At 44.3% G+C, this 72,089-nt stretch overlaps 1 protein-coding gene across 1 annotated transcript; it reads left to right on the top strand.

The window, feature by feature from the left end:
• Positions 1–45,345: 45,345 nt before the first annotated feature.
• On the top strand, positions 45,346–71,546 carry LOC149338835 (uncharacterized). Its single transcript, XM_089550816.1, has 3 exons — positions 45,346–45,354; positions 49,865–50,773; positions 71,514–71,546. The coding sequence occupies exons 1-3, from the start codon at positions 45,346–45,348 to the stop codon at positions 71,544–71,546; spliced, it is 951 nt and encodes a 316-aa protein (XP_089406942.1).
• Positions 71,547–72,089: the final 543 nt, after the last annotated feature.

Below are 72,089 nucleotides of genomic sequence, written 5' to 3'. Positions count from 1 at the left end.
AAATGATGAATATTCTTCGAGGCTTCAAAAACAAGAACGAACTATGGAAAAAAAAACATGCAAAATAAATAATAAATAAATTTAAAGAAAAGACTAAATTTTCAAAACACTTCAAATACATTCAAACGCAATGTTAGAGCTGTATTGTCCTCAGGAATGAATTACGCTTGTAATTTAGCATTGTCTTTCGTACTTTTCGGCTATTTTTTGCCAAAAAAGAAAACGAAAAGAGGAAATCTGCAACGCAGAAAATAATCTGTTACAGTTCGTCTTTTCCCGCCGCGGTGGCTCAGTGGTTACGGCGCTCGGCTGCTGACCCGAAAGACGCGGGTTCGGTCCCGGCCGCGGCGGCTGAATTTCTTTGGAGGAGAAATTCTAGAGGCCCGTGTGCTGTGCGATGTCAGTGCACGTTAAAGAACCCCAGGGGGTCGAAATTTCCGGAGCCCTCCACTACGGCGTCCCTCATAGCCTGAGTTGTTTCGGGACATTAAACCCCAATAAACCAATAAACAGTTCGTCTTTCGCCTCTGCTATTGTGTTCGTAGGTGTTGTGCTGATCAGTGCAAAGTCTATTTTCTTCTTGTGTGTGCGGTGATGCAGTTTTATCTTGCGATATGTGCAAGTGATCTTAGGATAGGGACATGCAATGTATGATCTGCGGCTGTGTGTGCTGTTGTGCTAGTAAGTTTATGTGACTCTGGAACAGTGCGGAATGACACGTCTTTCTAACATGTAAGATTCGAGGAAGCAAAAATCTTTTTCTGTTTTATGTATGTTACCGTACACCAAGTGTTTCAGCGAACTCTTTCGAAAATTTTCATTAATAGGCCTTTTGGGGGTAAAAATATGGCTTTTGCGGGAGTGTTGGTGGACACCAGAAAACCGGGGAATCGTATTTAGTAAGCTAGTTAACTAATTTTTAATAAATACCTTTTTAACTATTAGAGTTAGGCGCCTAGTTACAAATAGAGATTTGAAGCCGGTCATTAGTAATAGTTTTATTAGTTTATAGAATTTCGAAAACGCGATTGTCCTTGGCGCGGTGGATCGACAAAATTAGTTTTTTTCGTCTAGTTATGTGCACTAGAGGGGTTGCTTTGCCTGCATGCTTCCAAAAGCGTGTGTATTTCTCGCACGGCGCAGCCATATTTCGTCGAGCAACAGCAGCGAGGGTAATTGCGTTTTTGAAATTCTAAAAACTTATATGGCTATTACTAACGACTGGATGCAAATCTCTATTTGCAACTAGGCGCCTGACTGTAATAGTTAAAAAGTTATTTATTGAAAATTAGTTAGCCAGCTTGCTACGCAAAATGATTCACCATTTTTATGGTGTCCGCCAACACTGGTAACACTATGCCGGAAAATCCATATTTTTACAACAGAAAAGCTATTTTGAAATTTTTTTAAAGCGTTCGCTGAAACATCCGGTATATGTTTGTAACACTGCAAAATGCGCGGTCAGGTTCCTCACCAGGCATCAACAGCATTTAGCATCCGTCGCTGCAACAGGCTCTGTGTATTGTGTGGTGCTGAAACTGAAATTTATAAATAAATGAAGAAAAAGCACGTGGGACACTTGCCTCTTAGGTCATGTGACCTTGTGACGTAATGAAAACGTGCCAATAGGAGTGCGAGCAAACGTCCCAGTGGGTGATCTGTCACTAGAGGTTGCTCTTGGGCCACACAAGCGTCAGAAGTGGCTGTTGAAACAGCCACCTGCCGTGGCAGTGGCGCATCGCTCAAACGTCGCACCACTGCGAAAGGAGTGGCATGAGGACTCCCAGTGATCTAGGAATGTAAAATAGAGAATGACCAAGTGCGCATACACGCGTATGAGCATTAAGCCTTTAACTCTATCTGGTTACCCCTTTAAGGCGGGCCTTAAACGTCCCCTCCTGATTTTTTTGTACTTATGACTAGCATTTAAAGTGCTCTCATGAATTAATTACCTCTGCTTTCACGCGTCTAAAAGTTTTTCAAGAGACAACGCCACATTAAGAAATGTAACACCTTGCATTCGGATACATCTGAGCTCTCAGTGATGCACAGGACAGGAGTATTACCTTTCTCCTACTGCTGTCTTCCAACTCAAGGACGCATCACCCGAAGTTAAATTATCTTATTGTGTACCAGGCACTTGGCTAGGCAATTTCATATTTTTACTACTACCTTAATATCAATCTCCTCTCCTCTTTACTCCTCTAAGTACTGGGAAGCAGTATTTTGTAGAAAGCCTCAGAGGCTCGTCACGTATTTCATTGTCCTTTACATGCATGCGGCTTCGAGAATACTTTTATTTATTTATTTATTTATTTATTTATTTATTTATTTATTTATTTATTTATTTATGCGGCCTGGTACACACTGTGCCTGTCCAGAAATTTATTTTATTGTGTAGTTTTCAGATAGAGTAAGTTGATAATGTATATGTTTGCAAATCGAACATTTTCTTCATGTTATTACGATATTGGTTCCTGTCAATCAAGTGCATTGCAATAAGGCGCGAATAGTATTTTCATATATTTTCATCGAATAGCTGTGGTACACTCGGTTTATTCTTTCTGTAAAATATTTGCTAGTGCCATTATTTCTTTTCATTTCCCTGTGCTGTTATGCTATTTTTCAGTATTATCTGCACGTCTCAAGTAATCACGGGTTAATAATATTAGTACAATGAATAAAGCTACAAGTATGCTTGAGTGCATGCTGATTATTTGTGCATGCTCACAATACAGCTATTTATCCTCGCATTGCAAGGCCGCATTCGGTGCTCTGGCCGCGTGCGTTTAAGTAGCTACACTGGGCTCGGTCTATCCAGCTACTGGAGAGTTGCGATGAATGCAGGTTGACCGTATGTAAAAGGGTAAATTCTCTGTAATACCACTAACATGGACAACAGCTGCGTTCTGGAAGGCAATGAATCAATATCTGATAATATACCGCGGAATTGATTCCAGCATGAGAGACGCAGTAAAAGATAAAAAATGTTGTTTACGTCAATTCAGAAACCCTGATTGTTTTTGTCATTGTGGTTGTTAAACAATTCTCAGAACTGATGCAGTGACAACAGATAAAAGGGTCCGCATGGCGCTGAAAAGGGCGAGCAATGCAATCTTGTGGAGTAATCTATTCAAAGACCATTGTCGTCAGTGGTACTTCTACCTCATGGTTTTCTATATTAAAAATATACCGCTAATATTTTTTGCAATAAAAGACGTCTAAATATTGTTCTTGCTCTAATTAATGACCCTAATAATATTAGAAATGTTTAAACTGTGACATTGCTTGCTACAAGAAACTCAGACAAGCGCTTGTAGTTTTCTTGGAGGCCGTGATGTGCCACATGACTTTGGACATTAAGAAATTCGATTCATAAATACCCTGGGAGTCTTCCTACCACTCCTGCTGCGGTGGTGCAGCGGTTAGGCAATCCGCCACTGCCCTGCGATGGCAGTTGCTGCCACAGGTGGGGCTTGTACAATGCAGGTTGCTCTTCCCGAGCAACCTCTCACGAGCGATCATTCTTTTAACTGCCACATGCCACGGTGCGCTGTGTGCTCACAATCTGGTGGGCAGGTTGTGATGACACCACAAGGTTACATGACCTAGGAGGCCCACCCGCCTCCTTGGTTGCTTCACTGGGGATTTTTCGTAGATTTCTCGCCAAATGTCAACGACACCTACGACGCCGACGACACACCGGGCTTTCTGCGAAACGAGGTTTTTAATGCTATCGCGCGAAAATAGCGTGTTGTCATCATTCGGGAAGGAAGTAAGAAAGTTGATGACCCAGTGGCTGCAGAACTGGACGTGATAGCCCGCCAGGGTAAGCGGCACTGGATAGAAACCGTTAATAATCATTGGCAGTGCTTGCCCGGGACTTCAGTATGTTCACTTCAGGGACAGATTTAAATGGGAAGTGAACAGAGGATAGATTTTACCCCGCGATTTTCATTAAAACGCACCATTAACTACCACAGCGAATCCTTCCTCCTTTAACCGCTTGTTATTCATGACGCAGCGTAATCAAGGATAAATTCGAAATTTGACGTTTTAGAATTTAGGGAACAAAGTGCGGTTGCTGACCAGATGTCCTGCTGGCGTCACTGTATCAAGCGCTACTAACCCTAACGACGGCCTACTTCTTGGTTCTGAGATTAAGATTGAGATGCCGCTGTGACGGAACTAAGGTCCTCGAATTTTGCAAACAAAGGCAGGCAGGTCTTCCACTGACGGCGATGCCCCCCCGCACGAATGGATACTATATTTGAGGTAATATTTTAATAAATGAAAAAAAAATGAGAAATATTATTCGGTAAACATTTTTTAGTGTTAGGTTTCATTAGTACATTATTTATCAAATATTCAGCGTTGAAGCCAGCATGCTATCTCCCTCAGAAAAATGACCCCTCATTGTAAAAAGTCCTTTGTTGCAAAAATTGCCCGAAGAAAATTGAAATTTTTGAAAAAGAACCCTTGTGGATGTAACAGCTTTAGTTCAAAAGAAATTTAACACAAAGAAGCACAAAGGTAGTAGCAGTTTACGCAGATTTATGAGTCCCACACTGCAGACGCATAAAAAGCTCTAAACAGGCTTCTTATATTGCTTGAACCGATTTAAACCGCATTTTCCATTGCCGGCGATCAATATTGCCTCACTCACCATTTTATTCGCTGATAAGACACAAAAGAAACAACCTTGCCATCTTTCTTCGGTTACTCGATGATTATTCTCGGTTAATGTTGTGTGTGAATGCAAAAATAAGGGCTCCATCGTATATAAAGGAACTCGCGGAAGCTTTGGGAGGACGCATTCAAACCCCTCTATATCGAGGAGGCGACCCTTTTTGGCCGCTACTCTGTTTAATCGGGCGTTGGGGCGATGTCTTTCTAACGCTCTCGCCGATCATAGCCCGTTCGTCTTCGGGACCATATGCCACTAGCTGCATTTTAAAGTTTTTTGTTTCCTTTTCCACGGGATTTCCTCCCTCATTTCTTCTCCCGCTTTCACATACGCGACTGAGAAACTACGTTTTTATTTTCTTTCTTTCGCTTCGTCTTGTTTACTCGCGAAGATAGAATGTGGAGATAAATGAGAGTTTCCGGCTTTCGATTTCCGGGGCAGAGTTTCCAGGGTTTTGATATGTGCGAGCACAGCCTGACGCAGCCGCAAGAGCAGACTCACTCACACGCCCTCCCTTTCTTCCTTAAGTCCTTTAAAGAGCCATTGATCTTGTTTTGTTTTTTTTTTCTTTTCCAGCGATCTTTGGCATGCGCTTCCCTTCCAGGTCATCGTTGTTTTTCGGTTTATACATTTGAATAAAGGAAACTTCCTACCCATCATGCGAACTTCGATGGTCGTGTGCTTATCAGGGTTTCTTCTGTTTATGGTGTTCCTACAACTCTGGTTTATTTTCTTGCTTACTTTCCCTTTTTTTTTCTAGGGTCTTTCACTTTCTTGGATAGTTTAGTTTGGCTCGAAGTTCAAGCATTCGTTTTCAACGCAATTTATTGATGACCCTTGAAAACATACTGCGTAGAGGTATGTTCAAATACTAATAAGAAAGAAATTATGAAGCTTTATGGTAGTGAATTCTCATATTTGGCGAAAACAAGGTCCTCCGTTATAAGATCCTAACGAGTTAAAATATGAGACAGAAAGAAAAAGGGACGCAAATTTGTTATATAACCAGAAAATTACCCGCTTCATTGGTTTCTGCAGATTTGGCGGTTTTCAGGAGTTTCTTGTGGTGTTTTTGGAAGGATAATATGTCCTTAATTGCTTCCTTTTTTACATATTTTGTGTTGTTGCTGCTCTTAGCATAAAGCTGTGGCGACAGACGTCGGTATTGACCGCTGGCAAAATCGACCTTTGAAGTGAAGGGGCAAATGAATTCTTGCAACACATAGCGTGGAAAATAAATTATTCGAGAGAACGCATTAACCGGACAGACTCCGCTGATCAAAGCCAAATTTATTTCAGCATAAACGTTCACTACACAGGTGTATTGTTGAAAGCGGGGGAGGGGGAGGGGGACAAGCAAAAACCTAAAAATGCTTGACAAAGCAGAAGTTTTCTACCGGACATTTCGTGGAGGAAGCTAAGAAAGCGATAAGTGACATAATGAGCGTAGGCGCCTCCGTGAAACCGCAGCGCTTCGTCAGAAGTGACTGGAGAAGCTAGCCCTAAAAGAGACGCTGAGGACATATGAAAGCTGGCCAGTATTAATAGAGTATCGCGCTTTAATCAAAAAGAGACTACTGTCACTGAAAATGGAGCTTTCTTAAGCGAGAAGAGCGTGAGAAAACAATTTATGGGTGTCCCGATCACCGGTCAGTTCCGCGATTAACACGTGTGTGGAGACACCAAGATTTTTCGTGGATCCCAGATGATACGCTCCATTGCCGTTCACCGCAGAACGGTGGCAACCCACTTTCTTCGATAAGGTCGTCATGAGTTTGAGTATGCTGCCATGTAAATTTTAAATGTGTTAAGGCGGAGGCTAGCGCTGTGTCTAGCGCTGTTTTACTAATATATAAGTTTTAAAATTGGATTTACAAGAAGATAAATACGTCTTGTGCTGCTCTGCAAACCGTAGCTTAACCAGAAAGGCCAAGGAATATTTTTTTTTCGTGCGAACAATAAATGGATGGACTTGCCCTCAGTATCATTCTAAGGGCAACTAGATCGCCTCCGAGGGACCGACGGTCTCCCGGGTAGCGAGGTGTCGGACTGCGGGTTAACCGGACGATTTAGAGCGGCGGTAAAAGCCTTTCCAGTGAATGGCGACTTCTGGATGGCCCAAGAACGTGGAGGACACATATTTTACGGGTGCCTTTACTCCCGCCTCTCTAGGCAGCGGCTTGTCCGGCGCCGCTAACGTGCCGGTCCAGAGCGGTCGCGCCATATGCGCACAGAACCTAACGTTTGTTGTTGCAGAGTACAGGCTAGAACAGATAAGGCGCCGCACAGCTGATCAACCGCACAGCGCGTTGGACGAAATGACGGGGCGATATTTACTGCTGTCATTTGCATCGTGAACACGGGAAACCTATGCCATCCAAACGAATCCGGTGAGACCTTTGGAAAAAAAATCGGCGACGCTTTTTTTAACGTCTATACTTTGAAAATAAGTTATAGTAACCTAGGATATCGCGAATGGCACTCCTTCACCCAAAGTTAATCGCATAAGGAAATGCATGTTACAAACGACTGCGCTGTTATCGTCCTTGTCGTCGTTATCACAAGGTTGCCATTGAAACCAAAGGAAGGATCAGTTCTGCATGCCAAGCGCTTTCGCCGTCAAATTTTGCAGCGAGAACTCGACCTTAAGAGTACTATAAGTACTTACGACAGTCCCAACAGGTCCGCATGCTAACAGCAAACGATCACTGAAGATGGTTAGATGTATATTAAAGCCATAGCGTTAAAGGCCCCATTCACCAGAAAGTCTGGTGTCCGCGTTGTGAGAGAAAAATCACGGACGTGGCTCTGGCAAGTGGTTCCCAGAGAGTAATACAGGAGGCAGGTGGGCCCGCTAGGTCACGTGACCTTGCGACGTCACCACAACCTTCTCAACGGATAGTGTGCAAGCTGCCCACTGTGGCAGGTGGTAGTGAAATTAATGATTGGTCGCTCGGGAAAGCAACCTTGGCCACACAAGGCCCACCACTGGGAGCACCTGTCATTGCAGGGCAGTGGCGCATCGCTCAATCGCTGCTCTATTGAGCAAGGACTCATATGAGGACTCCCGTGGACATATGAATGTAAAGTTGAGAATGAATTATTCCGCATGTATGAGAATTAACTCATTAACTTTATCGCGTCATGCTGTTAAGGCGGGGCTTAAGTGTCGCCGCCATTTTTTTCGTGCGAAAACAGTGCTCTCAGCTTTCTCTATATTATAGATGGAAAGAGATCTAATAAGCAGGAAGAATTAAAGAACACCAATACCTATCCAAGCACACCGAATTATTTGCGAGAAAACGCTGACATGCCTATTGGTGAACCCTAATCTTAGCCTTTCTATCCTGCAGTGTCAAATAGCGGCACCAGCGCTCGTTGTGTAGATGCAAATATACTGGAGGCTATCAGGCATGCCCGTAGTGGCCGGGGAAAGAATATTTCTGACCACCTGTGTATCTATGATTTGTGCTGTGATTGCACAACAGATGCCCCTTATTACATTTCGCTTACATCTAAATGCGGACACCACGGCCGGGTTACACCCCACGACCTTAGCTTCAACGGACGAGCGCCAAGCCAACTTAATCATCGCGGCCGGTTGTGCAGATATCAAGGAAACAAGAGTGAAAGGGCATAACTTTTTATTGAATTAATGTCAGTTCCTCAACCTTTAAGAAAAAAGCGTTTGCAGTATTATGAGCTCAGCTTTTCAGCAGAAATCCAGACTCCTGGAAAATAGCTCATATTCAAACTGCCACCACAAACTAAACGAATCACAGGCTGTAAAGAGTAGCCTCTTTAACCGTCCCAAATCACATGACTTGCTTATTTTCAACTTTCTGCCTATTCATCAAGATATCGTTGCAGATTTCTGACAAAGTGTTGTACTCAAAACAGAGGACAGGGTAATTAACGATTAGAGATTTCAAATTCCTGGTGATTCCCACGCTAGCTAGGTTCCTGGCAGTGGCGGCACTATTAAGCCTATTAGAGACATCACAACCTATAGCATCTGATATTCGGGCTTTATTTTATTATTACTTTGTTCATAGTGGTTTTGTGTCAGACTTCTTGAAAACAGCTCACGTGATTCTGAATATCTGAATATCAAGATATTCTGAATATCAAGATAATCTGAATATCAAGATATTCATGTATGGTCTTTAGCGGCACGCCTATTCCTGTACTCTGTACGCTGTGCAAGTAAGTTAAATTCATACAATTATTACGGCTTAATATTAAAATGTGTGCGTCCGCATTCGTTATGTAGAGCCTATCCTGTGATAAAAGAATCCTTGCTATCAGGAATAACTTTTACGGGGCTGCTTTTGACAATAAATTCGTGATTTTAGGAAGGCATCTCACAACGCCACACAGTCGCTTAACTATGACACCAAAAAGTGCGGCCCTCACCACTAAAAATTCTTAGCCCTGCGGCTACCTGCGTAACTCACCAGCAAAGTTTGTGTGTGCTTAAGACAAAAATAGTAGTATTTATTTATTTTTATTTATTTATTTATTTATTTATTTATTTATTCAAGGTACCTACAGCTCCTTGAGAGGCATTATTGTAGGGGCGGTAAGTATATTAACAGTAAAATTCAATACAGCACAAGAGAACAAAACAGAAAGAAAAGTTACAGAAAAATGTTAAGAACTTCCAAAAAGATAAAAGCATTCTGATTGTAGTAGTAGTAGAAGACCTTTATTCGGCCAAAATTTACAGGCCGAGCATGTCGACCGCCTGGGCGACCAGAAGTCGCTGTTCTTCCTCCCCTTCAGCGCCAAGACGAAAATATATGTTGCGCTTAAAATGAGGCAGATCTGATGTACGACGAACGTTTGGAACAAGAAAGACAGAAAGTTTATTTTGCCTCTTCTTGTCATGATATTACATCTAATATAATGGCATCACAACCGAGAAATCGTGTATGATTGTTCTTTTTTGGAGTTAATTGTTTTCTTAGTATTTGCGTAAATATGTGTAAATAAATCAATAAGCATAATAAATGGTTTTATGAAGTGTAGCAGCATAAAAGATAATATAGCCGAAATGCTTTAAGGCTTCCAGGAATGGTATCATAGCGCCTAAAACAAACTTTCACTGACTGTGGACCGTCCTTTCACGCAGCGAAAGAGCGCTAGACAGGCCTTGAAAACGACATTTACTACTTTCAATGGTCGAGTTAGTTACACGGGCCACTGACATAGGCGTTATTGTGAAAAACAACGAATTCGGTTTGCTGCCTGTATTTTTGAATCATAGAACAATGCCTATGAAATCAACGGTATGGATAATAGAGCAATATTTTATTTAGCAACGTTTCATAACACTAGCTGTCGGTCACTCGATCCCGAAGGCCTGTAGTGCGTCATCCCTATAACTTATTTGCAACTTAGTGCCGTTAAAACCATCTTGCCATGTGAAAGAGTGCGCATGCATAGAGCCTTTCAAGGGTAGCCAAATATTTGCTGAGCACATTTATGACTCCCCATTTTGGGATTTTTCGTTTTGTTTTTACTTCCCGTGCAAGAACTGAAACTTAAGATGACCGGGCTGCCGGCCGCTCTTTTACTAATACTTTTTCTGAAAGGAAAGACCTCATGCGGCTTAATATTTCCAGGTGAAACGTAACAAAATGTCCGCTTTGTCAAAAAACCTAGATAACTTCAGAGAAACGCTCTTGGTAATGTACAGCCGGCCAAATCTTTAGCTGGCGTGCGTGCTTGACGGCTGCGTTTTCTGTGCTCCTGCAGCTTGTGATGAAGCAAACTTCTGAAAACATCCAATCTAAGCAAGGTCTCATTACGCAAGGTCTTAACATTGAGCTTTTCGAGAATTTTCTTCGTCGCAAAACGCAAGAGCGCAGAAAAAGCGACCGCCACGCACGCCAGCTAATGATTTGGCCGGCTGTACAACTTCGACATCAGCGTTAGGCCCTTTCGGTTTTATTCACTTTCGCTGCATTTTTTTGCTGCCATTAAAACTCGTCATGGCAGAGGAAACACGAACCAGCGTTCAAAATGGCTGGACTGTAATAATGCACTGAATACGCCTTTTGTAGCCCACTATTTGTAAAGAAAGAAAGCTTCAAGACAAAAATACGCCGGACGAAAAGGTTTCAACATGTTGCACTTGATTCCGTTGAAGAGTGGAGCAATGATTTCTCGGCAAGGGTCTTCGGACGACGTTTGATCTCAAGAACAGGATGATCGGAAAAGAATAAAGAAAACCGGTATTCTTTTCAAAGCAGAGAGGTTTCATAACAACGTTGGGAAGGTACGGAACTTTGAAACACAGAGTGAAAGTTCTTGAGTTAGGTTTTCTCACTAGCGTGAGCTCTGTTTAACGAGAAAAATAAGCACCCGCGATTGGTTAGGAAGCAGCATTGTTCATCACTGACAGAAGGTCTGCGTACGGATGAAGAAATCAGGGCCACTCCGCCGCAGTTCTGCGAAATCGTGTGCCACGAGCAGAAGAAAATGCACTTGAGATTCCTGTTTTGTAACAGATGCATCCTTCAGACAAGAGATCGGCATTGCGTGCTAGTGGTGTGCACACATACCATCAATTTCCTTGCGCAGAAGATACCGAACTCGGAAGCCCATGCAGGCTTGGGTTAAACCGTTCTTTTCTTTATGAACATGCTTCGTGAATAATAAGTAGCTTACGTTTTCTAGACAAAGCGTATCTCGGACAGAAGGCAGCAAATAGCATCTCTGCAAACTGCAAAGCAAATAGCATAACGCTCGAACTAGAAACTCTTGCGTCCATAAATGCCATGCGAGAGTTTTCTCAGGCTCTTTCGCAGTGGTAGATTGCTAACATTAAAACGCGGAATAACTGAGCTAAGATAGATCGATTGGAACGCAACCGTGGACATTCTGGCGTGCTCTAGCGTCGTGAGGAATCAAGAGACGGCACTTCGAAGACCATTTATAGTTGCCCATTTTGTCTCCGTCGTCCGAAAGTCGTTAGTAAAGCGAAGAAAGCAATGGTAAAAAGCTGGTATCAAACAGCCAGGCTCGCACGAGACCCCTTCAAACATAAATATGCAGAGTTCGGGAATGGTCTCGTTTCGTGGGCCCACGAAATGCGTTCTGGGGCTTTGGCCTCAAGCAGGTGTTCCTATGTACCACGTGCTTTTATACGACTTATATGGCTCCCCCTGTTTCTGGTTAGCGGCGACATATTCTGGATAGCGGTTACTAGACAACGTCTTCGCGCCAGCCCGCATGAGGCTTTCTAGCTACGCGTTGCTTCATAGCAACGTTTTTTTTTGCTGTCCCAAACCCCTCTGGACGCAAGATAAATAGTAGGCAATATATACGGGCACCCTAAAACACCAGAACGGTCATAGTTCGAAACAGTTTTAATGCATGGAGTTCTGAGGTGATATGTTGCTGCAATATGCCGTTTCCAAAAAATCTAAAATTCTAACCCACATCTAAGAGAATCGCTGCTAGTGCAGCGAGCGCACATTTAATACAGCTGTGGCCATGTTTTAAGGTTGATGCGCCCAGCAGTCGCACCAAACTTGCGTTTAAGTTCATTCATTTTCAAGACATCGAAGAAATGGAGCTACTGTCCTATATATAACGCCTCCATTGCAAATGCCGAGCTGTTTGAAAATACTATTACCAAAAAAACGTTCTAACGCTGCTGTTATAATTGTGGTAGTTTTGCGCTGTGTTATAAGATTCCGGCTTTCAGGTTAAATAAACAATATGTGAAGCAGGTGGCGGAGATACACGAATTGATATCTTCAGAATTTTACGTGCCATTCACTCTCTCTTAGACCAGTAGTCTGCAGCCTCAATTCCCACACGTATGTGATACCTTTCCCTCCAATTCTTATCCGCTTCGAGTGCCGTGACACAGGCAAAAAAGTAAATTACACATTAATTCTTGTATACCCGCCTTTGAAGCGAACCTCTTATGAGAGCGTCTGGTAACGTGTCCAGCGTCTACCCGTTTTCTTGGCACCGACTGTCTATAAGCACGCGCAGTGCTGTTAGTTAACATTAGTTAACACTTCGCGAGGGGTCAATTTAAACCACATTTTCAGTTGCCTTTCAGTGCTTGCAAACTAGCACAGAGTACAGTCATGTGCGAAACTGTTTTGGATGCTATTTCGCAAGAAAAAAATTTATTTTTGCGTTGATTTACTCGGTAGTCAGATACTACTGATTGCAGTTGATGGGGCACGCACTCCTCCCGATGCTTTTATGGACTTCACTGCTATGCTTTGCTTCACTTCACAGCATTAATGTTTTCTATGTGAGTTCACATCCCGCAAGAGTTTTCTCATGACTGTGCATTTCAGCCTAGCTTGTGTCGTTCTGAAAGATCATGAATGAAAAAAAAAATGCTTTTTTCTTGATTCCTAGAGCTTTCATTTGGTGAGCACAGGATCAAGAGAAAACTGAATTAGCACGGCTCCAAATTTAGGCATGTGCAAATTTTTGTCCGGACGCTGCCAGCGCCTGTCCTTTCTAGACATGCTTAGTTAATTCTGTATTTCAGTTTTTTACATTCATACACCTGCCTATTAGAAAAGAAGAATTTAGCGCCATAAATTCACCGGCATTGACCTACCAGGTTTACACGTGAATCAGTGCGCACCAGCCGACAACGCACATATGGTTTCGATTGCTGCTCGGCCGCCATCTAAAAAACGGGAAAACGTTAAGGCAGAACAAAAGTGTTGGCGTATTCAGGAAGAACACACATTGTGTGCCTCCAAAGCACTAACAACAACGGCCACTGTAGAAGGTCTACAAAAAGGTGCAGTTACTGCTCAACTACTCGAAAGGAACGATGTGCCAGCTACGAGTGTGAAACATGACGCATCCCGCTCTGCAATCAATTCTTTGCATATTTTAACAAAGGAAGGTACTTGCTTCAATACGCCGAGATGTATAAGTTGAAGAAGAGCCTAGAAGCAAATTCATTTGCATCAAATATTTTTGGCTGTTCCCTGAATGGAGCCGGCCGTCATTTTTGTCCCACGTTTTCAGAGCGGCTATCGTGACCTATTGTTGTTTTTCTCTTCCTAAATAACGGGGAAACAGTTTATAAACATTTTTTTTTGCGCGAAACATATATAACTTTCTATTTATCCAAGGCTCAGTGGCCGTTTGTCCAACAGGCGCTTAACGAAAACAGTCGGGATACAGGGTGGCGAGCTCAGTCCTGCAGTAATCTCTCCAATATCATTTGGTGCCTAAGCATTCCATTAGACGGCCCCCAATCCCGACACGTTGCAAGGCAAAGCATGTGCGCCTTAGCATAGCACGTGGTTCTTGAACTTTTTGCTCTTGAGACCGGAATACAGGCATACGCGATTCCACTAATCTCGGACCGCTCGATAGGGGGTCGCGGGATAAAATCCTGGACTCGGGCGGCCACGCTTTGATTCAGTTGCACTGCGAAAACGGCTGCGGGCGATGCTACGTCAGGACACGATAGATAACCTAAAGTGGTCGAAATAAATTCAGAGCTCTCTGCAACAGTGGCCTAGACTTATGTAAAGGTACCCAACGTAAAAACCCGATATGCGTTTTAAATACACAACACACGTGGAAGGTGTCATTTTTCTCTTAGTAATGCTTTGTTGCCAATAGTGCGATTTGCCGCTTAAGGAGTCGCTGTTCTGAGCATGCATCACGATGGCGTGCAGTATGTTGGCTCGTAGAATAAAATGCCTCGCTCCGTGAATGGCCTGTTACCATGAAATGAAGAAATAACGGGTACAAGAAACTACGAGCGTAGGCTTGCAACGCTCACGTTAGCGTATTATTGAGCAGGTAGAATTGTGTGGATTAGAAAACTGTGGTGCACAGTGGTAAAGTATAAGCGCATTTCGATCTCGGTTTGTTTAGCAGAGGTATTGGAAGGTACTGAAGCCATTGTCGCTATGCTCCAGCTCTCGAGAGTTCGGTTTCAAAACAAGACCCAAGCTGGCGGATATGCGTGTGCTTCACCGCGTCTCTGATGACACGTCGGCGTTTGCGAAAAGCGACCACCGCCACGTTGAAATACCATGCCAACTCGCTCCAGGCTGTAAGCGCACATACGCTCCTTGTTATTTCCGGATTATATTGCTCCATAGGAGGAAATCCTTCTCTGCTGGGGAACTTCTTATACGCTGCGGCGACACGAATATGACCGCCCTGGGCAGAGTAAGCCGCCGCGTTGTTTCAGTGTTTATCATGCTCGGCTGCTGGCCCGAAAGACGCTGGTTCGATATGGGCCGTGGCGGTCGCATTTCGATTGAGGTTAAATGCTAGAGGCTCATGTACTGTGTGGCGCCAGTACACGTTAAATAGCTCTAGGTGATCTCAATATCCCTCCATTACGGCATCCCGGATAGCTTCGGTCGGTTTGGGACGCTAAAGCCCACGAACCACACAAATCAGCAAATTTAAACTGAGAGAGGTATGTGCTAGACGATAGCTGCCGCGAGAACGGTTTTTAATTGACAGATTCTCTTCGGTTATAGACATTGCTTATATAGATGTTTTTATTCATTTATGATTTGATGTTCAGTTTAGTTCCTCGTTTTCTGTCACTGCCGTCTGAACAGGAGAGGAGAACTCCGTCAAGCGGATAGCCGCTTTTTATCTCCCCTCCTCCATCAAATTGTATTTGATCTGGTGGAAATAAAGTATTATTATTAATATAAGGTTTCTTCACGTGCGATAGCAACGCCGTTATTGCTGTTAGAATCTATGTTCGCACCTGTGTGTTCTTTTGCTTAATTTTGGTTGGATGGATGGGAGATAGGAGTGCCCCTTTGAAACGGAAGGTGACAGTTGCCAGCATGCTCAGCTATTTTTCCGTCACCTCTCTGCTTTTGTGCCACTGATCATCCAATCGCTTTTTTCTAACTTCCACCGCGGATTTACTTAGATGATTATTGTTATTTCTATACCTCTCAGGGAGAATTATAGTGGCTGGATATACATCCGGATGGACACAGTCACATTCGAGTATAAGGTGCTAATTTTTCTTCAGATTTACCACACATAGCACATATGTCATCTTGTTGATTCAAATTCTCTTTGTAGCTGCGCGTTATAAGACGCCCTGATCTAGATTCAGAGAATTGGGCACTGCCTCTTGAGCTATCATAGAACGATTCCTTCCTTATCTGCCTTTTTCAATATCGGTACAGTTCTATACTGCGCTTCTTTTCCGTTTACTTAATCCAGTTTTTACATTCCCCGTTTCTTACCTTTCGTTTAACTCGCTTTATTTCTTTGTCGTTGTGTCCTGCATACTTACTGGTTATTTCCCTAGTTCCTTTCCGCCGTGGTGAGTCAACGGTCTTTCTGTATAAGTATTTTAATACCTTACCTGCCCACCTGTTATCCTTCAATTTGCTCAAGTTTTCTTGATATATTAATTTGCTCTGAGCTTGCGGTGCTTCGTACGATTCACAGCTCATATCAGCCTTTACTGCCTCATTCGTGGTTTTGCCGTGAGCACTTAGTGCTACTCTTCCAACCGAGCTTCTTCCATACCTAGCTTCCTGTAAAATGTGTTCTCTTCAGCTTTTAGTTATTGTTTGTATTTTTGCTTTATAACGAATTCGTTGCTCTTCCTCGTGGTCTTCTTGTCACCTTCATGTTTGCAAGCAACACCCCACGATAATTCTCAACGGGTGCTTTACGTGTTTTTAGTAAGTAAATGAATAAATAAATATATAAATAAACAAATAAAAACAGCTCTCAGACTGATTTCTAAGGCTCGACTGAACTTCTGCCCGTAGGCATAGAACTGCATTGCGGAAAGTAAGCCCTGGCACCATTATTCCTTTCCAAATCCCATTCAGTACTGCATATTTGTTGTACCCTCATAATGCCCTGTCTTTCATTATTCCGGAATCTCTTCACCCGCTTGCCCTAACAGACTGCTCGTGCTTTTCCCTGTAAGGGGAGACGGCATCATTTAGCACACTGAAGGCTACGCTTTCTCCGTCAGCATTGAGTAGAAACTACTCTAGCGTTCTGTAAGAATCGACCACATGCGCAGATGTAATTAATTCCCTTTGCGCCGCGCCGGTGAGAGATGGGGGAGAGGGCAGCAACACACACAAGGCTAGGTGCTCTCCCGGGGTTTCCTTCTCCCCTGTTCTTATGGCGCGCGGTGGCGAGATCGCTTGCGCGCAGCGTTCTTTTTCTTTTCAGAAATGCGCAGAACTTTCTGACAAATGTACATTTCAAAGAAGCCAACAACCACTGGTAGCTAGGAAAGTATTGGGAATTGTGTCTTTTTCGCGGTTTTAACTGAAATGAAATATTACGTGTTCATTCTTATTGATATGGTTGAGTAATAAGCTTAAACGAGGCGAAATTTACTTTTACGTCAGCATATATTGCAGAGCTGCATGTCAGAATTTTGATGCATACCTCTGGCAGTTGTATTTGAGTGGAAGCAAAATACAAAACAGAGTAATGCACTGTTTCGTCCATACCGGTTAAGATAGCTAAGATCAACTAAATTAAACTGCAGATCCTTCCTACACCCGCCCTATTCTCCTAATAACGTTTAAACACGTGGCAGTGTCCACCTCAAGAATAGCTCTTTTTTTCTCATCTTGGATTTTTCTTAGGTCGTTGTTGCGATCCAAGCGCCTAATAAAAAAAACAGTTACCTGTGCGATGCGTAGAATAGTGATCATGTTTAGCTCTTAATGAACCTACATTTTTCATTAACTACTGCCTTAGACTAACAAAATAAAATGACGTGAGACCCAAGATTAAAGGAAAGGTGCTTTTGGAGAGCGGTGCCGCTTAATTTTCATCGTGTCCTGGTTCTCCTTTAATCACGAACTATGTTGTATTTTCATTTTCATATTCCTTTGGTCCACCGGGCTGATTGGAAAAAAAATGAGGTGATCCGTGTAGCAAAATCAATATTTCCATCATTTCTTCATTCGTTTTTAATGAGGTATTAGGCGGACACTGTATAGATCGATGGTTGCATATTGGAGGATATTTTGTTTCAAGTGTTCTTGACGCTCAATTCAGCGAAAATATTGTTACACAGAAGTGTTTCCTTTTACCCATTATTTAAAACCTTGCTTATGGTTTATGTTCGGAAATGTGCTGACACTGATTTCAGCGTTTACTCGCCTGGAATTTTTCATTCATTTATGTTGCTTCATTGGGAGCCAGGAAGCAAGTATTTAGAATATTTTCAAGCCTCATCTAATAAAAATTCATTATATAAAGATTCATCTTTTAGAGGTATCGCACGAGTGCTTTTGCGGATATGGAGAGTTTTAGCTAAGCTGGTTTGTGCGCTCGCTCCGCTCAGCGAGCTAGCGGAAGCGCTACTGCGCATGCGCGAAACGCTCAGGCGAGCCAAGCGGAGCCCGGAACGGCACGACGAGGGGGCCTCGCGCAAAGCATTCTGGGCTCGCGCTAGCCGAACCAAACGTACACATTCAATATGGAAGCCGCCAGGGCTACTTTTGCACAACAGGAGCGGGTTTTGCAGGCATGGCATACAAGCTGGAGGCGGTGCCGGATAAGTTGCGTACGCCACTCCTCATGATCCAGGCTCGCACGCATAGAGGATGAAAAAATTCAGGGGGCACTTTGGCACTCTAAAGTGCTGCAAGGCGAAAGCATTTCCTGGCACACTGTTTGTTTTCTATTTATTTTTTAATTTCGATATTTTATTTAGGTTTCTTTTCGTATTTTTATTTTTGTTTTAATTTTTCATACTTTTTGATTTTTTTGTCTCTTTCCTTACTTTATTGTGTTTGTTTTCTTTAATTTCTCATATCTTTTTATTTTATCTTTCCTTATTTTATTTTTTATTTTTATTTCCTTATTTTTAGTTTTTTATTATTTTATTCTACTTATGAAACCCATGCATTCGCTATATGCGCCTTTATTCATGCTCAAACCTTGAGCCTTCGTGGCGGAGTGGTCTCCGCTTTAAATGCCAAAGGCCCTAGTTCGATTCCTTCGACGCAGTTCCTTTTGAACTTAGTGTCGCTGAAACGCGGACAAATCTACCGACGCAATTGCCTACGCGGCCGTAGACGCTTCTGCTAACGACAGTGTGAGGCATTAAAGGCTTTCGCCTTAATACACACGCTAGACAGCGCTACACATGCGTACAAGCGCACGCTGCGAGGGATGGCTTGCGTGGTCCTGGCTTGGCTCTCGCAGTTGGAGACTTGAATTTTCCGTAATACGAAAAGATCAATGCTAAAACCAAAGCACCGCTGTTAAGAAAAAGCATACAGAAAACGTAAACAGCAATTATTTATTTATTCATACATAAATCAGAGAGGCTTACTTGTAACCATCTTCTGGCAAATCCAGTTACCACCACTAGGATGCGCAACGAGGCGCCTCGCTTCACTTGAGCGGACGGGGCAGACTGTGAGGAGACGCAGCGCTGAAACTCTAATTTTCCGCAATGCTCCACTGTGGCTCTGCTGGGAACTCAGAGCTGAGTGGACAGTAAACCCGCTCAGCTAAAACTCTCTAATATGAGCACTCCAGCTCTTCACTACGTTAAATTTACTCCGCATACTATGTCGCTTACTGTGGTGCCCTTTGGGTATGCTGCCGTTGCACCATTAGTGATCATCTGTGATGCATACTACAGGAGCGATCTATGAAGAAATATTTCCAGATTGGTGCGAGGGGTGGCTGGGCGGGAACCCATAGATTATTTGGGGGCCACATTGGCATAATAGTTGCTACAGTGGAAAGAACAGTTTACGAAAGCGAGCAGGGAGGGGGCTTCTAGAAAAAGAATATTTGCTCATGCCTTTCGGGGCTTTTTGTTGCCAATGAGCAAAATAACGCCACACCTGCCCGTACGCTTCCTTGTGCACAGAAATCCAGTGCCATGAAAGCGTCGCGTAAATAGCGAATCCTAGAGCATACAAAGTCTTGGACACATTCGTAGTCCTCATGTGTGCGTTGCGTAGTGTTAAAGATTTGTGCTCCTTTTTGTTTATTCACTACAGAATATAGTTATGCCACATTGTCTTGCAGGATCCACCGAAAATAACACCTGCTTAATAGTTTTCCTTAACGAATCGCTGTGATGAACACAAAAAAGTAATCTGTTACATCAATGCAAGAGCAAGAAGTAATAACACGAGCTTCGTGCTAAACCATTGGGTCTGAGCACGTTTATCCCTTGCTTTCATTTGCGTATGCATTAACACCTTTCTTTGGGCTAGTTTGTGCATACTTGAATTAAAGAAAAACTAGCGCCAAACAATGCACACCACACAAAAAAAAGATCGAGGACGAAACACTTGTGTCACCTCCTCGTTCATTTCATGTTGTGTGCATGGTTTGGCGCTATTTTTTCTCTAATGTAAATATGCCTATCATATAGAGTAAATACTCCCAGGGTAGATTCTGCTTCATTTTGCTTCATTAAAAATCCTTTTGGGCGAGTTGGTGCCAATTGGTCTTGTAAAACGTTTTAGCAAGAACAGACATAGACCATGAGAAAGAGAACACAAACTACAGTCACTACAGTCAACCCGTTTATTCGCGGAAGGTGACACCTGATACAGGCCCAAGGGTTGCATGAAAAAGATAGTTAATATGGATAATAAGTTCGAGGACAGAGCCAGGATGAAAAAGCGCTTGCGCAGGCAAGCACGGGGCGCAGCACGCTAAATTGAATTTTCCTTAGTTTTTTGAGCGAGAGCTCACTCCTTGGGGTACAACTTGCGATTTCGATGCGGATGAGACAGTGGCCTTCAGTGCCAGACAAGGTCAAACCTTCAAACCAAACTTAACTGCTTTGTCATATGGCCAAAGGTATGGTAGTATGACCACGTGATCATATGACCATGACCATTGGGCACCTGACCGCGACCACTGACCTTGACCTTGACATTCGATTTGAGGCAATGCAGAGAGCTGCCGCTCGTATAAATAGGTTCAAGCCACGCTTACTATCTTCATTTCGTTGGGTCAGGAGTTTGCCGCTTCCAAAAATTCAGTCTCGGCCGCGAACAGAGATAAAGACGGGTTGCTAAAGCACTCTTTGTAAGAGTAGATAAAAGACGGCATGGATTTGTCCTGAATCCTACAACGTGTAACATGCAAAGTATTCCATATGCAAATTGTACCATTCAATCAAAAAGGCTTCCCCTAAAGTTGCAAACTGCTCCCACGCAGAAAAACCGCAATAATATTCTGAACAAGATGTAACGTTAAATAATACATTAGATGTGGGGCAATTAAGCTCGCCAATTTTTTTTTTGTTTTTCTTGCATCAAGGAAGACGAGATCAATCCACGAGCTAAAAACAAAACAAAACAATCAGCGTAATCGCTAAGGTCATGAAAGGGCATGCACAAAACCCAGCGATAAGGGAGTGCCGCGGTCTCTGAGTCGTTTCCATGGTAACAGGGCCATCCCAGAAACAAGCCGTGAGACCAGGAGCTGAAATCAGGGTTTCAGCCTGAACACTAATTGGATACTGCTCCACCATGCGTTGCCGTGGCCTTTTATTTTTTCATTATTCTTTTTTTCCCTACCACAAGCCCGTTGCCGCTCCTCCCCAAAGCGTTCCTCGCATCATAGGCTCGTCCGTCCGCGGGCGAGACTGGCCGTTTGGATTCCGGGTTCCATTAGGGGGACGCTGGGCAGGCTTAGGAGCAACAGACCGTCGGTGTGCCGTCCCCATCGCACTCGCCTCTTTACTTCACGCGCCAACTAACCATGCTACAAACAGCAGTACGAGCATTACTGCTTGGAGCTCATTCTTAATCCCGCGCCTCCTCTATACGAATTTCGCGACATATTTGCTCGTAAGTTAGTGCGGTCTGCGTTTCTTTTTTTCCCGTTCTGGCGACTCGGAACCTTTCCTCTCTTTATTTGTCTTTGGCGCGCCTTGCAGCTGCGATTTGCTTTGCTTCGCCGTTCCTATGAAGTTACATTTCTGTTCTTGCTAGCTTCCCTGTAGGTCATGCGCCGATGTTTGCGCACTTACCAACCTGTGCTTCGAAAAGCGGCGAAAGTGCGAGCTAATGAACCAGCCTAGTGATTTTTCTCACTTGAGGCACGAGGAAAGCGCAAGAAATATAGGGGGGCCACGTGTTCTCTGATGAAGGGCGTCGCTTAATTAACATCTCGTCCTTGCTTCGCTCTCGTTGTTCCCATGGGACCAGTGGCCCTGCTGTCTGCGCTCTCCGCTCTTCATTTCAGTGTGTTCAGTGGATTCTGCACTTTAGTGGGCTTAGTGCGAACTCTTTTGCTTTTTCTCACTTCTGGTTTATGAAAAATTCTTGCGAAAGACCTGAGCCACGCAAGGAACTATGCTCACACTTTCTAACTATTATCGCGCGAGTTTCACTTTGCAATAAAATAAATTTGGCGCTCTACTAACTTGTTTAGATTCTCTCTCTTCTGTTGGACCATTTTCAATTCAGTATCTATTGATTTTGGTCGCTGCTGAGGAAGCCATAGAATATTCCCGGGAACAGAAAAATTTCCATGCCGTTCATACCTGCAGCGCTTTAATGTGCAACTACAGCACGGCCACAGCTAGGGACAAGGTTGCTCTTAGGGGCTATACTACTCATACGTCACGTGGAAAGCTGCACAGAACCAATACCGAATCATTTAAGCTAATGTTTGATCAGGTCCAACTTATGACGCTAAGCATGACTGATGGAAGAATCATGTAAAATGAAAGAACCCATTTTACATGATTTCATCTTTTCCTCGTTCGGAATAGAGCATACGAGAGGCGCGTTTAATTTAGCAGCATTCTCATCACAGCCAACACCCAAGAGAACTGGCTCCACCGCACCGCAATGGTCGCTTGAGTGTACTGCAGATGAGTTGGATTAAGCCATGGAAAGGATCGGAGTGAGGATGGTAAGTATTATTTGCTACTCCGCTGCTGACCGTGAAAGAGAAGAAGGTTACTTCGCAATATAGCTTTTCTCTTCCTTTCTTGTGTCGGGAGGCCATATCAACTGCTTCAACACTAGGGTGGACTTATCGACGATATCCGTTGCAATGCTGAAAAGTTGCGAAAACACGCTTATCAGGCTTGCAAATAAAAAAGCCCTTTTGGTACTAAACAGCGCTTCGACAAACCAGGATGCAAGAAAGGAGGGACAAAACACAGCGCTTATAGCAGCGAGCCATAAGCTCCACTGTAAGTCGTATATTTCTTGTGTTCCTTTTCATGGAAACTATCTGCGGTAAGAATGAACATCAACTCTCTCGATTGAGCATCCGTCTGCAAGCACTATTACTCTACAAAGAAGACACGCGACCCTCATATAGTTTAGAACGTGAAAAAATATCACAAGAGGAAAATAAGGAATTAATATATTACTATATCAGAGTTAAAAGCTGATAAAGGGTTTTAGGTTCAATATATGTCACCCGAAAATAAAATATTTGTAGAAAATACACCCTGTGTTCAGCACGGGCTCGTAAAATTGAACCTGATTTAAAGGCCAGATATTACGTCGAAAAAAAATGTTAAAATATGGGGAAAAATCATGGCTCGCAATAAATGAATGGATCGAAAACCAAACGCACAGTTCCAAGAAGTTTTCACCTAAACTGTTCTGGTGTATGAGAGCGCTGGTGTGTACTTCCAGTTTTCTGCGATCCTCTGAAGCGCTTTCAAGTCTGGCTGTCATACAGTCTGTCAACGCTCAAAAATAATGATAATGTATAGTGAAAGCCTTAACCGCTCGACATCATGTGTACACAATTTAAGGAATATGGGCAAAAAGCCGAAGAAGCGGGACTTGATGAGGCCCAAGATTCCTGTAAGTACAGGCTACTGCATTTTCCTTTGATTTTGCATGGTCGATGCTCAGTTTTTCAGCCCGTGAGGGTCAGGTGACAGTTATCGTTGGTGGCGAACAGCGCTATGTTCATGGTTGCTTAAGGAGTTCTCGGAGTAATAATCTCAATGGTAGCCCTTAAAGCTAATGTTAATATCAATGCTGCTGGAAAGCTGCTCTTGTGTAGAGTTCGGCGCGAAGTGAAGGACAACACTGATCGCAATGAGAACAGCACTCGGATGGCAGCATGCAAATAATGTTCATTAAAGCGAAGAATTATTGCTACACTTCAAGCCACAAGCATACTTTTACTTTGGCGCGCATTTTTTATTACAGATGTGGGCTGGCATCACAAAATTAATATTAAAACACATCAATTCTTAAGCTACTGGCTGCGCTGCGGCTGATGAAATGTATCCCCGATGCCCGTGCATGATGATTAAAATGAAGCAAAAGAGACATCTGTGGATGGCGAATGTCTCACTCACATGAGTTTGAAAGCGGGAGCTCGGCGTACAGCGATACGTAGGCCCAGTCCTCAACGAAGACCTCAGACATTTTTACTACATAATACCGAGCACCATACTTGTTTTACGAGAAAATAGAATTAAGAACAGCACAAAAAAGCATAAACCAAAAGAAAAGAAACCATTGTATAAAAGAGTGCCGCCGTTCTTAAAAGGAGCCATCAGTGTTTTGTTTTAGTTGTTGGCGAGCGGAGCCAATCACACCGGAAGATTAAGTTGAAAGGCCTGAACTGTTCTTTTTGATTGGCCGTTGAGAAAAGAAAGTTATAAGATGCTTCATGGAACACACAAAATTGATCAGTTTTGTCCAAAGAATGTAGATACTTTTTTCGGCGTAATGGGTACCCACACTTAAATACTTAGTCGGGATCTCCTCGCTTTGGCCACATACACATGTTTAGGTTGTTCTACTTACGACACGCCTAGAAAGCTTAGAAAAGACGATTGTGACTTTTCAACACGCTGATTGAGCCCAAACCGTACGTTCACCGACAAAGTTAAAAGGAACCAAGATGTCGTTTCTCGAATGAAGGTTTAAAGCCCTCTTTTTATTAGTTGTATGGGGAAGTGCTACAAAACAAGGACACCTAAAACTTGTAGTTATGAATGCTCGGAAGTTCTAAACTTTTTAATGAATCTTGCGATCTGCGTGGAGACAATAAACAACATGATATGCACACTATGTTTAGTACGGAAGTTTGATTATTGAGGCACACCCAACAGGAGCATTACGAATACTAAATCTGTGCAGAATTTAAATGAGAGCGAGGTTTTAATTTGTTAATTTCTTTTGTGATGCTGTCAATCGTTCAAGGAATTTTTACAGGAGTGGGTTAGAAAGCCCTGTAGACATTCATTTATACCGGCATTCACACAAATGGGCAAAGGGTAAAGGAAAAGATAATGGACGTACGTTAACAACATTCAATTGAAAAAAAAAAGCACTAATGAATAATATCAGGAGATTACGTGCGAAAACAGTATCTTTTTAATCTGGTCTCCTGATTTGTTATATATAATGCAGTATTCTGCACTGGCAGAATTAAAACCCAATCGAATTGCGGCCGCAAACTTCTTCCCCTTGCTGTGGGATACTGCGACCTGCGATATCCATAGCTCTTCGGACCGACTTTTGAGCTATGCTGACGGAGAAATGTGAGGCCTACAGATATCTTCATGGTTGTTGCAGAATTGGTAAAACGAGCACAAAGAAAAGAACGAACAAACAGATGAGGACAAAGCAGCACTGCAAAGACAGCCGACAGTTCTGCTCGTTCAAGTCAATTTGTTCCTCCTCTTTCTTTCTTTCCTTCTTTCTTTCTACCTTTCTACCTTTCTTCCTTTCTCTCTCTCTTCCTTTCTTTTTTTCTTTCTTCCTTTCTCTCTTTCTTTTCCATCAGGGAGTCGCAAAGTAAGTATGTATTTTTATGAATACTTTCCATAAGCTTTTACCCTAACTCTTCTGAACTCCGAGAGAAGCCAACAGCCACAGAAACCAAGGGGCACAGGGGATTTTTTTAAAATTTATTTCTTTATTTCGTGGTGTTGATCAATTTATAATATTACTGAATATGTTATCGCTTAAACCTAATTGATTAGAAAAGCAGAAGAAAAAACAACCACATGCCGCCGGTGGGATCCGAACCCACGACCTCCGAATTACGCGTCCGGTGCTCTACCGCTGAGCTACGGCGAGGGCTGTCAAACCTTCTGCTTTCGGGGGTATTTATGTTTACGAATAACCTAACCTTGGGGGTGTTCACCAGCGCCACCCGCGTTCTTAAGCGGCGGACGTAGCACGTCCTGAGTTACCACTGGTGTGACGTAGAACGTCATCGAACGGCGAGGGTGGAAGCTGTGTGAGAACCCTCTTATGCTTCCTAAGGCATCAAGGCTACCAGAACCGAGGCCCTCGTTAAGCAATTAAGCAGACAAGGAAAGGGGAATGAGGGGCTCGTTATAAATATGAAAGAAGCCAACAGGCACAGAAACCAAGGGGCACTGGGGATTTTTTAAAATTTATTTATTTATTTTGTGCTGTTGATCAATTTATAATATTACTGAATATACTGCGTTCACTGAATACCTCCTCTAAACAAGTGATGAACAGTATTGAAAAATCGAGTGTTTTTGCCAGACGCCCTTTCTGGTTCGTATTTGATCACTTTCTCAGATTATCGGAGCATTGTTACTCAGTATTGGTATTTTCTAATTTATTTTCATCTCAGCTAATGAGGCGACCAGTGTTAGGTAAAACTACTAGTGCTACAAGCCTCCCTTCTTGGCAATGATCTGCGAGCAAATAAATATACTTATGTAAAAAACAATAAAGTTATCACGCTCCGTGACATATTTTCTTCAGGAGTTTCTTCTGCCGTTTGAAGTTAGAGGGCGTTTTTTGAACAGTGCTTATATTTAAATTCCTATCTTTGTACAGCAGCAGCAAAAAGTTCATGCATTTCATTTTTGGTATCGTTCTGATCCGTCGCTTAGTGTTCTGAAAACCGGTCATTTTCCGGCAGATTTTTTTGTCGTGTTGCAAAAAGAAATCATGTTTAAACTCGGCTCGGACTCTAGGCACTGATGCTCCTTGCGTCTTCTTGATTCGAGTGCTTTCTTCACGCGCTCTCAGCGAGGAAAGCGACGCGTACGATGTACTCACGACGCCCACTCTGCCATGCGTAAAGTGCTTCACTTTACAAAGCGTTTTGCAATCGTTCCTCTCAGCTTTCGTGGAAGCTTCACAAAGAACCTTAAAATCGGCATTCGGAAACACCGACGAAGGGACTCAGTCACTGTAGACGTGCTGAGAGCTCAGACGGCAGAACGAAACGGCTGCTAGGGACGATGATAAAAAAAAATGGCGTTTGCTTCCTAGTACCGGCGACACTTGCACATAGCAGTGAAGGGGAAGGTGGTGTGTATGTTATTATTTACTTGTAGTTTTCTTTGGACTCCACACAGCTCTTGGTGCTTTCTCTTCGTACCGTTTAGAGCGTTGACGCACATTTCTTTCCAGCACAGGGTTGTCGCGGAACGGGCCGCGTTGTGCATTGATTTTGTCGACTAGAGAGGGTGGGAGCCCAGAAATCGGCTCTGCTTTTTTCGTTGCGTCTTCCTGGCGAGCTGAACATTATTCTTTTGACGCTGCCGCGCAAGGAGACTTGCCTCCTCTGTAGCCAGGAAAACGTGGCAGGCTTTTAACCGCCGGTGTAGTTGTTGGATTTCCCATGCACTTCACTGTAGTTACTGCCATTTTATGCAGCAGAAGCATTTTCCAAACATATCGACAACACCCGCCATCTCGTTGAGCGCTTCAGGTGAGTAGCGTTACTGTTTAGCCTTTCACGAATATAACACAGGACTCAGAACGGGAAACAATAAACGTTTTGCTATAGGTATTGGAGTTTTTTTTTTTTGAACGACGTTTCGATGCTAAAAGGAATTTTCTAGCATGCGATGTTTTACGTCTTTGTATGGTGGCAAATCAATGGCGGATCGTAAATCTTTACAAGTTATAACCAGAAGTAAAGTGAATTTTGTATGGTCGTCGTTTTATGCGCAGACTTCAGCGGTGATAGCAAAAGAACGAAGAGAGGCGTGGATGAAGTAGCTTTAGTTTAGGTGAGGCTAGCAGAGGTTAGATTGTGAAGAAAAAATTGGTGGATTTGCGCAGTTTGGCCAAATGCGAATTAGGTGTGCTAGTAGTTCGGTTTTCACTTCGGTTTGGTGTTCAGATCCAGTCTTCACGGATAGCAGTTGTTCGGATAGCGAGACTTCTCACATGCCCACCACCCGTTAGGCTGATGAGCAGCCTGCCATGAATCCGGCTTCAGACAGACAAACACACTCCGGCTAAATGCGGGGAAGGACCACTATAACTGCTAGTACACTCCGCCTTACGGTTACGATACGATAGCGTTATTGGTGTAATGTCCATATATGCAGAAGTGATAAATCTTTACTTTATTTTCGTATATCTCTAGGAGTCCTCATGCCACTCCTGGCGCAGTGGTGCAGCGGTTAAGCGATGCCCCACTGCCCTGCGATGGCAGGTAATTCCACCGGCGGGGCTTGTGCAACCTAGGTTGCTCTTCCTGAGCTGCCTCTCGGGAGCAATCATTAATTTAACAGCCAACTGCCACTGTGGGTAGTTGGCTCACAATCCGGTGGGCAGGTTTTGATGACGCCACATGCTCTCGTGGTCTACGTGGCCTACCTAGCTTGCCGGAGCTTCAAACGGTTGACGCCGACGACGCCAGGCAATTTTTTGTAACATGTAAGTACTAATGGTCTCTATCAACACAAGCTGTGTAACTGCCTCACTTTGTTGAACACCTCAGTCTCGCTGTAAGAGGACGAATAATCCGAGCGAAGAGAAGGACAGAAGTGCGCGTACAATCAGACAAATGAAATGCGAATATGCCTGTGCACCGTCAATGACAAAACGCGAAGATTTCTCTTGACGGATGCAGAATACAAGAGCGCTTCATTTTCACTTCCATTGCGAGAAGGGCTGAGAATGGAAGGGTTAATGGACACTACGTGCCGTTACTCACCAGCTGCTAATATTTTGGTTTACTTGTTTCGCGTTTCATATCACTCTGATGCTACTTATCGTGCAGAATGAAGGTTATTAAATAACTTACTGAACTTCTTCTTTTTACCGCTTTGCTCTTCCTCCGGCTGAATGTTGCTATCAAATGTAAGGGTAGCTATTTTCTTTTCATAACGCCTAACGCTGATTGCACTATTTTTTTGGAATTTCGGACCATCTTCGAACATTTCTTCGATATTTTCATCCTTGAGTAATCATATACAGATTTCTGAAATACAGCTATGCTACTGAGGAGAAAAACTCAGCTCGCGTGTGGTTGTAGGGTCCACCATATGTTTAATAGACGTTTCTCTGCAGAAAAAGTTATTAATGTTTCATAATTCCAAGCTGTCATTAGGTGGACAGGTAAAATTTCAGGCTATTGTTAGCTGCTTCGATGAATAGAGCTTCACCCGCGAGTAGGTACCATCACATTAAGACTGAATTTTGGCTTTCAAGGTGATTTAAGGTAACGGCTTCGGCAACTATTACTTAGCAAGTTCTAACAGAACGTAATTTCCAAAGCAGTGGACCCGTTGAAATGTAACAGCTTTTTTTTTTGCGCCACTCTGACGATTCACTCCTGTGAGTGCAGTAAGAATGCCAAAAAAAGAGAAAAGTAAAAAAATACACAGAACAGCACGCAAAACGCAAGACTTTTGCATACGGTTTATAATCAGATTTTATCATCTCTTAGTTACTAAGGGCGTAAATTTCCCTACCAAATTTCAGTGACATTGCTTTTCAATAGCCCTCTCGAGTTTCTTTCAGACACTGGGTTGAATACCAGCGGAAGAAAAAGGATGATGTGCTGATTCGTTTGTATTCATAAGAACTAAAATATCGATTGCAAGGGTCGCTGTAGGTTCAGATAAATTAGTTAATTCTTTTTGACCAAAAGGGTTTTCACTACCGCCAGGCTTGTTTTGCGATTTCGAATGGAACGTCCATCGCTACTTACCAGTTTCTCCATTTCACATGCAAATAAGGCAAGTTCACTATAAATTTGACACACTTCAGGTAAAAGGATGCGTTTTCTCTCTCACCGTAACGTCTTTGTTATTATCCATCAAAATAGTAGATAATATCGTAATTAATTTTAATTACTCACATGACAACTGTGTACGACATGGCGTGACTAAAGGATTCTTTGCTGATTATTTTTACAGCGAGACGCTGGCACTTGTATATCGGCTATTTCACCCAATACGTTCTGACAATTTTAAAAATATTCTTTTTGAGCAAGAAAATCGACTTTTTTGACATAGTATTGGGATTTTGTTTCGCACAGAGCGATGAAAGGCATCTAAATACACCTAGGGTATGGTTAGAAAATATTATCGGGTAATTTTTTAACTATTCGTGTTAGTCTCGTTATTTATTGAGAGTCGTGTACTCCACAGTAAGCAGTATCTACGTAAGGTTTTAGAGGTTAGCAAGCGCAGTTACCCTCGGCGCTATAGCCCAAGAAATTTTGGCTATTTCGACTAGCTACCTGCAGTGAAAGAGTTGCTTAGCCTGCAAGCTTCTCAGAAGGACCTTTATTTTGGCGCGATTGCAGCCAATATTTCTCGGGCCACACCATTGGAGGTAGCTGTGTTTTAGAAATTATGAGAACTTATATGGATGTTACTTACGGTGGTTTACGTGCCACGTAATGAGTAGGGAGACTTACATTAATAGTCAAGTGTTAAGTATCCAATATTAATCAACGAACCTAATAGTTGGCACGGGTTAGCTGCAATCTGATGCACCACACTGAGACAACGCTATGCCATGAGAAGCGGTCTTCTAAAAAATACAAATTTAAAAATTGCAGAACATATCATAAATACCGCTATATATTACTTACATGGAAACAAAGAATATTTCTCACGCGGTCCTTGTTTATAGCATTTCAAGGAAGAAAACCAGCCAAAAAAGACGAAAACACAAGAAGAGAATGACACAGGACAACGGCTGGTGTGGTTCTATTTTTTGTGTTTTCATCTTTTTTGGCTGGTTTTCTTTATTTTTATTATTCGAGAAGTCTGCCATGAGGCATAAGTTGAGAAAAGGGGGAGTGGAATGTAGGTTACAGAAAGTTAAAAGAAGGAGTGTAGACCAGTTTCGGCGAGGTACTCGCATAGGCTGCTTGTGAAGTGATTGTCCATAGTCCACTTCACATAGTCCCCGTCGCGGCTGGTTTTCTCCCTTGACATGCCATACCAACAGGCCCATCATTCTGCCCTGCTTATTTATAGAAGGTTGATGTTGCCAGGTCATTCTGTAAATTTTTATGGTTCATATTAGCAGCACTCATGCCGGCTATATCCGGCGGAGAAACAGATTATGCTATGGAATAGTGAAAAATTATAACTATTTTGTTCCGTTCAGGGAGCTTACGATGGGAGCTTTTCTTCAATTCTTTGTCTTGAAAATATTTCTTTTCTCTTCCGCGATAATTAGCAAAATTGCCCACAAAATATTATGACAGCTGGCGCATCCACCGTTTTCCTCCCTGATTTAAGAAAAAAAAAAGTCAGCCCGCTTGCTGCCTTCATTTTCTTGTTCTCTCATTCTTACTCCAGGCTGATATGTATCACTTCTAGCTAAGTTAGCAGCTGCTCACCTTTGAAGACACTGTTGCTATACAAGTACCCTTTCTCGCGGATTTGCAAGTTGCGATATTAAGGCGGCTTGAAGGAACTCTAGTGTAGTATGATTAACTGTTCTAGCGGCAGAAATACTTCCACGGCTTGGAAGATATAATGCATAACGCTTGTGTAGGTGCTGAGCGAGATAGAGCCCATCACAAGCATGAAATTAGAGAGATCTGCGTTGAGCTAGGTGATCGGTGCCTATGCATCTGAAGTTCTATTCCTGCCAGACGCACAGCAGGGGTCAGAAGCTTGTGGACCTTGTGTTCCTAAAACGAAGCCGATAGCGCTGGTATTAGCCGGTGGCTGGAGAACCTGCTAGTAGAGATAAAAGTCAAAATGTTTTTGTTTCATCTCCACAAGTGTAGTCTTCTGCCACCGGCTATTAATATAGCTATCGGCTTCGTTTGAGGAACGCGTGATCCAGAGACTTTTGTCCCGGACTGTACCATTTCTATTTTTCCCACTACGCCTATACCATGTGCACGTTTGCGCCTCGGTGTATGGGCAAAATCTCTCGTGCGTCGTCCAGCATTTGCTTAGACTACCAGGAAGAAAAATTCAGAACAGAATTCTCTTGGTCGGGTACCGACCATTCCATTTCGTCGCGCAATTACACTTCGAAAAGGCTTTCAGATGAGCTCGGGACACAAATTACGAGAGCGGAGGCAAACTGAGCGAGCGTTCACGCATACCGAAATGTAATTTTTTTCATCACACTATTTTTATTGGAATTGGCTGAGGAATGTAGTGAACGAGGAGTGCAGTCAATGTGCGCTGGTGTTATAGGGTTCTACCAAACTGGTAATTAACATATTTAATGCGGAAAACTGCGCTTCTGCATTTCAACATGTTTACCGCTCACGACGCGTCCTTTATGAAGGACAGATTTTTTTCCCCTCATCGGCTATACGCACCGTATAGAATGCACTTTGAGAATAAATCGCTAGCCGACACCCCATTAAAAAAGCTGCTCACAGAAGTTTTTTTTTTTCATACGAAGTCTAACGATAGCCCTTGGTAGAAAACTAGCTCCCATTCCCTATTAGTCGCTGTTCGCAGAAGCGGCTCTCTGATTGCCGGATTGCATGCGCTTTGTCGTTGACGCGAAATCAATACGGACCAAGCGCGCCAGCCTGCGTCCCGGCGCGCGAGCGTCCGTTAACCGGGTGTCCAATCAGTGGCTCTAAACTGGGATGCTCATCAAGCGAGGGGCTCGCGGGGCGCAAAGGGCTCTTGACTTCCTGTCATCAAGACCGGGAAAAAGGACGCCCCTCCGCTCCCTTCCTCTCCTCCCCTGTTGTCCGCCCTCCGATTTCCGCCAGACAGCGCTGGCCACATTCTGCGGGGACCAATTGCATGGCATGAATATTCATTACCGGGGATACACGCTGCCGTGGGCATGGGGGACATTTGCCCCCAGACGAGTGTTCGTTATCGCGGATCAGAAGTTGGCTCGGCACCCTCATCATATGAGAGGCGAAAGAGAGTAGTGGGGCGAGCGAGGGAGTTAAATAGGGGGAAAGTTCTGCGTCGAGGCGAATGCGGGACAAAAGGGTGGAGAGGGGCGGACGCTAGAAGGTCTAGGGAGTTCTGTTCTAGGAGGCAGCGCATCGGCCTACTCCTGGGCGTTCGCCGCTCAGGACAGGTTTTAATTTACGCTGACGAATGACGGCGGACCTAGTGGTTGGCCTTTTGCGTAGTACCCTCGATCAAGGAGTTTGCCCGGCGGAAAATTAAACTCTCCCGCACAGGAGCTTCTATTTTTTTTTTCGTCAGCAGTGAAGCCTCCAAAGACACCTAATTATAACGATTTAAACTGCGGGTTGGTTTAGACCTTATTTTACCTCATTGCGCATTTCAATAGACAGTGATTTATGTGTCATGCTCATAGGCTATATTTATCTTTAGATGTGCTTTAATCTCATTGCATCATCTTTATCTTCTATTGTCTCTATTTGCCGCTCCCCCATTTTTTGGCTGTGGTATTTATTACTCATCGAATAAATTTTATGCCGTCCAAATCAAAGAAATAGAAATATAGGGCCATATTTTAAGGCAATTTTAAGCAGGATTTGGGGACAGTGGTCTACTTCGCTTGCTTTATTTATTTTATTTATTTATTTATTTAACAATACTGTCAACCCTCGTGTGAGGGTCCTTACAGAGAGGGTATAAAAATTTCATAGAAAAACAGCACTATTCACAAGCATTAATTGAATATATCAGTATGAAACGGTACATCATTCAGTCAAACATCAAATGGCACTTTCAAGCAGGTGGTTATCCAGAGATCGTTCGAATTCATGCACATCACTCTGTTCCACAACACTCATTGGCAAATCATTCCACATTTCAACTGCATGAGGGAAGAAGGAATGTTTGAAAGTTTCACTACGGGCGTTGTAAGGCTGAATTATCCGACCATGATTTGTTCTAGAACTGCGTTTGCCTGGCGCTTGTATGTATGTTTCCTTCTGAATATTTATCTGTCCTTGGAGCATCTGGAACAATAACTTCAGCCGATTTTTTTGTCGTCGTGTTTCTAATAAATCCAGGTTACAGGAAGAGAGCATATCCGCAACTGAGTCTGTCCTTCGATATCGGCAGCAAATAAAGCGTACTGCGTACCTCTGAACTCTTTCTAATTGTTTCTTTAAATAATTCTGTTTAGGACTCCATACTACTGACGCATACTCAAGGACTGGCCTCACAAAAGCTTTATATGCAGTTAGTCTTACATCCCGTGTAGCATGCTTCAATTTTTTTCTCAGAAAATATAACTTCTGGTATGCTTTAGAACAAACCTCTTCTATATGTGTTCCCCAATTTAAGTTTTGTGTTATTGTCACTCCTAGGAACTTAAACTGATTTACATTAACCAAACATTTGTCACCAATGACATATGGGAACAAAAGAACAGACTTCTTCGTTGTAATGTGCGTGTATGTTGATTTCGAATAATTTATTTCCATGTTTCATTTTTTGCACCATTCGCTTAAAGCCTGTAAAGAGTTGTTAATTCTAAGCTGGTCGTCCTTGTTTCTAACTGTAGAATAAATTAAACAGTCATCTGCGAATAGCTTTAGTCGTACATTTGGTTCCAGAACAGCACAGATATCATTAATATAGACTAAAAATAACAATGGTCCCAGAACAGAACCCTGCGGAACTCCTGAAAGCACTGCTAGTGGGCTGGACACATGACCATCCACTTTGACCACTTGGTTACGATTTGTTAAATAAGCTTTAATCCATTTCACAATATTCAAATTAATTCCAGCTCTTTCCAGTTTAAAAACTAATTTATTGTGCGGCACTTTATCAAAAGCTTTGGCAAAGTCTACAGCGATTACGTCAATCTGCTGCTTCCCATCAATCGTCATTGCAAAATCATGAATTGTCTCTACAAGTTGTGTAGTGGTGGAAAGGCCTGCTCTGAATCCGTGTTGGCGAGGGTAAAGTAAACCGCTTGTTTCTAGGTGATGAAAGATGTGCTTCGCTATAATATGTTCCATAAGTTTACAAGAAATCGATGTGAGAGATATTGGGCGGTAGTTATTTACAAGTTCTCGGTTTCCCCCTTTAAACACCGAAATTACTAGTGCATTTCGCCAATCTTGTGGTACACAATGGGTGTGCAAAGATTTTTGAAAAATAAGTATAAGGTATCTCGACGCCCACTCGGCATATCTTCGGAGAAACTGGGTTGGTATGTTGTCTGGTCCATTGGCCTTCTTAGCATCCAAATTGAGGAGCTGCTGAAATACACCCTCCTGCGTAATTATGACGTCATTCATTTGGCTAGGCAACAGGTGTTCTGAACTAAGGTCTATGTCATCTTGGGTTGCGGTGAATACCGACTGGAAAAAGTGATTAAAGTAATCTACTATATGCTCCTTTTCTATCAGTACCTTATTTTCGTGCTTAATCTCCTGTATTCTCTCCTTCCTATCACTAAAGTATCGCCAGAACTTTTGCGGCGACGTTTTGAGGAAGCGGCGCAGCGTTTCATCGAAGAACCTTTTTTTAGCTTCTTTCAGCGCTTGCTTCAGCTCAGCACGAAGTCGCAAAATTGGGATACCTTTATTTTTCTTTTTACGTAGTCTTTTTATTTTACGTTTCATATGAATTATGTCCCTGGTGATCCAGGGGCTTCGGTGCTTCGTCTTTTTAACACGAGTTGGAATATATCTGTCAAAGCAGTGTTGTATAATTTTCTTAAATTGCTGCCACAGCTCTTCTACCGTTATGGAATCATAGTCAGTTTCAAAATCATCAAAGGCAGATTCCAGGTAGTCACGAATGGAGGTGTCGTCCGCTCGCCCATAATCTTTAACGCGCACAGGGATATAAGGCCTTGAGCACTCACTGGTTGCAAGTGGTATGGCAACAACAATCATCTTGTGGTCAGAGACACCATCTTCAACGTTAACAGTGTGTTCTTTTATGTTATTTGACAGGAACACCAAGTCCAATAATGACCGCGAATTTGGCGTTATCCTTGTATCTTCTTGCACAATTTGTTTTAGGTTATACGCGAACAAAATTTCTAATAGTCTCTCTCCGTTACACGAATCAGGACCAACAGAACATAGCCGTTGCCAATTAATTTGTGGTAGGTAAAAATCGCCGGTCATTATTAGTCTCGTGTTCGTTTTGACATTCGCACATAAAAAAGTGTCTAGTTCATCTAGGAACTCAGGTGAAGCAGAGGGTGCGCGGTACACAGCTGCGATAATGTAAGTAACGTTACAAAACTTTATCTTGCACCAAACTGTTTCATCAACATTGCATTCCATTATTACTGCAGATAAAGAGTTTTTTACGATGATACAAACGCCCCCGCCACGTGTGTCCCTGTCTTTCCTAAACATTATATAGTCGGGAGGAACAATGCAGTCAGCAGATATATTGTTATTCAACCAGGTTTCTGTTATTATTACAACATGCGGACTTAGTGAAAGGAGCAAGTATTCTAATTCTGTAGTCTTCTTTACAATGCCTCGCGCGTTGAGACTTAAAAGGCGTAGCTATATCTGCGATGTGTCCGACGCCGCACTCTTGATTGAGGTATCAAGGTGAGCTGGGCTGCCTGGTTCATCTGACTGGTGCTGTCTGGAATTACCAGCCTTATCTCCGCGGCCTGTAGACAGCAGGCATCGTTCGTTTCGGCTGTGATCCCAGATATAGGTTTCATTGTTTACGCGAAGTTTATCATGAACAAGAAAGACCTTAGCCTTCTTAGCCCTGTCTGCAGCCGCACTGTCCCATAGTTTTCTGCGCACTTCTACAGTTTCTTTGGCATAGTCAGGGCTAATACGCCAAGAAGTTCCCTTCAGCTTTGTTGCTTTTTTCAGCAGACTCTCCTTTTCTCTGGAATCGTAAAATTTAAGAATAACTGGTCTACATTTCTCTGGTTGGGCTTTACCAAGGCGATGAATTCGCTCCACTGTGTCAACCTGCACGCCCATAGTTTTCTGAAATATATTTTCCACAACAAGTTCCTTCAGTTTTGATTACCAGCACTTCCCGCTTGAGAAATACTACGGATGTTCGAGCGTAAGAATTCGTGCGTGTGGGCGTATTGGCTTATAGCCCAACAGCGTTAGATAAGTTAACCATGCTGCAAGCATGTCAATTTTGTCTAAGTTTGTCTTTCTTTTGACAAACATGCCATCAATCAAACAAAACGCCAGACGCTTTCAAAGAGCGACTGCAACAGTAGGTTCTTTAGAAAGCTTGATTTGGTCGCCTTAATATGTCGTTTTTTAGCTTACAGTGTTGCCCAGTGTTAAAAAATTGAATGTCTCTGAAAGAAACAGCACCTGAGGCAACGAGACAGCGTGGCGTTTGACATATGCGGAGATTCAGCTAGGACCGAAATGCTGTGGGAAAATTCTTGCAATTATATGTACACATAATTATACTTATAGCATTAAAATTAGAATTATTAAAATAATATAAAGTATTATAATAATACTTATAATATTATAATTATCAATAAAACTCTGCTTTTCCCACTGAGGCACTATAGGCCGCAAAGCATGGCGACGCAAGGAGCTCTCCCAAATTCTTGGTAGTGTTGCGAAAGTACAAGAGAATACCTTCCACCTCTTCTTTTTCAGTCTTTTGGGTTGCCTCTATCATGCTTGATGACAATAAACCACAATGACTCCATAATTATTTTGTTCTCTTATGTTGATTCGGTGAGGAATATTGTGTGATGTAACAACCCAAATTTTTTATCCGTCACCATAAGAAGCCCTGTGAGACATTTTGCAATGACTTGTGTCGCACCCTACGGAACAAAATGATAAATGGAAAACTTCACAGCCGGGAGCGGGATTTGAACCTGTGCTGGCGCGAACAGATCAGCTCGGCTGTCTGATGCTTCAGGCCATTAAGCCCTTGCTGCATTTCCCCCCTCTATTGCATGGAAATCAATCTTGCTGACAAGCCAAATGACAACCAGTCCGCGTTTTAAACTGGCTGTCTCTCGTGCAGTGACCTGTAGGTCGTTGTCTTCCTCAGTTTCCCGCGCTCTTGCTGCCGCCGCCGCAAAATATCACAGCGTGCTCTTTTTTCCATCGCAAACCAGGCTGGGCATTGTTTGACGTCCGTTAATTTTAATACTCCTTCACAAAATATTCACAAGAGAAGGCAAAGGAGAAAATGGTGATATGCATGCGCTTTCCGCGCGCGACTTGTATCTTTCGCCAATAAATCTAAAGCTAAACAGTAAGCTGTCGGTCTAATTCTCTCTTTAAAAATTGTGACGCGGTCAGGAAAGCACTACAGAAAGATTGGGCAGTGGACCACCTGAGAACCTTTACGGAGATTAGAACGAGCTTGCTTTCACATAAAGAGGCAGTTGCGGTTGTCTGTCATTGTCAAGACATCACTACACGAAGCGTATTACGGAACGCAGCCTAACACTAGCTCCTCTTGGCACCTTAAAATGCGTGTAATGCATAAGGGAGGAATTCTTCTGCATACGGGAGGAATAGTTCTGAAGTGTATTGTGCGCCCATTTGCACTCAATACGTGTTTGATTGCATTAAAGCAACTAGTGACCTTATCTTAGATGGGCACCGGAAAACGCAAACTAATTTTAGACCGCTCGCACAGTTGTGTGCATTCCGTTAGCAGTGCTTATTTAGTGCACTAGGGAACACTTGCTTCGCAGGTTCAGTAGTATACTGTGTATATACTGCGCATGCGAAGTATGCTATGCATCATTTAGAAACACGCACATTAATGGGTTATTAGGAATTCGGTTGGTAGATTAACTATCTGAAACAATGGGCAAAACTAGTTTACTAAGCACTTAAAGTTTTTTGACGTTACCGTCATGAAATGAAAGGCCGGTCCCCACTGAATTCGGTGAGTGGGTAGGACAATTCATACAGAGAGACAAGGCGAGATAGAAAACACCAAAAATTAACACGAAAGACGTAGACAAGACGGTATGCACTTGTCCCATGTCGCATGGCGAAGTTCTCACCCAACCCGCTTAAGCACCACTGGTGGAATGCAGTCAAAGTCCTTAGCGCAGGGTTCCTTGTGATCACTAACGTCAGTGAAGTCTGAGGTGCCCGGCACATCTGTCATGTATTCCGTCCAGCGGACCCATGACCACACGTTGAACATCAAATTGCCATCAGGTGTGCGTCCAGCCACCCACGTAGTTTCGTCCAAAGGAATGACCGGCCGTAGCGGGTTCTGGATCACAGCCTCGGGTCTCGGTCTCCGGGGAGTCATGTCATCTACTGCACGTCCTCTCATTACGATCGCGCATCACCTCAGAAGTCCAACTTCAAACCCTGCCTCTTGGAAAAAACGTAACGTACAGTACGGTCCACTGTTGAAGGGAACATGCGATCGGGTGGCCTCCGCGCTTTGCGGCGCGCTGCCGCCGAGAACTTGTGGGCATTGTCGGCACAAGACGTACGCATGTGCAGTAAGCACAGTTGCTGGTCTTTCCAAGCATGCGCCTCATGCCGCATATTCTCGCCGCATCTAGGCAGCAGAGCTTCGTGAAGTGCGGAGGCCACGCGAACGCATGTTCCCTTTAACAATGGACCGTACTGTACATATTAACTCGAACAGTATCAAACACTTTCTCTTTCTTCTCCCCGTCCTCGCCTTCATGCGCATTTTTTTTGTGACACGTCATTTTAAGGAACATCTTTCTTGTCTTCAGATGCATCGCGCTTTCCTTCGAGGCTTCGAATGTTAAAACAATCTTTCCACACAGTAATTTATAATGAGAGAAGTTTCTATCCGGCTATGAATCTTCTTACTGCAGCAGCTTCCCCTGCCTGGCCACTAAGAAATCGAGCCCTTGTAGTGCTGTATGGGCAGGGCATGTAATGCGAAGGCAAGATAACCGCTGGTCCTTACGGGTAACCGAGTGGATTCAAACAGAAGGCAAGCGTAGCACGGGGCGGCAGAAAGTTAGGTGGGTGGATGTTATCAAGTTTGCGGGGTTACGATGGGTGGAGCTGGAAAAGGACAGGGTTAATTGGAAAGACATGGGAGAGCCTTTGCCCTGCAGTGGGAATAGTCAAGCTGATGATGAAGATGAATATATCGCAAGTTTTCCGAGAGAATTTCGTGGGGATTCGTAACGCGGACTAAAGGTTATCTCTTATGTATTTTCACTGCGTTGTTTTCTTTCTCATCGTTTTAAATGGCTGCAATGATTCTTCAGTTATTTAAGCCTTCTTACGCTGCCGTGATCCCACACTGAAATAAAAGTTAAAAAAGGCTCTTTCCTTCCAATTTTCCTTCCTTGAGCATTCACAGCCTTTTTTTTTCGCTGCTTATTCAATTGCCTTTTACATTTGCATCCGTCCTTAGGCACAGTGGACAATCAACATTAATTTTATTGTTATTGCTGACCGCCATTTTGCTGGAAAGGAGATGTGTTTACAGAGAACACAGCAGCTTTTTAAAAGGGGTGCTAGCAGCGAATGCGGTAGTGCGATGAAACGAAAAGCAAATAAATTATTCCCGATATAATTGATGAAAAACTAGAGCACGACTGATATAAGTTGTGATCGCGCAATTGGACGCCAAAGGGAAGGTCGACACACAATCTGTACTCGTTTTGTATTACCTTGTAGTGGGGCGACGGACTCGTCAAGCCGCCTATTGACGGCTTTTTTCCGTCGTCCTCCATCTGTCTACTGCACATGGTGGAAATAAAGTCTTCTTCTTCTTTTTACTCGATATGTTTTACCTGCTAGCATTGTAGCTATCATTGAACCATCATCTTTCCGTTCAGCGCTACTAACATTTCTTGAATCAGGCGCAGCATTGTCGTCTGTTTGAACTTGTCGCCTTGTACCCCTGCTTTGCCGTATGCATCTACATATTATTTTTGTTTATTGCCCAGTTCACCATGCCCACGATGTATAAAAAAAAACGAATTTGATAATTAACACCTAGTTCTTTTGTTCTCTATCTGTATTATGCATGAAGTGATGCTTGAGTAGTTGTGTTGTTTGCTGTCCCCCCCTATGTAATGCCCACCCGGGCCCTTAGGGTATTTAAATAAATAAATAAATAAATGTGTTTCACCTCGTTATTTCGCACAGCATTGCATTGTGCTGTGGTGTTTACCTTTTAAGCAGCGTTTTACATTTCTTGATGTTGTGCTAACTCACCCGCATATTCGAGTAAATTATTGTTGAGGTTCCAAACCATAATTTAATTACGCCTGAAAATCCAACCTCTTGAGGAGAGCACCAGTGCGTGTCAAATTTCAGAGTGCAGCATCAGCGTGCCAAACTAATAGTGGACCTTTTTCGGCTGAAAGAAACTTCACTCACTCATTTATGATATGATATGAATACTTATTAATGATACGAACATTAAAAGTACGCGCCCGCAATGTAAGGTGGGTAAATCTTCAAAGCCGGCCTTCTGATGTGGACGTGGTGGCGCGTTGGAAAAAACAAAACCTCGGCTCCTGGAAGAAGCTTTGGAAAGGATCTGAAGACTTTATTCCGGAAGGATCGCCTAGGGTGAAAGAGGGAGTGGAAAGAAGGTGGGCTTTGAAGAGGACGTAAAAGTGCACAGCCTGAGGCAACTTCGTGCGTGAAACCTCGTTTGACTTAAACAGCCGCACGCAGAAACTGCCGTCGGCGCAACGCCGCGCGTACGGCGCTGCTCAGCTTTCCAAGTTGTAGGGAAGGGGAGACGCTATCATGTTTGTTTCGAAGCTGCTCAGGCCTCGCTTTAATTCCATGCTCCTGAAGGCTCTTAAGTTCTAAGGAAGGCGTCTTGAAAGGTGCCGACAGGAGCTTCCCATGAGACGGAAATAGTTTAGTGAACGCTAAGTCGTACCCACTTCTGATATTTTGTTTTTTCTTGCTTCTTTTTGTTCCCGTTCTGCTCCCTTATAATGTGCTTGGAGCAGAACTGTAAGGATCCTGCCCTTTGCATATTAAGCGTTCACCTTTTACCTGTGCTCCAAAGAGTGCGCCGTTATGCGGACCTTAAGAATGGCGGAAAGCCAAAGAAGCTGCGGAAAATCCGACGAGCGTGCACTTCGCTTCGGGCTGTCGCAGCGAAAACTGCGCCAGCATTGCTTACAAAAGGGCCTTTCTGGAGCAGCCGGGCGTGAGAAGCAGCGGGACGGAGAGGGTACGGACAACTTTCCTTTCAAACTACATCTGCCCTCTTTTCAATTTTTCTTGAAGACAGCGTTGCAAATGGCGCAAGACAAAAACGAGTTAAGGAGAAAACGAAAAGAGGGCCTAAGAAGTGACTCGAAACGTGATCTCGAATGCGTGAAGCGGATTTCGCTGCTACCGGGCTGTAGTAGTATTGTTACTGGAGACAAACGTACGTGAGAGCAGCCTGATTTTGGAGATCTCCAGTGAGCAAACACCGTCGACCGGCTTTTTTAAAATGAGGTGTGTTTATTGCGCAGTGTATGTGCCATTTTTGTGTAACTATTTGCCTTATTAACTGCACTGAGAAATGTGCAAGCCCTGTGGGTTGGTATTTACCGTCCTGCACAAAAAAATATATACGCTTGGCTTCATTTCAGGTTTAGCATTCATCCCTCCAAGGGAAATGCAATCGATATACACAAGGTATTTTAATCTTGTTATTTTAATTGTTTAATAGCTCGAAAACAACTCTAGCTATTCAATATGGCTGAAGTCTTTGTGAGAAAGCTGTTGGTAACAACTATTGCACACAGGAATGCTGATGGGAACCCTACTCAAATGAAACTGCCTAACTGGGATTCACTGATTCGCAGCGCTCGGTAGGACTTACAATATTTCGCAAAGATTGAAGACTGGCGGCCAAGCAGAGTACTACACTCCCACCTTCTTCACTATCAGCTTCCCCTAGTGCGAGCAGCTAAAACTGCTCAACAGTCATTTATCCTTTATTAAATCATTATGTCGTTAAGCCCGAAGGCTCTGCAGCTGGTAGGTTGAAGGCTGAAAAAATGTATGTCTTTATTAGCATCGCATGATTTCTTCCCGTTTCCAACATTCAAAACGTGCATGCCCGCTAACGGGTTTTCAGGCCGTGAAGAAGCGATTCATGTTGGTGAGAACGAGCGTGTTGTATGAGGAACAACAATAGGTTGGGAAGATTTTCAAAATACCTTGGAAGAATGAAGAAGTGGGTGAAATCTCACGGTGAGTTCACTTATAAGAATTAATAGCTGGATTGATTTTGCGTTGCTTTCGGCATGTTTGTATCGAACGGTCCTTGGGTACTGCTGCCTTGCATTTATGGGTAGAAAATTAATTCCGAGAGCTTCGGTTATTCGACCCGCCGCGGTGGCTCAGTGGCTATGGTGCTCGGCTCCTGCCCCGAAAGACGCGGGTTCGATCCCGGCCGTGGCGGTTGAATTTCTTTGGAGGAGAAATTCGAGGCCCGTGTACTCTGCGATGTCAGCGCACGTTAAAGAACCCCAGGTGGTCGAAATTTCCGGAGCCCTCCACTACGGCGTCTCTCATAGCCTTAGTCGCTTTGTGACATTAAACCCCATAAACCAACCATAAACCAACCTTTGGTTATTCGAATACTTCCGCTGACACCAGCTGGTATATTTGATAGAATTTCCGTTTAATTCCAAGGTAATTCTGCACAAAAGCTTGATGAATGAACTTCTAAAAAGGAGGTGTTCAGAAGTCCAATGACCTCGTGTTTACGGGAACCACGGCGCCGGGTGGCCCGTCTTCTTGAAGGCGTCACTCTCTTTGATGAGGTGATTTTATTGCGTTTGCTAATGAAAATGCACCGTAGTTGTACTGTAGTGCGTTTTCTTGCCGTTGGGAATCTCTTCGCGTCCTTATAATTGCGTAAAAGCTAACAAACGCAAATTTAAAGAGCGTTCAATCGAAGTTACATGAGTTTGAGTGATGTCGCATGCATTAATACCCTATTGTGATATGAAATAGAATTAGCTGACGCAAAGTCTAGAATACGTTTGCGTGAATATTGGATCTTGTTTGCAATTCAACGCTCACAAATGTTGCAGTTCATTTACGTCGCAATTTCGTGAAAATTCAAGGAAATGTTAGCCTGTTAGTGGTGCCATCTACTCCTCGTCACTGGTAGAACCACATGTCGCGAGAAGCAACAACTTAGCACACAACCCGACAAAGTTACTGCACGGAACAGACTCTACCATTCATAAGGCGGCACGCGATAAGTAATATGAAAGAACGCCACACGGTTAACTCTGTAAGCTAAGGTAAGCAAAGGAATCGAAAGGCAGCTTCTTATTCGCAGTTGATGCTAATTATCACATTAATGGTAAAGAATGATCCTGAGGCAGCATGACATTGTGATCTACTAAAATGCATGAAAGTTGGAAGTGGATTGCTGTATATAAAACCCTAAAAGTGTTTTTGGTGCGATCTGGTAGGCACCGAGGATGCCGCTGGCTTTGGAAAGAGTTTTTTTTAAATAACTAATTTTACCTTTTGGAGAGCCCCAAGCTAGCAATGAACAGGAATTTTTATCACTGAAAATATTTTTCACGAAAGTCATCTAGATCGTTCAACATATCTAGAAAATAAATTTATCGCGTTAATTATTGTCATCTCTGTGACAGCAAGAACAGCGTTTGCTCTCCGGGTGAACCTAATTTTGGCCTAAAATTGACTTTGCACAGGCGGCTTCGATTCACTAAGGGTCAATCAGTTTGCAGATTTCGGTTTAGAGGTAATGTAAATGTATATTTATTCATTTTGTCAATGTTGTAAACCAGTTTCTAATTTTTTGTGCCCATCTTGGCAGAATTGTCAAAGCAAGGTGCCCACGAATGAAAATCGAAAAACGTCCGCACTTGTTGGCATTCCAGAAGCGAGGGTTTGGTAACATTAGGGACCATTTCTGCTAAGTTGGATGTAAGCTGATGAGCTGGTTTATGGTTTATTGGGTTTAACGTCCCAAAGCGACTAAGGCTATGAGAGACGCCGTAATGGAGGGTTCCGGAAATTTCTACCACCTGGGGCTCTTTAACGTGCACTGACATCGCACAGTACACGGGCCTCTAGAATTTCTCCTCCAAAGAAATTCCACAGCCGCGGCCGGGATCGAACCCGCGTCTTTCGGGTCAGCAGCCGAGCACCATAACCACTGAGCCACCGCCACGGCGTAAGCTGATGAGCATCATTTCCCAAAGTCTCATCTTGTTTGTGAGTTTTTGTGCCTCTTCTTGTCCCGTCGTCTTTGCGCAGTTTTTTTTTTGTCAATCTCATCCTCCGCTGAATATTTTCGCGGGTGCATTCCTGCGTCCACATAACGCGCCTATATATGAATAAACATCTTTGGGCGGCATGTGATTACATGAGAGTGATGTGGTGGCTTTGCTATTTTTTACTTCAACTTACTACGGAAGCTGCTAGTTTGCGCATTACGATGAGCAAGGAATAAATTCGTGAGCACTTACACAATGCAGGTATCGCTGATAAATAAAGATACGAGTTAGTAGCTCTGCGCGCAAGAAAGAAGTAATGCAGAATATAATGTCGAGTAGGTTTTAATAACTTCGCAGAAGATTGCAGGCTACGCAGGATGTGCCATGAAATGGGTAAGTCTACGGTCTGCGGGTCTTCGCTGATGAGGTCCCTAATGCGGGTTAATGACGCCCTCAGCGCGCTGGTAGCTTCGTCCCACTCCAGTGCTTCGCGGGTTTGCGACTCTAGACGAGCGTGGGAAGACGAAACCCTAAGAGGGGCGCCTGGGTAGGACCGCAAGTTCAGCTTCCATATTAAAATACATGGAGAGCGCCGAAATACTCTCATTAGGCAAACAAGGCGCCGTATGAAATGAAGCTGCGTTGCGTTAAACAGAAAAAAAGCAAATAATAACTGCTACTCATGGATGGCGACTATATTTGCCGGCTATATTTGGCGTAAAACCTCTTGAATATGCATAACGAAAGCTCACGATGAAACTCATAAAAGATAGTGATTTTTAACGTTGGCTGTGAAGAGAACCAAACGAAAATTTTAGTTTGTGCGACACTACTTCTTTATTGAGCACGGGAGTGCCAAAAAATTGCACAGAATGTATAAATGTTTCACATGAATGGTTACGCGCGGCCTGTCACTGAACGTTTTAAGAGAATGGAAAGCAGAAACGTGTAGAATTATATCACCTCTTCTTGTTGCAGACTTTATATATTAAAATTGAAAGTTCATTACTATAAAATTGAGTGTTTTCTGATTTCTGCACTGACAGCGGAAATACATTTTTCAGTTGCAAGAATGACTTTGCTGTTGCGTTATTGCTGCACGCAGTGAATTGAAGAGCGTCAGAATAGTGGCGGCCTAATCTAGCATTTCGGTATTTTCCAAGACAAGGTGCATTACCCTAGTAAAAGAACTTGTATCTTTAAAAAATGGCCAGTAGAGTTACATGATTATCCGCTTTATTTCTCTCTACAAATGGCGCTCTGATTTTGAAACCACCTCCAAGAAATTAGTGGTACTTAAACGCGGAGTCATTTAAACAATTGCGCTGGTGCTGGAAAATTTACCAAATATTCTTAGACAAAATGCACATAAATCACTTCCTAGAAGACTATGAATGACTACCAGCAAACGTTGAATGACCAAGGTTTTGATGAGGAATCGAAAAAAAAATGTATCAGAGACATGCATGCTTGTCGCGGGCGTACTGACAATGCAGAAAGAATTCAAGCTTGCCTTCTTGAGCTTAGTCTGTGAAAATGAACTCATGTTTGGCCATCATAAACTGCGTTCTGCGGAGCACCACCAGAAAACATTTACACAAATTAAGCCGCAAGACAAAAAAAAACTTCACGGATTTCCTGCCCTTTTCAAAGCGCTTCGTTGAGCACACTGGAACGCTGAGCCTCTAAAGCGGCGTCTTAAAACGCTGCATTACTCGGAAGATTGACCAGCATCCCCGAGGAAAATGCGAGCCAGAGTAGCCACAGATTCTGCCGGGGTTGAAAGAAACTGGAGCAGTGGTGAAGAGGTGCACAGTAAAGCGACACGTTCCTGCTGCTGGTCTTAGAGTAACATTGGCTTTGGGTTGATCTAGTCCTGAACGCGAATTTCTTCGAGGTTTATGTTTCTGCTAGAATGCAGCACGTATTCAGCAGTTTTGTACAGTCCGCTCAATATTAGGTAAAATCGCCAGTTGATTAAGAAGAGCATTGTTTTCGAGAGCTCATTTGTCAAAGACAAGGAGGACCCGCTGTAAAAGAAAAGAGAGAGCAGAGGATTATTGCGCTGAAATGCGTGAGATGTGCAGCTTCTGAAGCTCCAAATAACCGCACTGTTAATGCTTGCCTATTTCTTTTATAATTCTCCATTTCTATGAGAGGACTGCCATTGCAGGAAATTAGAGGCTCTTTAACTTATGCATTAAATAAGCAACTCGCAATCATTCTCAATACCTTTTGTACCGCAGCAGTAACGAATTGTTTAGATGTGGCATTCAGTTTAGGAGAAACAAAAACGTTACATCTGGATGATTTGTATTCCAGCAGGATTTGCACGGTAGAGGAAGGTAGAACGCAAGGCATCCAGCATTCTATAGCTGAATAAGTCACCTTGTTTTATCAAAAAATCAATGCGCAAATTTCGCTATTTTCCCATAGGTGCTATAAGGGCACATGTTTGGCGATCAAGAGGCGCGGCTTTTTATTTAGACGCGCTTAGAAAAGCAGCGTACTTCCTCTAGACACTATCCAAATTTTCTTGCAGAGGCGTTTCTTGTCTGCACAAAAACTCTCTTATCACGCATCCTTTCAACGCGAGTGCTTCATTGTCAGTGGCGTTAAAAACTAGTATATACCTTGCTTTCCGTAAAGGGTGCGGCGTATGAAGCATTCTAATGATCAGAATGCGTTTGTTTGCCTCTTCCTCATCACTTTCGTTTGATAATGGAAGCACTAAACCTACACTATGAGAAAGTACTCGCTTAGCAATCGTGAATTTCTGGATTTTTTGAACTCGTATCGTGGCTGTGATGTTTGCCCACGGTTATTAGGCATTACATACTTAAAACGGTCACGCTTAGAAAGCGCGAATTTTATGACTTTTATGTGCTTATTTAGCCACGTTGTTTCTTAATGTTCACAAGGCAATTCCAACCTTTTATTACGGCTACCGTCAATGTATGCAAGGAAGGCAACTGCTGCCACTCTGTCAGCAATGACATGAAGGCTGGGAAGCGAGAACCCGACAAGCTGTTAGTGGCAATCGACGCTAAAAAAGTGAAAGTCTATTGCACTATTTCCTGCCCTGTGTTTCTGAGGAGCTTTACATAATGTTCGCTACTGGCAAAATATTGCCGCCATGTGTCCCCGGGCGGCGCCTAGAGTACGAAGAAGTGAGGGACTCGCGTGCTCTCGGAGCTCGGACTCTTGCTTCTCTAATACAACATTTTAGGCGAGTTGGTTACCTAGATTCATTATTACAGCGCAACGACGGCACACGACGGCAGCGCTGTTGTGTCCCCCCTTCTTGTTGTGTGCCGTCGTTGCGCTGTAATAATGAATTTGCTTATCTGTTTGCGGCCTGTGCCTAGCCTTTTTGATTAAGGACCCATCTGTGACATTTGTGGTGGAGTGCGCTGGGTACATCGCCCTGGAATACGTCGCACATCCCTCCTAACACCGAGGACCCCAGACTTCTCCCTGTCGACACGCCAGTGCATCGGGTCAGTCGCGGCAATCTAGGACTGTCCCCTGAGCATGGGCTGTTGGAGACTACCTCGACACCTGGCTGGCTGCCTCCTGAGCTCAGGCCATTTGACACTACCTCGGCGCCAGCCCGTCAACCAGGCATGCAAGGCGCCGCGTACTACACCCACCACAACCCACGGCTACCAAAATCCTCTCACGGGACTCAGCTGGAGGACGTGGAAGATTGGCTCCTCCAGTTTGAACGTGTCGCCGCATTTAACCAGTGGGATGAGGCCGCCAAACTGAGGAACGTTTTCTTCAGCTTGGAGGATGGTGCTAGTACGTGGTACGAAAACCGTGAGGACGCTCTTTTGTCATGGCATTAGTTCCGACGTCAATTCCTCGCCGCGTACGTCAGCGCTGATCGTCGGGAGCGAGCTGAACGCGCCCTGCAATCCCGCATACAGATGCCCAACGAAACGGTTACCATGTACGTCGAAGACATGACGGGTCTCTTCCGACGGGCTGACCCAGCCATGTCGGAAGCCAAAAAGCTGCGCCACCTAATGCGTTGTGTTAAAGAAGAGCTTTTCGCCGGCCTCGTGAGCAGCCCCCAAGCACTGTTGCCGAGTTTCTAGCAGAGGCTGCCACGATGGAGAAGGTCCTCCGGCAGCGTTTCACCGCGTACGACCGGCCAGTCCTTGCTGCTTCTGTTACGGAGTCTCTCCCGGTGTTCAACACCAATACCGACTTCCTCCGTGACATGATCCGCACTGTCGTCCGTGAGGAGCTGCAGAAGGACTGTGGTACGTCGCAGCCCACAGCCAGCTCCCTTATGGGCGTTATCCGCGACGAGGTGCAGCAGGCTATCAGGCCTCAGTTACTACACGGCGAAACACAGCCAGTACAGAGAGATTACTACCGCCCGACGTACGCTGAAGGTCTGCGACGCCGTGCTCCGAATCCAGCGCCATTTACAAGCCTATCCAGACGGACTACTGCCGCTCAACGTATGCTGACACTTTACCACGCCCTGCCCCAAGTGCAACGGCGTTTGTTCAAGCCCATCACGACGTCCCGCTACCCTCTGTGCAGCCAGTGCAGCACATCTTGAGCGACCGATGATCCCTGCGCAGAGCGGACGTCTGGCGTGGCCCTGATCGACGACGTTTGTGTTTACATTGTGGGCAGCCCGGTGACCTGTTCCGCCGGTGTCCATATCGTGAACTTGGCCTGCAGGGTTTTTCCTCCGATGCGCCAAGACCGGTCAACGGCCCCCTGCGATTGAAGAGTACGTGACGCAGCAACCTATGTGGTCCATGGCGCGCCGTCAGTCCCGATCACCGTCCCCTCCCTGGTCATCATTTTCACCAAATCCGCAGAACGTTTTGCGAGCGACAGCGGACCGCTCGCCCAGTCTTCGCCGGGAAAACTGAAGACAGCGACCTCCGGGGGCGTGGTCGCTGGATATCGATGCTGTAAGTACCCCCTGACGACGCCGACCTCCGATGATAGAGCTTTGTCGACGTCGACGACAGCAGGTAAACTAAAGGAGCGATTCTCACTCGACATACCCGTGCTTCTCGACGGTCACAGCATTAGCGCTTTGGTGGACACAGGAACTGAGTTTTCAATTATTAGCGGCAAATTGGCAGCGCTTCTGAAGAAAGTTATGACTTCCTGCTCTTGCGTGCAGATCCGGACGGCAGGGGGCCATATCATCACTCCGCTTGGACAGTGCACGGCTAGGGTCCAGATCACCGACTTAATGTTCATAGTTAGCTGCCTGGTGCTCCACAACTGTTCTCGTGACCTGATTTTGGGCATAGATTTTCTCCATGAGAATTGTGCCATTATCGACCTGCGGAACAGAACGGTTACGTTTTCTACAGCGAAAGCCGACGACGCCTCCGGCATTCGCCAACGCAGCTCCGCCCTTCGTATTTCTACTGAGACTGTTTTGATCCCGCCGCGCGCCAGTGTTCTTGCAAGCGTCGAATGCGATGATGGGCTACCTGATGGACCTGCTGTCGCCGAGGGCAACCTGTCGCTGCTGTTGACACACGGCATTTGCTCGGCCCGAAGCCTTGTCTACATCCATAACCGTCGGTCGAAGCTCCTAATTACTAATTTTGCGAACGAACCACGTCGCCTATTCCGAGCTACTACCATTCCGTGGGCTGACCAATTGGCCAATGTTACTGAGTGCTTTGCGTCCGAGGCCATGGTACATCCGGACACGTCCCTGGATCGCATCGATATTATCTCCGGGCTCTCGGCGACTCAACAGCGCGACCTACGTGCCCTCCTGCTCCAATACAAAACCTGCTTCGCATCCTCCTCGAAAGTGCGGCAGACGGCGGTCACGAAGCATCGAATCATCACTTCCGATGATGCTCGCCCCATACGACATCAGCCGTACCGCATTTACCCGAAGGAACGCGACGTCATCCAAACGCAGGTAAACGAGATGCTTACAGACGGCATTATTCAGCCTTCTAAGAGCCCGTGGTCATCACCTGTTGCTCTGGTAAAGAAGAAGGATGGGACATTGCGCTTTTGCGTTGATTACCGTAAGCTGAACGCCGTAACGAAAAAGGACGTCTACCCGCTGCCTCGCATCGACGACTCACTCGACAGACTTCGCCACGCCGAGTATTTTTCGTCGATGGACCTAAAGAGCGGATATTGGCAGATTGAGGTTGATGAACGAGACCGCGAAAAAACTGCATTCATCACACCCGACGGCCTATAAGAATTTAAGGTGTTGCCCTTCGGCCTTTGCTCAGCGCCGGCGACGTTTCAGCGCATGATGGACACCGTCTTGGCTGGCCTCAAATGGCAAACCTCTCTAGTTTACTTAGATGACGTGGTGGTGTTTTCAGAAACCTTCGATCAACACCTTGAACGCCTTCGGACCGTACTGGATGCCCTGCGATCGGCCGACTTGACCCTTAAACCCGAGAAGTGCCACTTTGGCTACAAAGAGCTCAAGTTTCTCGGCCATGTTGTGAGCGCCGACGGTGTAAGACCCGATCCTGAGAAAACTGCCACTGTAGCCGACTTTCCGTGTCCTGCTACAAAGAAAGCGCTCAAACGCTTCTTGAGTTTGTCCGCCTACTACCGCCGTTTCATCGCAGACTTCTCCAACATCGCTGAACCACTGACCCGTTTAACGCGTGAAGATACACTGTTCGTCTGGACTGCCGCGTAACAGGCTGCTTTCACAGAGCTGCGACGACGGCTGCACACTACCCCTGTGCTTGCTCACTTTGATGAGGAGGCTGCTACCGAGATACACACCGACGGTAGCAATATTGGGCTTGGTGCCGTCCTCGTTCGACATCAAGAAGGTGTGGAACGTGTGATTGCGTATGCGAGTCGCACACTCTCGCGCACCGAAATCAACTACTCTACCTCAGAAAAGGACTGCCTCACTGTCATCTGGGCCACGATGAAATTTCGGCCTTATATCTACGGTCGCCATTTCGAAGTTGTCACAGACCTCCATTCCTTGTGCTGGCTGACCAATCTCCGGGACCCATCAGGCCGGCTAGCGCGTAGGAGCCTTCGCCTTCAGGAATTTGATTATACAATTGTCTATAAGTCCGGACGTAAACAAGAAGATGCCGATACACTCTCGCGCGCACCCGTCGAGCAATCTGATGACAGCACAGAGGATGGCAATCATTTCCTAGGCGTGATCAGCAGTTCTGACTTGGTGGCAAGGCAGCGTGCTGACGCTGACCTGCGGTCTGTCATGGATCACCTCGAGGGCCATGCTTCCAACGTACCTCCACCCTTTTCCCGCCACTTGTCCTCCTTTTTCATTCGCAATGGCGTACTCTACAAGAAAAACTCAAGAAACGGTGACCGGACCTACCTCCTAGTCGTGCTATCAGACCTCTGCGACGACATCCTTTCCGCGTGTCATGATGAGTCCACCTCTGGCCACTTGGGATTTGCACGCACGCTCGCTCGAGTGCGTCAGGCCTATTATTGGCCTAAACTTGCAGACCATCCACCGCTACGTCAGAGGTTGCCGTGAGTGCCAGCGTCGGAAGTCGCCGCCGCTAAAGCCAGCAGGTTTGCTCCATCCAATTGATCCACCTCACGCACCTTTTAACCAAGTCGGCACTGATCTCCTGGGCCCGTTCCCTGTATCGTCTTCTGGCAATAAGTGGATCATAGTGGCGACTGATTATTAGACGCGCTATGCGGAAACCAAGGCGGTGCCGCGCAGTACATCCTCTGAAATCGCGCATTTCTTAATGCACCACATCGTTTTACGACACGGCGCCTCGTCCTCCGTGGGCACTGCGTTTACAGCGCAGCTCCTGCAGAGGTGTTCCAGCTGAGTCACACGACCCATCGCAAAACTACTGCATACCACCCGCAGTCAAACGGGCTCACGGAGCGCCTCAACAATACCTTAGCGGGCATGCTCGCAATGTACGTCGACGTACAGCACTGGACATGGGACGAGATCCTCCCATACGTGACGTTTGCCTATAACACGGCGAATCAGGAAACGACTCGGTTTACGCCGTTTCGCCTCGTCTACGGGCGTGAGGTGCAAACAATGCTCGACGCCATGCTTTCGTGCACCCCTGGTGACCAAGCATTCACGTCAGACGCCGAGGAGTTTACCCAGCACGCAGAAGAAGCCCGGCAACTGGCCCGTATGCACATCCGACGGCAGCAGGTCACGGATGCACAACGCTACTATCAACGACACCGACACGTAGAGTACCACCCCGACGGCAAAGTGTGGGTATGGACCCCAGTACGTCGCCCAGGACTGTCGGAGAAGCTCCTGAGCCGCTACTTTGCACCGTACACAGTGCAGCGCCGCATCACGGATGTGACGTATGAGGTCCTCCACGATGGCACTTTGCCGAGCTCGCGCCGTCGACCTCAGCCCGTGGTCGTGCACGTACTGCGCATGAAGCCGTACTTTACGCAGTAACGGGCGTCGCCTCTTCCGCGTTTTCTTTTTATTTGTGCTGCAGCTCTTGAGCGGTACGTGACCGTTTGTTCACTTACTTCCTCCCGTTCGCTCAAAGTGCGCCCACGTTTTTGCTTACTTTTTTTGGCGGAGGGGGAATAATGCCGCCAGGTGTCTCCGGGCGGCGCCTAGAGGAAGAAGAAGTGAGGGACTCGCGTGCTCTCGGTGCTGGGACTCTGCTTCTCTGTTTGCGGCCTGTGCCTAGCCTTTTTGATTAAGAACCCATCGGTGACAATATGCCGTCAGGTAAAATTCATGTGGCCCTTTTAAGGCTCCAAGAAAAAAATATTCTGTTTATCGCATAGCTTTCTACTATGAGTGCACTTAATTCCCGGGGGAAAACCGCCTTTTGAGCGTGTATAGACGTAAAGTGCTGCTTCCTAATCTGCAGAACAAAATCCGCTTACCATTATGACGAAAATGTGCAGCTAATAGGGCAGGTGAATTATGCATCCACATGATCGCAGCGCTGCTCGTCCGCTTCAGAACTCCTTGGGTGCAGCCGAGGAGCTGCCAGCGCACAGCAGGATATGTGAAGTTCATCATGAAATAAAGTGACAAACACATCACCAGTACGTTTTCCAGTCATGTATTTTGACTGAACCCCACAAATTCACAAAGCTCATGGCCAAAAATATGAATCTCTCTTCGCCCCACGCCAACAAAATCTGTCTATAGAAACTGGCGACTATAAGTTATGGGATCTGACAACGTTGTAATGTGTTTTTCGGGAGAATCTTGAATGAGAAGTTCAAGGCAAAATTGGTTTGGTTTGGTTTGGTTTATGGCGTTTAACGTCCCAAAGCGACTAAGGCTATGAGATGCGCCGTAGTGGAGGGCTCCGGAAATTTCGTCCGCCTGGGGTTCTTTAACGTGCACTGACATCGCACATTACACGGGCCTCTAGAATTTCGCCTCTAAAGAAATTCAAGCGCAAAATTAGTGCTTAAATTATGTAGGGCCTGCGTTAAACGTATCTTTCTTGAAAGTTCTCCAGCACGCATTGTGTAAGAGCTTTAATCAGCGTGGAAATCGGAGCATGCTTTGCAATTTTTGGCCCCAGATACATATCACGTTGATGTACGCTGTTTCAGGAAGCTAGGCCACTTTCGATACCGCCATTACCAGGTTCTCATCAATAGTTTTTTCAATAAGCGAGTAATTACACATTGGCGTCCACCAATTTACAGCCATACGGCTACAAAAAAAGCTATACAGCTTTCTCAGAAAGTAAGCAGTTAAAGAAGCCTCTGCGAAGTATCTGAGAAAGCTCTACAGGTTTCCTTTGTAGCCATATGGCTGTGCTTGGGTGGATGTCAATGAGTAATTACTCCCTTATTACAAATCTACTCCACCTTGGGGGATTCAAAAAAATTTGACCAATAGTTTCTTCACTGTCTCGAATTTGAGTTCCAACCTTAGCTCTCCTTGAAAGGCCAGCAGAAAGTACAAAAACGGGGTGGCCAATTTATTAACGCCTGTGAAATTGCTTTTGCGCAAACAATTACCTCAAATATGTATGGCGTAAAAAGAAAACGTTTGTACGGTGCATGCGTTCACTGCATACCGTCTGTAAACTTGAGCTTTACTAAAACAGTGCACATGAACTTGCCATCAACATGAAAGATTTGCGTTGCATTTTAGCCATAGTATTGCAAACTATGCTCACGTCACCAGCATACCTTGCAAAAATATATTTAAATGAGGAATGCATAATTATGGCGCTCCCTGCCGCGGCGGCGCTATTGTTAAGACGGTCGACTGCCGATCCCGAGGACACAGGTGCGCCACTGGAGGCTTGGCGGCGAAACTTTGTTAGAGGCGAAACACAACGCTCCCATTAAGTGGGCAGTGGAAGTGGATGTTAAAGAACTCCAGGCGGCCAAAATTATCCGGAGCACTCCACGACGGCGTACCCTGTAACTCATGCCGATTTGGGACGTTAAGCCTCATAAATCTTAAGCCATAATTGCGTCCCCGTGATATTAACTGGTACGTTAGCCTTAAGATTGTTCAGCTGCACCCTTTTATTTCCGTCATTTGGAGGCACTGGAAGGAAACTTTTCAAAAGTTTGGGGACATATAAATTGCAGCACTATTGGAGGAAAAGGTTTTGCATGGGAGGGTAAAATATACTGTGGTACAAATGAAATGCCTTTTTCTAATAGCATTTTTATTACGGTACCTAATATGGCATCTATTGCTGCTTTGCAACAACTATTACGTTTTTTTACTTCACTTAGCTGAACACAGGTCACAGCCTAGAATGAACTCTCACGTTTTTCTGTGGTTACTCGGACAGTTTATTAAGTATTTGATTTCTTGAAATTAGGCATAGTTCTTCCACACCAGTCGAATCTGTGTCGCCATTTTTTAGTATAGAGTAATAGCCTGATCTGTATTTTTGAGAAGTGTCCACTGCGCACCTTGAAAAACCTCAGGTGACAATCATCTGTACTAATGAATTTGTCAAGAAACTGCTGTGATAGAACTATAGGTTTATTCTGTGCAGTTATAGGTCCGAAGCACCATTCATGACGAAGCGATTCGAGTTCACAGGCAGGTACAGTTGCCGCTTCACTGGAGAGTTCACAAAAACGGTCATCGTTGCTATGGGGCTCCAACTATTCGGAGTCTAGCAGGGTAGAGCTGTACAATCACTGAGTGTGGCACAATATCAGGCAGGCAGTCCGTAGAGCCTGAATGTTAAAAGTTCGAAGTTTGTTATTTAAGTGGACCACAACTTATCCGTCACAATAATGAGATAAAGAAAGTTAACCAGGGTAATTAAAGAATTTATGTTTCAAGGATTGCTCCAAATGTCGCATTAACGGCAACGTAAAATTCAATAACGTGGACTACTTGAAATCTGGGCCGAGGGCTCAGGTTCAAACCCGCAGCTGCGTCTTGAAGGAGGCGAAACACCAAAGGCGCCCGTGTGCTGTGCAATGTCTGTGCATGCTACAGATCTCCAGATGGCCGAAATTATTTCGCAGCCGTCCACTAAACACCTCTTGTTTCACTTCGATCTCTGTCCCTTCCCGCACGACGCCGTACAGCTGTCCACCCAGAAATGAGGTAATTACTGCGGTACTCATTTCCTCAACACCACTGCTGTCTTTTTCTAGCCATGGCCCCTCTAATGCTTCTAGCACTAACTAGCGTTAAGCTGTACTTGTCACGGGAGATTTCACTAATACCGTCAATGGCGGGTAACACTTGTACGGCCTGATGTTGCGTTTCTACCACTGTGAAAGACAATTTATGATCGGCAGTTGCCTTGGTTGCAATAGAGAAGCAGTGAAAGGGCAATGAAATAGGTGCGCACGCTCTGTGCGAGGCACGTCTCAAGGTTCTAGGAGATGTACCGTTTACCGCTGGCTACTTCCGGGAGGGATTCAACAGCAGAACAACAGAGAAATGGGAAGGAGTAGGTATACTCGAACATCAAAGAAGAAATTGGCAAATAATAAAGTTCACTTGCACACAGCATGTCTTGTAACAGGATCAATGTCCAAAGGACATGGCAAGGAGTAGTTTATTTAGGGACGGTGGACGAATGTAGGCAAGAAAAGAAGGATATTTTTATTGGTAGAGAGAAGGTGGCCAGATGATTCTTGATAATCACAAAGTGAACCAGAGAGGGGAAGGCCTCAGAGTGCGAACGTTCCCGCAAGATGAGTTGTCTTCATGTGGGCAAAGAGTTCATCATTGGCGGGGTTTAAATAGGGTCTCCATTCTGAGGAGGAAGGCCTGGTGATGAGGAGGAGGGAGTGAAGAGGGGTGTTAGGATGGGGAGTGTGAACAATGTGTAGGCTTGATGACTGTTAAAGAGAATTAACCGGATTAACCTGCAAAACTTAGAAAAGAAGGACCAGCTATGCAGAAAGGAATCGGCAGTTGAGAAGCGTGGAGAGGCAGTGAACTTGGGTTTGAAAGGCTGTGACCATCCCGACAGGGGCTTGGCATGCTTGGCTTTTGATCTGAAAAACTCACATCAAGGAATTAAGGAGCATGATGGAAGGAAATATCGGGAGGGAAGAAAAAGAAAGCTAGAAGGAAAAATAGAAAATGGGGGAGAGTTTAGAGAAAGCGGGTAAGGAAGGGGAAGGAATGCGGAAGCCAAGAGTCCCTGAGAAATGATATCCTGAGGTTCAGGACATTAGGTAAAAGTAGAAGCATAAATTGAACTAAGGTCGAAAGTAAATATGGCAAAAAAGGAGATTGGGGGGGGGGGGAGGAGTGGGGAGGGGGGACGACCTTTCTGGGCGGAGGGGTAGCGCGAGAGAAACGATAAAACGCAGTTATGAAGTAGTGTGTGAAATGCTCTGACCATATGCAAGGCTTTTTGAAAGAATTACGCCAGGGCCGAAACTTGCGCGAGGGATTTTAAGTTTCCTATGAATATTTCGAGCCCTGCTGGTTGCGAAATTTTAAACCTGTGGGTTAGGAATGGCTCTCTGTATTTTCAGTCCCTCGCAGAAATGAAGCCTGACTGACGAATGAACACTAAGTTCATCGATGCTCCAGCCACGCTGACTAAAATGTTCTGACGCTGACTTCTATACGTTCTTTTCTGTCTCAGCTCGTTGGCCATTTAGTCTCGCGCTCATTTACTGCCCAGTTTCTCTGAGATATTGTCACCTCGAGGACGATTTAGAATGGCGCTCATTGATTGCCCTGTTTCTGCGATATATTGTTTCTGACAAAAGGAGCATTCAATCATGCAGGCAACATTACACTGCGCTCTATTAGAACTAGTCTTTTTGTCGAAGGTGATGTGGTGGACGTGTTTCAAACAGCACTGTCGCTTTATTAACCCTTGTTTTTCATTTAGGTCGACCGCATGAGCTTATTGTCGGCAGGGCTTGTTATAGAGCCTTGAGTGCACTAGGATATCTGTCAGGTTTTAATGCGAAGGCATTTCTAGGCTACGTCGGCGGAGTCGTGTGACCAAAACGTGTCGGCAAAACGTGTCCGCAGCAGTTGTGACGTTCTCAGAAGAGGTAGCATAAAACGAGTAGTTGTAATCAATAGGATGATGTGAGGATGCTGCGCAAAAATATTATGTCGACAGGATGATTATTTAATTAATTAGAGCCACAAGTGTCGAAAAACGTGGAAATAACGCGGACGACGATAAAGTGAGTGGATAGGAAAACAGCTGTGGCCGAAAAATAGTGGAAAAATAGGCAAAAAAGAGAAAATAAAGTTTGAAATAAAAATCTATTTGATGAGTCATAACTGATCGAACAAAAATGTTTCATTGGCATAGAATAATTAACTAATTATTAGCAACAACCATTGGACGGTTGAATAGGCTGGACGGGGATATAGTAAGGGGACGAAAAAGCAACCATGGCGCCAAATTTGGAAAATCACAATGTTTGAGATGAAAGAAGCAATAATCAGTAAATAAATCGATCTTTAATTAACGCATAAGATGATTACGCTAATTAAGCAGTGAAAATAATTAACAAAAAAGAAAATGATAAAGACATGCAGAGAGAGATGAGTGTCGAGGAGGTGTCAGTGATTCCACATCCTCCCAATGCGAATCGCCGCAGGGATCTCTAATTTTTTGTTGCGTCTGTATGCTACCCTTGGTGCGTCGAGAGTATATATTTCTGAGACGATCGTTGCATGTTGCTCAGGCAAGCACACGGAGACTTTCCCTGCCTTGTTGACTTTGTGATTAAGGATCTAGGCAATATCCCGACGACGAAATAAAACAATTTGCAGACGGTGCAATTATAATTGTGTTGGGTTGCATGAATGGCCACATCGAGAAAACAGATGGACACACAAATTGTAACGAAAAGTTAATGCGGAAGTTCCGAGAGCCGCGCTACACAGTTTTTTTAAATAGAGAAACAAAATGTGAGGAGCAAATCCCGTGGGGACTCCGTAACAGGCAGACGACCTTTGACTACTGCCTAATTTCGGAGGGCATTTCGAGAAAGCTCGCAACAGTGAAAATAGGCGAAGAGGGAGAGTACAGTCTAGGAAAGTATCGCAAGTATCTTAGTCTAAAGATGGGAGCTTTGATCAAAAGAGAAATGCAGCAAAGACAAACAGAGAGCGCAAAAATTAAACGACAAACAAGTAGCTCAAATACCAGTAGCAATTAAGGAAATAATAGAGAAACGCCTCAGGAAAACGTTGGATTATAATCAGTTAGAACGACTTATCAGTACGAAAATGAAACAAGTAAAAGTGGCAAACTCCGCAAAGGAAAGAGGAAGCTGCGAAACTGTTGGAATAAGAAAATTGAAGCGGCCACCGAACAACGGCGCGAGGGAGAGGCAAAGATGGCGCAGTTGTCTCAAGAAGAAACAGACAAAAAATTAAAATCTGATCGACAAACGAAACTGAAAGTACAGGTTCTGATCCAGGGTGCAATAAATCAGTCGACCTAACGCTGGATTGCTCAACTTTGCTACGCAAGTGAAGGCTGGCCAGCAGAATTCTGGAACTATATATGCTGACCTGAGACGCTGCCAACTTCGTTACATCAGTTATAGCTGAATCATTTAGGTGCGACGATATGTGATTCCCTCAAATAACAGAGCAACACAGGACAGCACAATAAAAAGCAGCTTGGAACTGTCCAATCTTAACTGGAAAAAGGCAGAAGCATACATTTCTAAATGCCTGTCCAAAAGAAAAGACGAAATTCCAATCAAGATAATTAATGAACTCGGTCCCAGGAGCAAGGAAACGCTGGTAAAAAAGTTGGAAACAGTCATTACAAGTAAAAAATCCAGCAAAGCTAAACGAATTACAATTATAAAGTGAAAGGAGATAGGATGCGCTTGAAATCCATCAGACCGATTACGACAACACTTGTTATATGCCGTTATATGTTGTTATATGTTGTTATGTTATATGTTACATACGTTATATTCAGTGAAAAAAAATGTAGACATCGGTGGAAAGTGATATGACACTCGGAGAACTTAAGAACTGGTTGAGGAGGGGTACGTGCTTAGACGATAGTTTGTTCGTGCTTAAGTAATGCGTTTAGATATCTAAGGCGCAAAACAGACCTCTGTGTTTAGGAGTCCGGGAAGTGAGCGGTATATATAAAAAAGTGAACAAGGAGCTCTTGTGGAGCGTACTAAAGTTAAAGCTATCGGTCATGAGGTAATTCATTTTCTGTAGGATATATAACGAGATAACAAACTTGAAACTCCATATGACAGAAGCCAACAGCCACAGAAACCAAGGGGCACAGGGAATTTTTTTCAATGTATTTATTTACTTTGTGCTGTTGATCAATTTAGAATATTACTGAATATATTATCGCTTAAAGCTAATTGATTAGAAAAGTAGAAGAAAAAACAACCACATGCCGCCGGTGGGATCCGAACCGACGACCTCCGAATTACGCGTCCGGTGCTCTACCTCTGAGCTACGGCGACGGCTGTCAAACCTTCTGCTTTCGGGGGTATTTATGTTTACAAGTAACCTAACCCTGAGAGTGTTCATCAGCGCCACCCACGTTCATAAGCGGCGGACGTAGAACGTCCTGAGTTACCGCAGGTGTGACGTAGAACGTCATCGAACGGAGAGGGTGGAAGCTGCGTGAGAACCCTCTTATGCTTCCTAAGGCGTCAAGGCTGCCAGAACCGAGGCCCTCGCTAAGCAATCAAGCAAACAAGGGAAGGGGAATGAGGGGCTCGTTATAAATATGACAGAAGCCAACAGCCACAGAAACCAAGGGGCACAGGGGATTTTTTTTTTAAATTTATTTATTTATTTTGTGCTGTTGATCAATTTAGAATATTACTGAATATATTATCGCTTAAAGCTAATTGATTAGAAAAGTAGAAGAAAAAACAACCACATGCCGATGGCGGGATCCGAACCCACGACCTCTGAATTACGCGTCCGGTGCTCTAGCTCTTAGCTACGGCGACTTTTTTTTCTTTCTTGTCTGAGCTACGGCGACGGCTGTCAACCTTCTTCTCCAAAACGTACACCCCTAAAGGTAGCCGAGCGCCAAGCCGGGGGACGCTTGTACCCTTTTGTTCCGGTGGGTGCCCGGCGGTGGGTTTCGAACCACCCACCTCCCGCAGCCGAGACGGGCGCTCAAAAGAAGTACGACAGTAGTGAACGTACACAAAGCATTAAGGAAAGGTGGTCCTCTATCACCGCTGCTGTTAATCATTTACATGATAAATATGGAAAGAAGGCTAGAAGAAATTAAATAAGATTACAATCTGTCGAACAGATTAGGCGGAATGGTCGTTCCGAAAAGGCTCTCCGATGAAATGTTTGCGGAGGATACTGTACTGTTACCAGACAGCCAGAAAGTTTCTAAAATCTAGCGAATAGTCGTAGATGTGAAGGAGACGCTCTAGGTTTCAGTTTTAGCGCGATTAAGTGAGGTCTGAAGTTTTTCAACGGTACAACTGGTTAGGTGCGTGCATGGTTTCTGTCGAGGACTAAGCCCTACTACGCAAATAATAGAATTTGCGCGTGACATTTCTCAGCCACTAGACCTAGGTGAACAGGTTGACGGCATGTTTGTTGACTTCTCCAAACTTTTCGACACCATCCCACACCCAGAAATACTTCACAAACTTGACTGTTCTAAGCAACCCTTCCTTAGTTGATTGGATATTCAGCTTCTTAACCCAGCGTTCTCGGTCGGTACACTTCAATTCATCTATTCCAACCTCCCCTTCCGGTTAGTGTTTCCTCCGGCATTCCAGAAGGTCTTGTCTTAAGCCCACTTCTTTTCTTGTTACTGTTAATGATCTGCCATGTTGCGCGTCCTTTAAAATGTCGTCTTTACGCTAATGATTGTGTCCTGTATCTTAGCATTAGCACCCCACTTGATGGTGAATTGATTAACGACTCATTTGCTAAATTTTGTAACTGGTGCAAGGAATGGCAAATGAACATTAATTTCCCTAAAACAGTTTCCATGCCTTTTTCTATACGCTCATCTCCTTTACTTTCCGAGTGAACTTTTCACGGTCAGGATTTTAACAGGATATATATAACTAAGTCTTAATTTTTAAGACATGTCGTGGACGAAACATATTGATATAAGTCCGGAATTCACTGCCAGGAGACGTTCGCTCGCTGCCCATTGAAGAGTTTTTGGTGGCTATCACTTGTTAGTGGCATTTTTAGTTTTTTCTTCGGTTTTTTATTCATTTGTACTTTTCGAAATAACTTTTTTGTCTCTTCTTGCTCACACCTACGACAGACTTATAAAGGCTGCATTATGTTTATATAAGTGGCTGTATTTTCTTTTGTGCTTGTGAGTGCGCTCTTCCACTGGTGTTGTGATTAGCTGCCAGGCGATACCGCCGGCAGAGGGCGCAGGATGGCTCTCAAGCTGCACCAACGCAGTTTTTTGCCTTGCGTCTTCTCTCCTCTCTTACTGATGTAACCTTGTGAGAGTTAATAAAGAAGTATGTATGTAAGTATAAATAAAAAATACAATTTCTTGAAATACGCAAAGTGGCTGTATACAATCATCTCGGGGTATGGGTAAACGAAGGCCGCATACACACGGAAAAGCATGAACAGTCTCTTAGGGCAAAAGAGCGAAGAGTTGCCGGGATAAAGAAACAAAGGCCATTGCAGTGTTACAACAAAATATGAAATACTATTTCATATTTAGAAAAAAATATAGCTGCGAGATCTTACTTTACGCAATGCGGATTTCTGCCTAAGCACAGAAATTCAGCCGTGTTTAGAAATAAATAGCAGAGTTGTTGAAAGATTAGCACTTAATATCCAACATAGAACCAGAAACGAGGAACTGCAGGCGGATTTGGGCTGGGCATCGTGCAAAGCATGAGAAGCCCAGAGTAATATATTCTATGAAATACGCCTGGGGAAATTGGACGATAATGGGTGGGCAGCTGAGGTATTTAAATACTTTCAGAGAAAGAGCACTGACTCACAATGGCAAAGAGTACTAGGAAATTAAACATTAAGTATGCACGACAAAAGGACGGAGCAGTAAAGAGCTTGAAACGGCAGGGGAAACACCAGAAAGTAAAAGCTAGATTATTATTGAACTACATCGAAATTGCAAAACACAGACCAGGAAGGAATCGTTCTGTGAAAATTCTAGAGACTCTGCACTGCTCTTTGAAGCTAGGTCAGGATGTCTTTGAACACACAGATATAAAAAGAAATATAAACTAGAAGATCAGACACATGCAGCGTGTTGTAAATCTGTAGAAACACATGAATATTAGTACTCGAATGTAATAGCATCTTTTCGGATGCCGATGCAGCTAGAGCCACTCTCCATGAGGCCACAGGGTTTGGCGGTTACATTTGTCATGTGAAGGAATCTGTGGTGTAAGTTAGCAAAAAAACAATTGGAAGGTTCGTGGCCCAAAAACATAGAGATGACATACGGTTATCAGCATAAGATTAAATAGGGTTTTAAAACTGACGCATTTACAAACCAATTCAAAACACCGTTAAAGAAATATATAAACAAGCCGAGCATGGCGGCAACTGCCATCACCGGGTGCAAAGTGGAAGCTCCTATCTTCCATCCTTCCATGGACGCGTTTTGCGCCTTTTGCCACGTGTTGTAAGCCTGACAACAGTCATTTCTTTTCTAAAATCCGAGAAAACTTTTACGGTTTTGGTATGTTTTATAGAAAAATTATTTACCGTTTAAAGTGTTAAAAAATTACAGCCGCTTAATCGAACAGGACAACTATAGATCAGCGCTAGCAGCTTCGCGAAATGATTCACCGCGGTCTTAACACCCTGCATGGCGGTGCGGCAGTTGTGTTCCTGATTTATGAGGCTTACAAGTATTGCTTTAGGGTTTATAAAATATGACCGCATGAAACTGAAGTTCTTGTTTTACAGCACATTTGCGGACTGCGTCCCGTAAGCAGTAGTGATATGTTCGACTCGACTACATGTTTGTGGCTCCCGCCGCCCGCTTCCTACCAGAGTTCGACACAGGGTACTCCGTCTTTGCTGCACCAATTAGTGCTTCACAACCGGGCTAATTTGCCATGGCACCACTGCCGGGCTCATGAAGTTTCCATATATAACCTAGAGCGAAATTTAGCGCCAGTGGCTCTGCGAGTTTCTTACAAGGAACTCTATTCAACGTTAGAACGCCGGGAGGACAGTCTATCGTACTTGGCTTGGCACTAACACATAACTAGGACTGAATATGCATTTTGAAAATTATATGTTACAAAAAAAAGTTGTTTTACAATCAATATGTCCTGTAACAAAATGCAAAATGTTCTTGCTGTACATAGCAACAAACGAGCGGAAATACAGGTATGCATAAATTAGCACCGAGTTTGCTCATGCCGACAAAGGGCTTTCTTTTCATGCCGCCAAATATAGCTAACCGTGGAATTTTTTTTTGCTTTCAAGAGACATTTTTAAGAGAAAATATTCTTTCACAGAAATTCTTGGCGCTTAAAAAAGTGCACTAGAAAAGCTCCCATTTTAGAAAATGGAAAAGTTTCTTTGGTGTAATCGGCTAGTGTGGTTTCGCGCCCCATGTTCGTGCATAGGCTATGGCTCGTGCCATGAGAAATTTGCCGTAGCCCAAGATTTTCTATGAGAAACTAGCTTGTACGCATTAAGTGCCGGCTCTTGTGATGTCTTGGCGCTGCGTTTGTATATATGCCAAAAAAACCATGAATTAGAAGCCGAAACCAGTCCTGCCGATAAGACACGGCCGTGTTCATGCTGACAAACGCAACATGCGATCATTTGCGTGAATTAATTCATGAAGGACGTTGTTCTTCCATGGAATGCACGACCAACGCCCAGTCGTCGAAATGAAGCAAACGCAATTTTCGGCGAGCACGGTTAACATGAGTTGTGCTCGTCGAACTACTTTCCGCTTTTAAAGGTGTCTCTGAGAGTTTGACAAGAAATGTGCAGTGCTGGTACATGAGTACCATGCTGATTTCGGAATTTACAAAAAAAGCTCTGTTTCATTTTTGCAACTGTCAATGCACAAGTAGCACAGTATTCTGCTCGATAATGCCAGCTTGCTACGTACTACATACGTAAATCATTCTTCGCCCAGACCGCAAGAGATTGGAACGACCTCCCCACTGAAGCATGCGACCTCCCCGCCTGAGGTACTTTGACGTGCGATGTCAGTGCACGTCAAAGTACATCAGGTGGTAGAAATTTCCAGAGCCCTTCACTACGGCGTTCCTCACAGCCTGAGTCGCTTTGGGACGTTAAACCCCAATACACCTAAATAAAGTCGTGCCGCGTTTCTACAACTTGGGTAAGAGTAGATAAGCTCCATTTGAAACTATGCTAAGTGAGAATTAGCTGCTTGGTGCCCCCAAGATAACAGGATAAGTTTGCCATGACATGATCAAGTTTCAAGGAACAGATGCAAGTGATAGAATTAGGTCTGTAGTTATTAGGAATGTGCTTGCTTCCAGATTTAGGTATCGCTACTATCCTTACCGGCAGCCAATCAGTAGATGATGATTGTTGCTCTAGAGATGCATTAAATATGATAAGTAAATATCATAAGGATTCTGCTTTCTGACAGTTTTAATTTGATGCTGAATAAAATTTTGCAGGTAATAGTTTACAATGTGTTTGAACTTGGTCCATAATCTGCTGATATCGTCATCCATATCAATTGAGTCTAAAAATATTTCCGAATGACCTAAGATGCTTTCACCCTCAGCACTTCAAAAATATTTACCAAAAACAGTTCCGCTTTTTTCTTGTTTTGGTGGTCTAAGCAGTTTTAGGGTAACTGAGACAAGCTTATGATCAGAAAGCCGTTCCTGAACAGACAGATCATATTCGGTTATTTTATTTATTATAAAAAGCAAGCCCAATATTGATTCTGTAGTCGTTCCTGTCCATGTTGCTTGCCTAACCATTTGCGTGAGATCATTATTAAAAGCGACTTCAAAAACGCATCACAGGGCTTAGCATCAGTTGCATCTTAGCATCAGTTGCAGGGCTTAGCATCAGTTGCATGTCAGCCGACTCCTAACCGACAAGTGGGAAACTTAAATCACCTGCATTTAAAATTGTTGCATGGACAGATATAATACTTAAAATATAGTCGTGCAACGGCACAAGAAACGAGAGAGGTCTGTTGGGGCGCCTATATACAGCTGCAATGACACAGAAAGAAACGCTAAGTTTTAGCTTACACCAGATGGTTTCTGTGTTGGGCCAATCTTTCACGGGAATCAAATGAATTCCTTTTTGAAAAAGAAGCGCGAGAACAACACCATATGAAGCACGATTCTTCCAAATCATTCTATATGTAGGTGGTATAATCTCACTACCGGCGATTTCGGGACGCTAGGACGTTTCTGTAGCTGGGATGACGTGCGGCTGATGCATCGCGATAACGTGTTCGAGTTCAGGGGTTTTATTCAGGACGATGGGTGCATTGACATCTATTAACGTAAAATTACTTTCTTCCGTCCCACACTATCACTTTATTTTACTACCAGTTATGAGTGCCTGCTGCGCCTTGATCGTCACCTCATACCTCGGCCTCGCTTTACAGGCGGATGTATAGCACTTTGAGGCCTCTTCGAAGGCAGACTTCCACTCCAGTCTCCGATTGTACCCGACTGTAACTATAGCCGGATCGTTCGCAATACTTATTTAAAAGAAGGCTACTTATGCAGTGCGATATGCGGTACTTACACGATTTTATACGGTAGATACTGCTGCACACCTCTACGCTCAAGTAGCTGCCCGTGGCAGTTATTAGAATGCGATTTGCTTCTTACCCTTCAGGGGACTTGCACAAGTGTCTTCCACCGGCTCTGCCACTGTGCGCCCTCTAGGCGTTTGAACTGGATAAATATTCAGTATAAACTTCGAAGTGCGTTGCGCCAGCGTCAGATTTGCTTTTCTATGCGGCGCGCTCGCATCTCTATGGAACAAGGAGAGCTCTTCCAATCTCAGTGATCCGTCGCAACAATGGTGTCTGGCTCGCATTTACGACGAGACTGGGTTTATTGCCCCCTATATTAAAAAAAAAGCTGCGTTTTTGTCCTTTTCAATAAGCTCTTTTTTTTCGGTAGCATAATTTCTCCACTTTTTAGCGGTATTCTCATTTCAGGCATGGCAAATTCCTTGAAAGCGAGTGCAATAAGAACTTGGTCCTTGTTTTCTGATGGCAGCGCAGTGGCAGTTGCGAAGCCAGCTTTTTGTGCCCCTTGCCGGATTCATTAAAATGTAGTTCTGGGCTTTCAGGATGTGAAAGAGCGTCTGAGCGGGATTTTTCTTTGTGCACAGTTTGAGAACTAACCGTAGTTTCTTGTCAAACTTCTTGACGGGAACCAATTTTCATTTCCTAAACACAGTGCACAGAGGCCTTTTTTGTTTGTTTTAGGAACAATTAGGAGGCCATATTTTCTTCTGAGTAATCACTTTCTGCCTTAGCACTCACTGTAAAGTGTCGTATGACTGCAACTCTTGCTTAAACTCTTAAGCCACCCCTGGTTATTTCCCTTCAAAAGTAGTACCTTCGCGCTCAGAAGAGTACAGATGAGACGCATAGAGTGCTCAAGGTTGGGCACGTACTGCGCTATCATTGATTATCGGAGAGAGGAGAATTACGCATGGAATTCCTCATCAGTGAAGTTGTAGCTTTTACATCAAATGTAGATTTTACATCCTCGTCACTGAGGTGTAAAATCAGATGTATTCGTTAGGAAAGAAACAGGGTAATGTCGTCTGCAGTAGGAATCAGGTAATAAATTAGACGAATAATTCTGCAGAAATCTACACCGTAGCCGAGTCAAAATGTGCGAGAAACAGCAGCGCAGAGCACTGGGATATCTCCCCAGCAACGAAGAGGACTGAAGAAAGCTTCAGGAGCAATAGAAAGGGAGTAATCCGCTGGACAAGGTCAGGTAACAGGAGGTCTGTTGCAGGACGCAGGGCAGACTGATAGAAGTAGCCGCCCTGCATATGCACTGTCTATACCTTCGAGCGTACCAGAGGCTCGGAAGAACGCTAATATCATCTTAATTCATAAAAAAAGGAGACGTAAAGAACATTAAAAAACTACAGAATGCTCAACTTAGTTTCGGTTGCTTATGAAGTATTTGGTAAGGTAAGCACTAATAGGGTCCGGAGAACGTTAGACTTCAAGGAATCAGATAAGAAGGCAGGCTGTCGTAAAGACAAATCGACCATAGGCCCCATTTACACTACCAGTCAAGTGATGGAGAAATGTGCACAATATTACCCACCCGAATATGCAGCCTTCATAGATGACGAGGAAGCATTCTACTGAGTCGAAACCGCAGCAGTCATGCAGGCACCAGGCAATAGGGGTGTAGGAAAGCTTTATGTAAAAATACCTGAAGGTATCTGTAACGAGTGCACGGCTGCCATAGTCCTTCATAACGTTAAGAATAAAATTGCAATAAGGATGGGTGTCAGGCAGACGGAAACGATATAGATATTCACCGCCTGTTTCCAGGAGGTCCGGGGCCTCAGTTGGAACAGTGGTGGACAGGTGTTCATGAAGAGTATCTTGCTGTTACTCACCAAGGAGACGAACTGCAAGGCATGATGAATGTGTTTTATGTAGAAAACCAAAGTAATTTTCATATATCTCGGCAGGCAAGAACAGTTTGCAGTTGGTAGCGAGCTGCTGGAAGTGGTAAGGGAATGCGTGTACTTGCGAATAATAATGGCCACAGATGCCGATCAGGGGAGTGAAATAACTAAGTCAATAAGATTGGAGTGGGGTGCATTTGGAGCTTCTCTCATATCGCGAATGGCAGTTTATCAATATCGCGCAAAAGGGAAGCATATAACACCTGTATCGTAACAGAGTTGAACTATGCAGATACAGGTGGAGGCTACAAAAAATTTCAGCTGAAGTTAAGGGAAAGCTGCCGGCTATGGAAAAAAAATGATAAGTGTAATCTTAAGAGACATGAAGAGTGCAGAGTGGTTCAGGGAACAAATGCAGGTTAATGACATCCTAGTCGAAATCATGAAGAAATGGATTTGGGAAGGCCTGTAACGCAAATGCAAGATAACCTATGGTTCTTAAGGGCAACGGAGTGGCTCTCAAGAGGAAACAAGCGTAGGAGTGGGCGGCAAAAAGCTAGGTGAGCGGATGAGATTATCGTACTAGGCCGCTTTTCCTAAAATATAAAATGTTAAAGGCCAATCAAGTTTATTATTTCAAATTACTTCAGTACATAAAGAAAGCAAAGCTTTACAGAGTACAAAACTCCAATGCAGCTCCTGCATACACACTCCGCAGGGAAACTATACGGCCACCCGAAGTAAGGACGAATTATGGACGACAACGTATTGAATATCAAACAGCTAACCTTCTTAACAAAATAGAAGAATTAACAGATCTCAGTGCTAATGTCTCTAAGAACACACAAAGCTCTGCTGCTCGAAAATAACTTGGAATTCACTTAATTTGGCATGTTTCTGCTCTTGGTTTGTATTTTCTGGGAGTGCATTATCGTTTTGAATCTTGCTGTTGTGTGTTGCTATTGTAACGTGGCGACCAGCCGAAGAATGAGGCATGATGAACCATGAAGAAGAGATGATTTTAATGGCCACTGGCCTAGCGCGAGCGCTCCGTCCCGCGCCACTGCCAGCTTCGTCTTCCTCGTAACATTACCCCGGGGCCCCCGAGCGATCGTCCCGATCGTAAACTGAGGAAGACGTGGACGAAGGGATGCGTGAATCAGCGATGGTGTTCATTGCAGAAAAGAAGTGGTGAGGTGATGAAGTGCTGGCCGCCACAGTAGATGAGATGAGTGAAGGATGAGTCCCGGTCCACGAAGCATCCGGGCCGGAAGGTGCCAGCAGCTGACGGCCGAGGTCCGTGGTCGCACCGGACGGCAAGGGCAGGGGGGCGTTGTCTTCACGTGTGGCTCTTGGGTCTTGGGTCGGTGGGGTCTCGGGTCGGTGGGGTCTCGGGTCGGTGGGGTCTCGGGTCGGTGGGGTCTTGGGTCGTCGTGTCTTGTGGTCCGGGCGGGGGACGGGGCTGGGGTGAGCGGCGAGGTCGGTTCAGGTCCGGCGGGCTGGGGCACGGCCGGGCGGCGCGGACCAGGTACTCAACGCCGACGTCCACGGCAGGCGCAGGACACCGAAGCTCTGGGACCAGGATGGCGATGAAGGGACCCGAACACCTCACACCAAATGTAACGTGGCGGCCAGCCGAAGAATGAGGCGTGATGAACCATGAACAAGAGATGATTTTAATGGCCGCTGGCCTAGCGCGAGCGCTCCGTCCCGCGCCACTGCCAGCTTCGTGTTCCTCGTAACACTATTATGATGTTTCTCTAATGTGGCTAAACTTGCAACAACCATGCTCAGAATTGTGAACGTTTGCTTCTTATTCTGGGTTGGCATGTACGGTGTATTGGTTGCTGCATACGCGTTTTTTTTTCGTTGCATAATTTATTTACCTTTTTTTCCCCTCAGTGCTGTGACATTTTCTTATTTCCCCCGAAGATCTTGGTGTGGGACTTTTGGCATAAATCTATGTTAAATGACTGTTTGTGCCAAACTGTATGCGGGGCAAGAGCCATCGTCAGGCGTTTCGCCTTTTTGCTCTTGCTCCTATTTCTGTATCAGAAAGGAAACACATAAATCAAAATCAAAAATCAAATCAAAGTCTGTGGGTATACAGCGGCCGCAGCGGCCACAGGACTGTTTAATTTGAGAGATATGTGAGAGGCCTTTGCCCTCCAACGAGCGTTGGCAGGCTGATGGAAACGAAGCAGATGAAGACGTTTTTGTGAAAACAACCAAGCCCATCTTTCGAGTTTAGCAAACAGATATTTTTCAAGGCATTAGTTTTAAAGTGAAGATTCATAGTACCCATGTTCGTACTTCCGTTTGATAACGATGTGTTTAAAAATCGTTTTCTTCCTCTTCCCGCGCCCAAGCTGTTTGTCATTACGCTCATTTCTGATGGGTCCGTTTGGTTCTTTAGTGTAAAAGTTTTCTTTAAGCCAGGGCAGTCCTGACGTAATCCTGTCTTACTAACTCTCCACCGTTGAAGATTTGCTCTCTGCTCCGTCTAATGCTGGCTTGTTTGCAATCATTGCAGGTTTCACAAGTATCCAGGACTCTGGCGCGGTAAGTTTCCCCAAACTCATTTCTGTCTCGTCTGTTCGCGGAAGGAGTTTTAAAGTATACACGGCATGAGGCAATAGTAGTATGAAAATAGTTTGGTAAAAGTTTTTTGAAGTTTCACTTCTAAGAAGTTATGAAGACTGCACAGCTGAAAGCGATTCATTAGCGCCTTTAAGTTTTCATAAAGGTAACCATATGAGGCTGTCAGCATAAACATTATAATACAAACGTTTAAAATGCGTCCGCGGCTCGTATCTGTGGATAATAAACTCAACAGGCGCGCCAGTGTCTCTAAAACACACCCCAAAAAGCTGATACCACGCCCATCTGAGGTAATAATTTCAATGGAAGCGGGCATAAAGAGGTGTGGTATTAGGAGTAATTAGGAGTAGTACGCGTGGTATTAGGAATAACTCAGCAAAGTGATTGTTTGAGCGCGTTCGTGAGACATTACACGAACTTGATGCGCACAGACAGACAGGACGTAGAAAGTATAAGTTACAAACAGGAGCCCTCGTGTGTGTAACGTCTTCTTTCTATGTCCTGTCTT

This window comes from Amblyomma mixtum, chromosome 6, assembly GCF_055824585.1.
Source record: "Amblyomma mixtum isolate Tamu chromosome 6, ASM5582458v1, whole genome shotgun sequence".
Lineage (NCBI taxonomy): Eukaryota > Metazoa > Arthropoda > Arachnida > Ixodida > Ixodidae > Amblyomma > Amblyomma mixtum.
This window is presented reverse-complemented; position numbering and strand designations above follow the sequence as displayed.

What these genes read in the sequence shown, in the direction of transcription:
- LOC149338835 (XM_089550816.1), top strand. An exon ending in GCTTCGCATCCTCCTCGAAA is followed by an intron (nt 50,774 to 71,513) that starts GTGCGGCAGACG and finishes CAATCATTGCAG; the next exon opens with GTTTCACAAGTATCCAGGAC.